General features: G+C 47.3%; 2 protein-coding genes and 1 pseudogene across 2 annotated transcripts; 1 reads left to right on the top strand and 2 right to left on the bottom strand.

The window, feature by feature from the left end:
* Positions 1-9,870: 9,870 nt before the first annotated feature.
* LOC124664956 lies at positions 9,871-13,246 on the bottom strand. The gene is made up of 6 exons (XM_047202366.1): positions 13,081-13,246; positions 12,195-12,348; positions 10,821-10,898; positions 10,613-10,738; positions 10,357-10,540; positions 9,871-10,259 (listed from the first exon to the last, which is right to left on the bottom strand). The coding sequence occupies exons 1-5, from the start codon at positions 13,244-13,246 to the stop codon at positions 10,525-10,527; spliced, it is 540 nt and encodes a 179-aa protein (XP_047058322.1). The 3' UTR covers positions 9,871-10,259; positions 10,357-10,524.
* A 26,309-nt stretch (positions 13,247-39,555) lies between these two features.
* On the top strand, positions 39,556-52,262 carry LOC124668048 (annotated as a pseudogene).
* Positions 52,263-54,860: 2,598 nt separating this feature from the next.
* On the bottom strand, positions 54,861-55,826 carry LOC124664957 (BTB/POZ and MATH domain-containing protein 2-like). Its single transcript, XM_047202367.1, has one exon. The coding sequence runs from the start codon at positions 55,824-55,826 to the stop codon at positions 54,861-54,863; it is 966 nt and encodes a 321-aa protein (XP_047058323.1).
* Between the last annotated feature and the right edge of the window lie 16,263 nt (positions 55,827-72,089).

The following is a 72,089-nucleotide window of genomic DNA, read 5'->3' on the forward strand; positions in this document are numbered from 1 at the left end:
TAAAGCAGTAAAGCACCTCTTTGTGATTCAATAAGTTGGTTCGCTCGTTTTTTCATTCCTTTTGAAAGCACCAGATTATGTTTCCGTTTCTGCATTGTGACACCTAATATTATGAAGAAATTAAGTACATCACCCTTCTCTCACAGTGTTTACACGGGATGATAGGAAGTGGGGAAGATACAATTTCTGATTGGTGAATAAATAATGCCTAAGCATGAAAACGGCAGTGCAGCACAAGAGATCAATCGAATCATCGAAGAAGAAAGAGATCTGCAGGGCGATGGCGATCTGGAGCCTGGGGGGAGTCCAGCGACTGGGCGAGGCGGAGGCAATTGAGTCCGTGATCGAGTTTGCTCGTCTAGATTCTTTCTGTCTGACCGTCTGGTTTCCCCTAGTCGCTCTTTCTTTCCATCGCGTTGGGCCTTTGGCCCTTTTCCAAATAAAATCCCAGCGGGAAGACATAGTGGAGATCAGGGCTGAGGGGGCCCTCAAAGTGGTGGCCCATGGGTGTTGCATATGGTCGTCATCACATATAAGTTACTACTCACTATGAAGGTAGTAACCTAGATTAGTAACATAGCATATGTTACTAGTCTAAATTACTCTCCACTATGACCAGCCTCAATCAGGCTCTCCGATGACTCGGGCTTCGTCATCAATGACTGGAATGGTGCTAACCACACAACCGGCGGCTCATGAGTGTGACTATCTTGCTTCTTTGTTGTGGGCTAGCCGGATATTCCTTTTTGATGTGTTCTGTCTTGTTTGTACTGTTTGTGGACTTCCTGTTGAGTGGGGTGTAGTTTAGGGTAGGTTTTTGCCCCGTGGTATGCTCTTCGACGCTAAAGAGCAAGCAGAGGGTTTCCTATCATGTTGTGTAAAACTGTGGTTCCTTCTCTGCTCTTTCTTTCATGTTAAAGTCGATCGAACGGTGTATTTCTGTTAAGAAAATTAATGGAAAGAGGAGCAGTCCGAGTTGGAAAAAAGGTCAAGTGGCATATAAACTGCAATTGCCGCCGACAGCAAAAATACACCCAGTTGTCCATGTATCGCAACTCAAACGTGCCATTCGTGAGAAGACACAAGTGAGCTACAATCTACACAACTACTTGTTATCACAATGTACAATCTCCCCTGCAGCTGACGCCAAGCTGGTGCGTCGTGGGAACAAAATGGTTCCCCAAGTGCTGATCAAGTGGGCAGGCATGCCTGAACTTCAAGACCTGGGAGCCTCTCCTCACGCTCTTCAACGTGTACCCGTCGTCACCGGCCTGGAGGGTGAAAGATCAAAGATTCTATTCCGATTCTGCTCCGGTGCTTCCCTTAGGCAAAGCTCTGATCATGACAAAAACAAAGACGGTAGAGATCTTCCCATATCCCTTTGTAAGTGGGGTATGATCGTAAAATAGAAAAACCTGACATGTACGTACAACCCTCTGTACGGTATGCCCGTGTTGTCTTGTACGAATAATTTCTTTACGTATGGCATACTAATACGGACACGTGCGTGTGTGACGTCATTATGTAACGGAAGAAGCCTACCCACCACGTTGGTCGTTGTGCTGGAGGAAGAAGCCCACGTGCACGAGCAGGAGAACCTGATCGTGGCCGCACGCTAAACCTAACCGTCCCAACATCTTGATAGGATCGAGCGGAGACCCTAACCTTGACCTCGTCGGTAACAGAGGTTACCCTCCGTCGATGGACTGACGGATCTGGACCGGCCACAATATCACCGGCACGCGTAGCACCCTTACTGTCCGCATAGTGATTCCATCGCCTGGCGGCGCTGTCGCCGGATCTACGCCGCCAGCAGGTTTCAAAACCACGCATGCACGATGTGGGGCAGTAGTTAGGCAGCTGGGATGGTTACCTGGTCGCGTGTCATCTTTTTTTTTAACACAGGCATACAAATACCATATGTATATCTGGATATAAGGTAGGAAAAAAAATCAAATCTAACCCCTCGACTTTTTTTTTTTTTTGAACTGAACCCCTCGAGTTCGGTTAGGGAGGAGCACTGAACGAGGCTCGAAGCAGCCTACCGATACCAGGCAACCTATACGCGAGGCCCACCTTGTGAATGATAGGGTCCACTAACAGGTGTTAAGGTTAGGCAACCCAATTGGGGATGGCATCGATTCAGACTTGTGTAATGCGTGAGGGGCAAATTCTCTCTCCCTCCTTGCAGCCTCGTCCTAGCTTCACCTGCTCCGCGTGACGCGAGCTATATCCAGACCAAAATCGTGTATCTGAATTCGCGAATTCCTGCTAATTGAGAGAGTAATCGTGTATGTGAATTAGCGAATTCCTGCAAAGCTAGCCAAATAAAGAACTTGCATTAGGGTGATGCCTTCGCTTTCCAAATGCAACCTGCTGTTGGACTTCTGGTGTTGTCCTGGCAAAGTCCATTTGGTACACATGGCCAGCTGATCGAGTCTTCTATCTCCATGTCTCGTTGCACGCTCTCAACTGCAATCCATAGGCGCACATACTCTGCAGCGCACTCGTCTCCAATCTCCCTGGAAATGTTCAGCACCCTTATGTTGTCTTGCAGACCTGTCGCCGCTGATCTGTTGCTCTTCTGGCTAGTCCCTACAGCCTTCAACACCGTAGGTGCCAAATCTTCGACGGTGAAGTCCACAATCCACCTATCAGTCCAAAAGAGAACTGAGGCCAGACTTCTTCTTTTTTAACATAAAAGATTTTATTCAACTTATTTGCATTTTACAAAGATAAGCGTGAAAGGATCCACACTTGATACAGAAAGGATGTCCTTGCCAGGACATTGACCTGCTTCTGGGCATAAGCATCGAATAACTAATGAGGCATTGCGAATTTTAAGAACTAGACAACCATGATGATCCGCTTTGATATTCCTGCTCCTGTCAATATGGGCTACTTTATTGCAGTGAAAAGATGGAGATGCCTTGATTGCTGCAAGATGAGGCCTGTTTTCCCAGTGTCCCGGAGCGTTGAATACACTTGGAGATGATGCCGCCAATGCTAACACTGAACTGTCGGTGTAAAAGTAAGGGTCTTGAATCTGCAGAAGATCTGCTAATTTTGTTGCTAGAAGCAAACCAAAAGTCTCTGCCTGTAGAGGTGAGGAAGCTGGTGGAGAGAGCGCTGAAACATGCAGCTGCCGGAGGTGTTGATTGTCACGCAGGTGTATGATGACACCTAGTCCAGCTCGACTGGTGTCTTCCCCTGTTTTTCTTTCCCAAGCTGCATCGCAATAGATAACATTTCCAGTGAAGTAGTCATCATGTTGAACTTGAGTAATTGGAGGTCTTTGGTCTGATTGTTGGGTGTTTTCGTGTCCTTGCTGGCGTGTGGATTTGTTGTCTTCTAAATTGGTTCCCTTGATTATTGCATTTGCTGCTCCATATATCTGAGAAGGTCTGTCTACTTTCCTGCAAAATAAAGCATCGTTTCGTGCTTTCCATAAGCACCACAAGAATGTGTAAAGAGTAGTAACGTTTATTTGTGGATGTTGAGAAGTTAGTAAAGTTTGAATCATATCAGTGACAGATGGATGATGCTTCGCAATAAATTCAATTTTAATAAACCAAGGGTGACAGTACCATGCAGCCTTTGAAAAGGGGCATAAGAACAACATATGAATTTCATCTTCAAGGTTGCCACACCTAGAGCAGTTTCCATTGATGTGCTTTGAGCACCTGCTCGCCCTCTTACCAGTAGGAAGCGCTTTCCTAAGATGCAAATGTTTGAACTCTTGGTGCCATCTGTCTGTCTCGCCATACCTGTTTAAGAAGAGATGTAACCTGTGGTGGCACAATTTTTGGTCTTTTTCTTGGTGGGAGCTCAAGATTATTAAAACATTGTTTATAAGCACTTTTGGGGGAGAACTGACCTGACCGGGTTAGTTTCCAAATCAAAGTATCCTCTCCATTGGCATTAATGATGGGTGTTTGGAGAATAGCATTTGCCGTTTCAGTACTAAATAGAGAGTTAATCAGGTTTGTGTTCCAAGTTTTATGCCCATGAATCCAAAGGTCTTTTACTTGTGCGGGATAAACAAAAGGTTGCTGCTGGAATATAAGATTATCATAAATGCTTTCCCAACCAGTAAACCAAGGAAAGCTCCATATGGAACTATTCCCATCAACAATCTGATATAAAGATGCGGAAACTAAAAGGGGTTTTACCTTAAGAATTGCAGACCAGAAGACCGATTTAGGCTTATTTGGTTTTGCTCTCCAAATTGAAGTATCTGGATGATACTTGGCCTTGAGGATCTGAGCTAGCTGGCCATGTGGTTCCTTCGCCAATCTCCACGCCGTTGAGAGGATGAGTCCATGGTTCACTGCCTGTAAATTTCTAATACCAAGACCACCAATGTTTTTGTCAATACAAACATCAGCCCATGCCCGTAGGCAAAGACTTCTAGTTGTTTGATCATCTTGAACACCTGTCCACCAAAAGTTTCTCATAATCGTTGTCAGTTTAGCTAGAAAATTTTTTTGAGAAAAGAAGGTTCGACATGTAGTAGACAGGGATAGAGAAGAACACGGATTTTATGAGTGTTAATCTGGCTGCATGCGAAAGGCGATTAGCTTTATAGGTGGAGAGGATCTTTCTTTGGAGAGAAGGATGAGAGGATGGCCTAGATGAGTAAAGGAATTGTCTATGTCTGGAGCTGGGAAGAACCTTTGTATATCTTCTTTAACCTGCATAGTAATACTCATATGTGGCAACATAGGGACGAGTGTTGTCAGTGCGACCGCAACCATTCCTACCTAGTGCGTAGTGCCAAGCTATGTAATTTAAGATCCTAGATCACCAACCCTCAGAAACATTCAGGCTTGCACCTTGTTCCGTGCTACTAAGCACTGGACTCCATTATTCACCTATTGCTTCCCTGCCCATAGAAAGGCTCTCAACCACTTCTCATGTTCTTCCAACAACCACACGTGAGCATCAGCAACCAGGAGTTGCAGTTACTATAGAGTTCCCGGTTGTTTTCAACAACGTCTGGATCTCTGTCAGTTAGAAGTGTTTGCTTTGTCTATCAGAGAACAACACTGTACGAATCGCTTATGATCTCGCACGAGTTAGGGCATGTACAATGATAGAGAAGGGATGCCTTCCCTTACGTCGCCACATCAGCTAGAGAAGGCATTAGATATAAGTCATACAATACACTCTTACAGCCATCTCTAGCAATTAATATTAATAATTAAATTTTGGTAGAAAATTTATTGCTAAGAGAAAACATATGTCATATTTTCTAAGAAATGATCCCTCAACTAAGGGAAGACAATATTCTCTCTCTTCATTCTCTCACCTTCAACTAAGCAAAAAATCGAATGTGGCATCTCTAAGGGGAAAGCTGATATCACCCCATTGTACGTGCCCATAGTTAGCTATTCCTTTTTTTTTTTAGAAACACGATACAAACGCAGACGCTCACATACACGCGCATACACTCACCCCTATGAACGCACACACGCACACCCTACCCCTATGAGCACCTTCGGAAGACTGAGCTGGCGGATTGGATCTTGAAATTGATGAAATCACCACAGGCGCCTCGCTGTCGACGGGAACGTCGCCTCCCACTGAATGAATATTCCGCCTTTATGAGACACACAGATGTCAAACCTGGGATTTGAACTCTGGTGGGCTGGGGGTACAACCACCCTCCTAGCCACCCAACCTCAGGTTGGTTCTCATAGTTAGCTATTCCTAGTATTTAAGGTTCAGTTAGTAGCTAGCATCGACGAGCTGGTCGTGGGATGGCACAATCGCCTAGTGCGCGTTGTAGCTAGTTTTTCGGGCAAGTTAGTTAGCCCTATGCAATCTTCAGTTAAATAAGAAGAACAAGAAAAACTGCAGGTTGCACGCCAGCAGCGAAATTCTGTGTCTCTCTCTCGTTCTACCATTCCAGAAATTAGCAGCGAGTGTGAGAGGTTGGCAACTACACAAACTTGATCAGAGTGAGCCTCCCTTTCTTCTAAATTAAACCCCGTTGCCACACATGTACTAAGTCCACAACTTATCCAACATCAGCTGCCACTCGGACTTCGTCAGTGGTCGCAATGCAAGTTGCAAACCTAGATATCTGATAGGGGAAGACACCACTGTACAGCTCAGAATGCTTCTGACACGATTTCTTCCCTGCACTGAACCTCAAATCACTGTGGCTGTCATCTTGTCATAGTTGATCCTAAGTCCTGAGGCTTCGCCTAAAAAAATTCATAATATGCTTCACCGTGTGCAGCTTTGAATACCGCGGCTTAACAAATAACACTGCGTTGTGAGCGTAAACTGACAGGCGCTGGAGTGGTAAGATCCCAGGAAGAGGGCTGAACAAATGGTCATTGCAAGCAAGCTTGATCAGCGCCGTCAGAAAGTATCACTGAACCAAAACTTGCGAAGAATCTCCAAACGAAATGGCCAGGATAGGGAGTCAAAAGCATGAGAGGTGTCTGTTCCACCTGACGAACCAGCATAAAATTGTCGTGACGACTTGCACCCTTAATGAAGGCTGACTGATTCACACTAACCAGATTATCTAGCCTTGGCCTGACTCTATTTGCCAACTCCTTACGGAATAATTTGCCAAAGCTGTGAACGAGACTTACCGGCATGTAGTCCCCAATCTCAGGCATCTGGTTTCCTGGGAATCAAGGTAATGATAGCCTTGTTTAAATTTCCAAACCCTCTTCCATCTCCCACATGCAACTTGAGCATCGCTGCCATGACATCCTGTTCAATCACAGGCAAATCTTTCTGGTAAAACGCTCCGATGAAGCCTATGGGCTAGGTGCACGATCTGGGGGATGCTCCTTGATGACGTTCCATGTTTCATCTCCAGGAAAGACTGCATCGACATCCTGCAGCTCAAGATGGGGCAGCACCAATCTGTCCAGCTCAACAGTGTTTTCACAATGCAAAAATAGATCGCAGAAGCTCATTAGTAGCATTCTTCTTTTCTACTCTGATTTGTGACCAGTTCACCTCCAACCTTAAGCGCACCAATGAATCTTTTTGTCCTTCTTCGCTCCTGTTCCCAGGCCTGCAAGAATACAGCTTAGGTCTATGTGCAACGTTTAACGATAAATAGCCTTGTACTGTTGCTTTGGAGCTGCGGTATGCCATTAGCCTCTTCGCTCCTGATTGCGGCTCGCTTCTGATGCCAATCCTTTGATAGAGTCCTGGTGGTTCATGATCACCCTGTGCTCTTTCATGCCCTTGTGGTTTTTGATTCTTGAAGCTCATAGTCACAGTTACAGGTGGCTGGTGTTCGCGCTTATGCACTCGCCGGCTTCTCCTTGTGTGCTTCTTGGATCGGGTCTTCCTATGCTCCGCTGCCGGCTCCTCCGCGTGTGTTCTCGCAGCCTCGCCTCGCCTCGCGGCATGCTCGGTGAATCAGCATACTAAGGAGATGTCTTCTGTTTTTACATCAGTAGCCGTGAACCAAGGAGCAGACTAGTAACAAAAAGGGACAGCGCGCGGTGTCATGACTCTACACACTCTTTTTTTTTGAGATGGGACTCTACACACACCTAGCTCTAACTTCTTGCGACCTTGCCACAACATTCTTGTTGTAAAAAGGCCACAAGTCTTCCTACTCACCAGAGGCAGCGAGGCGAACACCGTTACCCATGGCTTCTCTCAGCACGCACAAAAGTCCGGTTCCTCGAGTAATTCTTTAGTTGGCCTCAGTGCACCCACGAATCCACGATCAGTTGAGGCAAACAAACGGTAGAGCCCAAAGGAGGAATCCTAATTGCGGTGAAAAACGTAGACTATCCAATGCCATGATTGTGTAGTATGTTTGCACCGCAAAGACAGCGATGCCAAGTATGGAGGGGTAAATGTTTCTATTGGTTGTGTCTGACAAAAATGAATGTCTTGCATATCGACTGCATACAAGATCAGTTAGGTCGGCACAGAAACACTGCAAAGAAAGGAAGCCTTCATTGCACTGAATGTTTCATGGGCGCTGCTCTCCCAGCAACAAGTGATACCTGGGACCGAATCGCTCAGGCGATGGGGAGAATTTAGGTACAGTACCTCAGAGAATAGGTAATCAGTACACTACCGACAGAGTACCAAGCAAAAAGTCCTAATCTAATCCTAGTCCAGGGGTTGCAAGGCTAGAAAAAGAACAGAAAAGAGAATTCCTGAATTGAAAAGAGATAAAATATGATGCTTCTAATCAGTACAATAACGACTGAGTACCAAGCAAAAAAAAGCCAATATACAGCTAATCTAATCCTAGTCAAATGGTTGCAAGGCTATAAAAAGAACAGGAAAGAGAATTCCTGAATTGAAAAGAGATAAAATACGATGCTTCTGGGCAACGTGTGGAAATATAACTAGTATGTTAAAAGACACTAGTGAATCAGATAAACACAAGCAAGTTCTGTTGTGAATCGCTCCCTTGAACACAAATAAACATACAAAATAGCAGCAATGATCTGTGCGTGCATAACTGTACCGTGCAACCAAAGAAAACAGAAAACATGAGGAATGGACCGCATTAGAACGCCAAATTGAAAACCAACTTGAAAAAAGAAAAGTAGACCTACTATTTAAGTTGTTGGCTCCTAGTTTCTTGGCATTAAAATAAACATACAAAATAGAAAGCAACAATCTGTGCATGGATCACCTCTTACAGTTCAGTCAAAGAAAATGGCAATCCAAAAGAGAAATTGCCAACCAACATGAAAAACAAAGCCTGAGCGAACAATTGTGTAAGAGAGCAAACCAGAGACAAGGGTAACAGTAACAAAACTGGGAAATAAACACTGAAAGCCTGAACAATAACTTGGCAATGGAAGTGCCAGTATCATGCAGCAGGAACTGGGGAAGAAGGATTCAAGTACTAGGATGAGTAAATGAACGCTACTAACTAGCATATCGCCAGTATTTAACCATACCAATGCTCAAATATAGCTACAACCTACTAAAAAGGTAAGTTCCTTAAAGTGCAAAACGAGATATCAAAAGCTCGTATTCACAGATCAATGACCCTAAGAACACGCATCCAGTATAACATATCAAATGATTCAATGCCCATTAATTATGATGGAAAGAGATGGAACTTCCCTTTTTTGAGTACTTAGTGTCAAACAATCAATTACCTAGTGATTATGAACAAAAAGAACATATAAAACCAGTACATGTGCAGGGCAATTTAGTTCCTAGAATTCAGTCATCAAAAACTCAGTGGTTAAGTACCCAAAGATACTATGTACATCAATCTGATGTTCAATTAAAACTGCCACATGAATTGTTTGCATGGATTTTTTTTAAAAAAATGCTAGGCGGCTAAAACCACAGGAAAAACGAGTTGTGTAGATTATATCAGATTAAGAGCAGAGGCACAGGCACGGACACATGAATAGCATAAGCACAGCAAATCAATTAACTCGCTCTAGTAAGCACATGAAATCAATTTTAACTCAGCTGCAGCTGCAGTCATGCACTCTGACTGTCCAAGATAAATGGATTTCAATTCACTATCATGAGAGCAATTTAAATAAGAACCCCATTTAAAAACCTAAAGGTGTCTAAAGGCCATTGTTTATTTCTGCTATAACATTTCAATTTTGACTGAGAACAATGGCCCTCAATAGTACGCTGGTTGCCATTATTCGTAGATTGCAATTTCTGCAATTAATGATAGTACGCTGATTGCAATCTACGAATAATGGCAAAATTGCAATCTACGAATAATGGCAAAATTGCAATCTACGAATAATGGCAAAATTGCAATCTACGAATAATGGCAACCAGCGTACTATCATTAATTGCAATCTACGAATAATGGCCATTGTTCTCAGTCAAACTGGTCCAGCGTACTATCATGAAGTCACAAACTGAGAAGAACGCTAGGTCGGATGATGAAACTTTATTTCAGCATTAATCAACAACACCAGTTTGACTGAGCTTTTACCACTCAATGGCAACCAGTACAAAGTAGAAACTCAGTGACAATGCTCATTTCATATCGCGAATATGACCAGAACATAAACGGAAAAGCACATTTGTTGCCTAATGAAACCATACTGATTCGCCATGGAGAAAATCTTAGAAGTTGTATAGGTGCTTAAGTGGTATAGGCACTTGAGCAGTACAGATGAAGTAAACTAATTACTGTCTAGTGTAAACTGACAACATTACCAGCAAAGGCTACAGATGTTCGCCACAGTCACTACGAGCTTACATGTAAGTGAACTTATTACACTGCATCTGTATCACCCAAGCTTTTCCAAGTATTCCTGGGAGGAAACAAGAAGAGAAACAAAGATATTGTCAGGGATCAGGACATGCATACTGCATACACAACAAAATACAATGTAGGACGGAATAGCTCACTCTATCTTCAAGCTTGCTGTGTCCAGGAGGTTTATGGCAGAATCCCCCCAGACCTCTTGAGCTTCTGAATGAATCCCAGGCCCTTGGCGACCTTAGCCTTATCGGGGGTCTTTTCCTCTGATTCAGCTAATGCCTTCATCTTCCCCTGAAGTGCCTTCTCATCGTCAGCTAGGAGCTCGGCCAGCTGAGTAAACACATGTTGTTAGAGAATACAGTTACAAAGTTGACAGAACAGGGATGTGAATACTGTGCATACCTCGTCAACAGGATCGACAACTGGAGGTTCTTCAGCAGGAGCAGGATCTGGAATGGCAGCTGGGGCGAGCACTGGGGGCTCCCACGGACTATCCTCAACCCTACCCTTGAACTCATAAGTGGGCTTCTGCAAATGTGTGGAATCATGGTAAATATGTGGGCAGGTTGAATCAGGTTAAAAACAACTAGAGCATGGATGAGGATTTTACCCTGCCTTCCCTGCGCTCAGGTGGAACCGTTGGCAGAACAACTCGTGGGGCTCCTTCGAGGGGGATCCAACGAGTGCGCTGGAAACATGACAACATGGAGTTTAGCCAAGGTAAAAACAAGGGAATAAGCTGTTATCAATGAACACCAAAGGGAAATCAGGCTAACTAAACAAGAGTGCAGTATGGGTAAACCATAAGAATGGAAGTTATCGTCCAAAACATTGCCGTTACAATGGTATTTCCCAGCGAATTCAGCACTAAAACTAAAAGCAAGAGCAGGGTACAGTACTGCTAAATTACAAAGCAAGTGCCATATAACGCAACTGGATAAACATATTTCTTTCGCATCTAGCAACCGGTACTGAAACGTTCAACCAGAAAATCGGTACTGAAACGGAAATCCATGGTTCTACGACGCGAATGTAGCTCTGGATTCCTCAAATCGAAAACAAAAGAGTCCTAATCGTGTGGTACCAGAGAATCGAACAGAAACAGCATATGAGACGTCCAACGCGTACTAATCTCGTAGGCTACACTACACGTGCGATCGCAGCCACTATATCCCAACGGCACATCCAATCCGTGTGGCTTAGCGTTTGTTCGTACCAAAACCAAGCGAAAACCCACGGCGAATCGAGACTAGGGCCATCCTGCTTGCACAAAATGGCAAAATAAGGGGACCAAATCGTTGAACTAAGCAGTGTGTTGATACAAACTACAGCGAAAGGACCCAACGATTGAGACTAGGTCGCTCCTAACCGCAAATCCGGGCGAAATTAAACAACGCGGTGGTTAAAATCGACGAACGAGTGCGAAAATCATCTCGAGTGAAGCGTCCACGAGCCAAAAAAACAAACGGGGGAGCGATCAAATCATCACCAACGTTGCAGCACGCGCACGAAAAGCGAAATCGAAGGGGTTGGGGTGGGAGAAGGCAAGGAAATCGTACCACCATCGTCCGCGGACGAGAGGGAAGCGAGGGCAGAGGGAGGTCGGTCCGGTTGCTGGGGCGCTCGGCGGAGAGGTTTTGGAGGAAGCGCAGGGGCAGGGAATGGTTTCGGAGAATGCCAGTGCTAGGGAGAGGTTTATATAGAGCCCAACCCAGTTCATCGCGCTGATGAAGGAACTCCAAAAAAACTCGTGCGATGAACTAAGCGGTGCGGAAGAGCATTGCAAGGCAGAACAGCTTTGGGAGGTTCGAAATTTCCCTCTCCCCTCGGAGAATGGCGAATTTTGGAACGAAGGAGTCAAAAAAAATGCAGGAAATGCAACGTCGAATTGTTTAGGCCCACCACTGAATTTCAAACGGGGCCGAGATGGGCCAAGCAAAAATCCAATGGGCCTCATTAGGCCGGTAGGGACGAAAAGTCTCACCTGGATGCGCCGCCGCGCTGGGAAGGCCGGTCTTCAGATCTGCCTTGAAGAGCGCCGCCTGCGGCGCGACGGTCACGCCGGACCTCGCCAGGAAACCTTGGGCGCGGCCAACCTCGCCGCCGGCGAGGTGCGCGCCGCCGCCGGTCCTCCAGACCTGCTGCGAGCAGCGCGGCACCGCACCGCTAGCTGGGCCTCGCTGGGATGCTCGCCGGTCACCCTAGCGTCAGGCCAGCCTCGGCGCCGGAGAGGTGCACGCCGTCGCCGAGGCGCGCGGTGAGCACGGCTCTTCCTCGCCGCCATCCTCTCGCTGCCAGAAGGCCGCCAGGCACGCCACCGGCAGTTTTCGGCCGCGCCGGCGCCGGCCATATCAAGGCTCGCCTTCGGGGTGAATCTTGCGATGTCTCGCTTTGGGGGAGAAAGGAAAAGGCAACGTCTTTGGGGATTTTGGAGGAGACGACGTGAAAGAGCCGGTTTTGTACTAGTCGGTGCTCGTGTTCGGTATCCCACGACCGTGAGTAAATTACATATAGGTACCACTTTTGGGGCAACGGTTGCGAGTAGGTACCAACTCTGGTAATTTTATCAAGTAAGTGCAACTTCTGGGGCAGCTTGTAACAAATAGAGCAATTCTGGAGTTGACAGTGAATTAAGCACGCGGACCCACTTGTCAGCTAACGGCTGTCTTTGGCCATGCACGAATCCGGATCAGCTTTGGCCATGCACGAATCTAAAAAAAACTCTAGCCATGCACGTGCACCTGCATGCATGCTTGGGCGTCACCCACAGCTCGTTGGACACCCCGGCAACCGCGTTGACGAGCGCAATGCTTCGTCCTTCGACGGTGCAGCGTCACCCGCAGCTCATGGTCACGCTGCCGGAGCGTCGCCCTTCCGCCGCTGCGCCTGATCCACGTGCATGAACGGCGACCCTGCCGTCCACGCGAAGAGCGCGCGCACCACCGAGCCCACCCTGCGCACGGCGGCGCGGCTGGCCACGATGACCAGGAGCACCGCCAGCGGAGGGAGCACGGTGTTAGAAATAAACCACGCCATGCCCAGCGTGTGCGTACGCGCGCATGTGTGCTCTGCTCGTTGAAGTCTGAGTGCGAGTTTCAGTTTGAGCTGAAGGAAATATAGCTGTATGGGCAGCAAGGGGGCGTTCGTCGCCAGAAAATTATACTGTCTCCCTGATTCTTCTTCCACCTCCATCCGTGAGAGCGAGAGCTAGCTAGTGCCCGCAACTACACACCGCAACGAACAGGAGCGTGCACACGCTCGCCATGGCCGATCTCTTCTTTTTCTTGGCTTGCTTGGTCTTGCTCGCGTCATGGTCGCCTCGCTGCGAGCTTGTGATCTGCTGGTGTGTGTGCGCGCGCAGGTCGGACGCGACGCCACGCTCGCCCGCCGCCGGCGCCGGTGGAGGCACCCTACCACGTTTACCTGCCGCCACCTACTATGGCATCATGGCCCAGCTCATCGGTCCATCGCTCGCTACCGTGTCGCCATCGCCACCGAAGCTGGCGACAGGCGTTGCCGCCAAAGCCCACGGTGGCATGTTGTCGCTTTGGGGCCCTGCCGCCACGTACAGCCTCCGCCACCTCGCCGTGCTGCCGGCCAAGATGCTCGCCGCGCCGAGCGCGGCCTCCCCACCTCGGCTCGCAGGCCAAGATGCGGCCGCAGCCGGTGCGAGCGGCGCGCGTGGGCGATGTACGGGCGCGTGCGCTGGTGCGGCACGGGCGGCGGCGTGGGCGCTGGAGCAGGGCGGGCTGCGACCCTGGTGCGACGTGGACGGCGGTGCGGGTGCTGCTGCAGCGTTGGGCAGGCACAGGCACGGCGGCGCGCACTGGACGGGCGCTGGTGCGGCGCAGGCGGTAGCGAGCGTGGGCGCTGGACAGTCGCGTGCTGTTGCAGCACAGGCGGTGGCGCGCGGGGGCGCTGGTACGGCGGCGCGCATGGACGCTCAACGTGCACAAGCTCCGCGTCCAGAAAAAATACTACCGGCCTCATGCACAAGCTCCAAACGGAAGTGGCAAGCGCGCATGTATGGCTGGCAGACGGACGTTAACTGACAAGTGGGTCCGCATGCTTAATTCACTATCAACTACAGAATTGCTCTATTTGTTACAAGCTGCCCCAGAAGTTGCACTTATTTGATAAAATTACCAGAGTTGGTACCTACTCGCAACCGTTGCCCCAAAAGTGGTATGTATATGTAATTTACTCCCGTCCAAACCTAGCCAGACTGCCCGGATTTTATTTCCCCCTTCTGTTCGATGTTTGACTAGTACGAGTATTTTTCTGTCTTTTCTTATTTTCTCATACTACTAAAAATAAATTGCTAAAAAATGCTTGGATGCTCCCTATCTAACCGAGCACCCGCTTCTGAGCCGTTGGATCCGACCTAGATGGACACACCACTTTCCACATCGTGCTCTTTGATCTTGGCACATTTCCACCTGGGCTCAGACCAAGTCCCACATGGCTTCGTGCCGTGTAGCGTGGCATTTGAATTGCACGCATCCTTCTCCCCGGACTACCCAGACGAGGCGTTCCACATTTCCCCCCTCTCTCGCTTCCTTAATCCCATTTCTCGGTCTAGGGTTTTTGTGGCGGAGGTCGCGTGCGGAGAAGACGTGATGCTCGTCACCGGAGGGTGAGAGCGCGCAGAAGAAGGCTCGCTCGTTGGCCTCGCAAAAGAAGGCGCGCAGAAGAGCTCTGCTTAAAGGAGCGACTCTACCGATCGGGGCTGACGAGGTTGATTTCCGTTCATTAGGTTATCAACAGCAAATGCACTTTAAACTTCATACTAGTATGGTTGCAAAGGAGCGCGGGATGTCATGCTTTTCATTTATCTACTATAATTTACGGGACTCATGCGGGACACCGCTTGCCACCCCACCTAGTAGAAATTTGAACTAGTTTCATATGTTTAGTACCTTAGTATACTTGTTTAGAAATTTCAATGGACTGTTAATTTGGATAGCTTTCTTTTTAAGTTAAACGTGAGTTGTAAAAATATTCCCAAATTTTCTGGGTTTGCCTTCTTTTTAAGGTGCCCACTCATGTTAAGTCACCCTCATACTCTATAGATAGGTTTTGTGGTTTTCTGAACTTGGCTTTGGAACATGGTTAATTCTTCTTCTTTTTGAACCTAGGTATGTTGGTTTGTGAACATGGTCTAAATTTGTTTCCTGGATCTAAGCTTTTTGGCTTTTCAGATCATGGTTAAGTCTTGTTTCCTGTATAAAACTAAAGTTGGATTCTGAACATGTTCAATTTGTTTTACTGAATCAAAGTTTTTTTTGGCTTAGCTGAACTTAGTTAAGTTTTGTGTTCCTACACGAAAGTAAAGTTGGATTCTCAGCTTGGTTAATTTGTTTACCGAAACTACTTTTTTTTTTGGCTTAACTGAACTTGGTTAAGTTTTGTTTGATGCATAAAAGTAGAGTTGGATTCTCAGCATGATTAATGTGTTTACCGAAACTACTTTTTTTGGCTGAACTGAACTTGGTTAAGTTTTATTTGATGCATAGAAGTGGAGTTTGATTCTGAGCATGATTAATATGTTTACCGAAACAACTTTTTTTTGGCTTAGCTGAACTAGGTTAAGTTGTGTTTCGTGCGTAAAAGTAGAGTTGGATTCTCAACATGATTAATTTGTTTACCGAAACTACTTTCTTTTTACTTATTTGAACTAGGTTAAGTTTGTTTTTAGTAAAGTTGCCTACAACTTTGGAAAATCATTTTGTATTTACACGCACGCATTTGAGTGCTTCCGTCACCGTCCATTTATTTCTCGAAATTCGTGCACAACATGGTAGATGAAAATATTATTTTCTCTTTACTTTTTTTATTCGAATCTCAAAGCACAATGAACGGTGATAGAAATATCCATACCCTTGTGTGCAAATACAAAATCCACTCTCATATAACTTCATATTAAGTTGCATATTGACGATTGCATAGTTGATTTACAGGTTAACATTTTTGTTGTTCTCTATTACCTTGTTAGTTAAGCTATGGTACCAGGGTTTTTTATGTTCAATAATGCATTTGATCCTTGTATGGACGGATATTACTCTAAGGTGTAAAGTCTGATTTTAAACCTAAAATTCGATCTGAATTAAACCTCCAATCTCTGAAATTGGCACCCTAGATTTATCAGTCCGAGTTAACCTAAAGCACTGGACCTCTTGGGACTAGTTTGGCGCACTAAAAATAAGATACCATTCCGATCTATGATAATTGTCGATTTTTAATTTACACTTGAACAAAATTGGAAATAAAATCTCGATACATAAACAAAGAGCTCACATGTCATGTTCATCTCAAGGTCTAGCTCAATCATAGAGCTGTCGTCGACCCGTAGCTTAGAAAGACTGCGAATGAGAAACGTTCGAAGAAAGACTTTACAAGAAATATCGTCTTCTGACCCCTTTTTTACTGATTTTAGTTTGCAAATTTTAGCGACTGAGACAATATAACTCTCATGACGCATTAACGCATATCTAAATTTCATGTTGTCTAATGTAGCATACGAATCTTCAGCGGGCCGACCCAAACGATCCGCGCGAACAGTCGAACAGCTCGCGCACGTTTCAGCGGGGCGATGGAAACGGATCGATCCGTCCGCCGCGACCCATTCGTGCCCTAAATTTGGGAAGCTGATGCGTCAGCCCGGGAGCTGCGCGAACAGCGCGTGTCCGGCAGCGCGTGCTGCGAGCCCGCCTGGAAGCGACCCGATGGCGTAAGGCCGACCGGTGGCAGCGTTTGCCATCAAGGCTGCCGCCGAAGACTATGCCCGCCTTCGGACTCCTGCGTTGGCATTGAAGCCGATGGGGTGGAAGCTGAGCGTGTGCGCTTGACATTGATGGCCAACGGTACTAGAACCACAGTTGGGCCCGCATCTTCCCGCCACTCCAACCGCCGCCACCATTGCCACTTCTGCATGATCTCGCTCAACATGAAGTTGTCAAAGTGAATGGAGAAATCTGCCAACGACCACGAGGTTGGATACTGATCCGGCCAGCGGCCTCTCCATGATTCTCCACCTCGGCACAACCATACCCGGCCCGCCTCATCCCTTCGCCCCAGCAGCCGCACCTTTTTCCCGGTTCACATGCGTCGGCGCCTGATGACGCGTAAGCACACGCCCGTTAGGAACCCCAAGTGGAAGGTGTGATGCGTACAGCAGCAAGTTTCCCTCAGTAAGAAACCAAGGTTTATCGAACAAGTAGGAGCCAAGAAGCACGTTGAAGGTTAATGGCGACGGAGTGTAGTGCGGCGCAACACCAAGGATTCTGGTGCCAACGTGCAACCTGCACAACACAATCAAAATACTTTGCTCCAACGTAACAGTGAGGTTGTCAATCTCACCGGCTTGCTGTAAACAAAGGATTAGACGTATAGTGTGAATGATGATGATTGTTTGCAAAGAACAGTAAAAAACGAATGCAGCAGTTTGTATTTTAGATGTAAAGAATAGGACTGGGGTCCACAGATCACTAGTGGTGTCTCTCCCATAAGATAAACAGATGTTGGGTGAACAAATTACAGTTGGACAACTGACAAATAAAGAAGGCATAATAATGCACATACATATATCATGATGAGTACTATGAGATTTAATCAGAGCATTACGACAAAGTACATAGACCGCTATCCAGCATGCATCTATGCCTAAAAAGTCCACCTTCAGGTTATCATCCGAACCCCTCCAGTATTAAGTTGTAAACAACATACAATTGCATTAAGTATGGTGCGTAATGTAATCAACACAAATATCCTTAGACAAAGCATCGATGTTTTATCCCTAGTAGCAACAGCACATCCACAACCTTAGAACTTTCTGTCACTGTCCCAGATTTAATGGAGGCATGAACCCACTATCGAGCATAAATACTCCCTCTTGGAGTCACAAGTATCAACTTGGCCAGAGCCTCTACTAGCAACGGAGAGCATGCAAGAACATAAATAACATATATGATAGATTGATAATCAACTTGACATAGTATTCAATATTCATCGGATCCCAACAAACACAACATGTAGGATTACAAATAGATGTTCTTGATCATGATAGGCAGCTCACAAGATCTAACACGATAGCACAATGAGGAGAAGACAACCATCTAGCTACTGCTATGGACCCATAGTCCAGGGATGGACTACTCACACATCGATCCGGAGGCGATCATGGCGATGAAGAGACCTCCGGGAGATGATTCCCCTCTCCGGCAGGGTGCCGGAGGCGATCTCCTGAATCCCTCAAGATGGGATTGGCGGCGGCGGCGTCTCTGGAAGGTTTTCCGTATCGTGGCTCTCGGTACTGAGGTTTTCGCGACGAAGGCTTTAAGTAGGCGAAAGGGCAGGTCAGGGGGCCACACGAGGGACCCACACAATAGGCCGGCGCGGCCAAGGCCCAGGCCGCACCGCCCTAGTGTGTGGCCACCTCGTGGCCCCACTTCGTATCCTCTTCGGTCTTCTAGAAGCTTCGTGGAAAAATAGGACCCTGGGCGTTGATTTCGTCCAATTTCGAGAATATTTCCTTACTAGGATTTCTGAAACCAAAAACAGCAGAAAACAACAACTGGCTCTTCGGCATCTCGTCAATAGGTTAGTGCCGGAAAATGCATAATTATGACATATAATGTGTATAAAACATGTGAGTATCATCAATAAAGCAGCATGGAACATAAGAAATTATAGATACGTTTGGGACGTATCAGCGCCTACGGCGCAACCTCCTCCTCTACAACAGACGATACGTGCTGATGCAGGAGGCGCGTCATCTGTGGGCGCAGGGCGACTCCTGCCGCCACCGCGACGTCTCCCTCCCGCTTGGGAGCACGAGGCACGTCGGGTTATTCGCGACCGTCGGGATTTCATTCCGGGCAACGATGCGCGAAAATGAGGACAATGAGATGGAGGACGTGCCTCTTCCAGCCGATGTGAAGCTGGAACCGGTTGTCCCTGTCATCTAAAGCTTGAATTAGTTTAGATTTTAGTTTTAAACTATGCAAATTATGTTTGAATCTATGAAATTCTACTCTCCCTCCGATCCTAAAAAAGTGTCTGATGGCTAGTATAATTCACATTTTACAATTAAACCCTTCTAAAATCTGAAAAAAACAATTCCTCGCTCAGCTCGCTCGCGTCCGGGTCTGCTCCCTCGCCCGCCTCCGCGTCTGCGTGCCCGCCCGCGTGTGCGCGCGCTTGCCCGCCTCCATGTCTGCGCGCTCGCCAGCCTCCGCGCTCTGGCTGGCCGGATCGAGCTAGCTCGCTCTTCCACTCCAGCGCTGATCGATCTGGCCGGATCGAACTGATGTCTCCCATGTTCTTGCCGGTCTTGTTGGGAGTAGCGTGGTGTGGATGTTGGGCAGGACGCCGCCTGTGATGGTGACCGCGTCGAGCAGCTAGCTGAGCTCCTTGTCGTTGCGGACCGCTAGCTGGATGTGGCGCGGCGCGATTCGTTTCTTCTTATTGTCATGCGTCGCGTGGCCGGCGAGCTCCAGGACCTGCAGAGGGGAAATCCAAATCGCAGGGAGATGACCGCGAGAGGGTGCACGGGGAGAACGAAACGAGGGGCGAGGTACGGCGAAGAGGTAGACGGTGGCGCCGACGCGTTGAGCGTACTTGCCGATCCTGAGGTACCTGGCGATGTAGCCGACGGGAACTGGATGCGGCCGCGTGGCCATCGGATTCGGCGTGTACGACCTCGCAGCAACCGGATCAGGCCTCGCCGGCGCCAGATCCGACGTTCGTTGCCGGCAGGACCAAAAGGTCAGCCGTTTTGCGGAGGGGAGCTCGGCGAGCGGATGCAATGTCGACGGAGCAGAGAGAGAGTGAGGAGAGCAGAGCGGCGTGAGCCATGAGGTTCCGGGTGGGGTGTGACCAGACGATCGCTTGGAGTGCGGGTTGACGAAAACCTAAATGTGAGGGCCATTTTACAAAAGGGACCGTCCGACTCTTTTTTCAGACCGGAGGGAGTATTAAATTTTCACGTTTTTTTAAATTCTACTCGGTCTCATGTGTGGGCCAGCTAGCCAGCGGGCCGAATGGGTCGCCCAATGCGAGTGGTGTTCGGGCCAGCTGCAAGACGCACCGTGTCCGGCGATCCAACCCAAACAAACAGAAACGGAATGTTTGGGTGTTTGATTTGGATCGGATGCACCCTAATCGTTGCACGCCATTAACCCTTCGTCCTTGTAGTTCATGCAGCACGCAAAGGAATACCTTAAATTAAATCGGTGACCGCCTGGAGATTGGCGAATTTTTTTTAAATAATACTCCCTCCGTTCTTTTTTAATTGACTCAAATTTAGTACAAATTTGTACTAAATCCGAGTCAATTAAAAAGGAACGGAGGAAGTACGTTTTAATTATTTAACTGCAGGACTATCACACGTTTTCAAAAAATTCCAAAAGTGTGACTCTGTCGGCATGCAGCACACCGATCGGACAGAAGCAGGCCGATCGGACGGCAGCAGGCCGATTGCAGGCCGACCGGGGAACGAAGACCCCGTCGGACAGCTGCAGTCCGATCGGACGGGAGCAACCAAACTGTTGCATGCATGCGTCGCGTCGCTCGACCTGGGCACGCGAAGGCGCCCTCGCCCGGCCGCGCGCAGACGCTCCCCCAGCCACCCTTTTCTTCTTTCTTCTTTCTTCTTTTTTCTTTCTTCTTCCTCCTCTCTCCTCTCTTCTTCCCTTCTCTCTTTCCTGCCCGTTTTCTTCCCTGGCTGCACAAGAACAGCTCGAAAACTTCACCATATTTCGCAGATCCCTAGTGATTTAGGGCATCTCCAGCGGCGCGACGCAAACGGACGCTAAGCAAACTTTTTCGTCCGCCGTGACCGGAAATGCGTCTGGCACCACCTCCAGCGGGGCGACGCAAAGTGACCGGGCCGTCCGCGGAGACGCAAACCTGGCCCAAATATGCGCCAGGTTTGCGTCGCGGCGGACGCTCGGCGGACGCGCAAAGTGTCCGCTCGCTTCCTCACCAGGCCCGCCTGGCAGCGAGTCTGCATCGAGGGCATCGATTCAGGCGGTCAGCGCTTCCGCGTCTGCGCCGCAGCCTTCGCCATAGATTCAGGCGGTCAGCGCTTCCGCGTCTGCGCCGTAGCTTTCGCCATCAATGGCGCGGCTGCCTGTTCTGCGCGCGCACTAGCGGGCGGCGGCTGGGCTTCTGCGCCGCCTTCAATAGCATCGTATCCCGCGCGCGCCCGCCCATAAAAGCCCACCGGCCGCGCCGCTCCTTCGCCCACACCTCCACAACCACCACCACTGCCGCAGCGCCATGGGGAAGAAGAATGACTTCGAGGCCTCCGGCAGCGGCAGCAAGAAGATCCCGCTCCCCGTCTCGGTGGGGAGGCTCATGCACAGCAAATGGATGCCGTGCGACGACGCCCGGTCCGGCGTGCGGCCGCTCGGTGGCTGGCGGCTCAGCCGCCGCCGGGTGCCTATCCCTCCAGGCACTCGCGCGCGAGCCTGATCGGACCGCGGAGATCCGGCGCAGGAGGCGGTATCTGCCGGCGGACCTCCGCGACGATCCGGCGTACGTTATCGACTCCGAGCTTTGGCGTACGTACCTGTCCACGGAGACGGACAGGAGACGAAGGGCAGGCTTCATGGGCGACAGGGATTACCCCTTCGGCCCTGCACCGGCGGCTCGTCGTGAGCAGGCGCCGACGCGTCGTCAGCAGGCGCGGACGCGACGTCAGCAGACGCAGCACAACGACGTCGACGACGACGACGAAGCCTACGCTGTGTACGACGACGACGCCGACTACGTCGAGGCGCTCGCGTACCATAGCGAGGAGGCGAAGGTCGTCGCTGTCGTCTTCCACGAATGGCAGCAGGCCTTGGCGGAGGACCGGAACTTCGAGCACGACGCGCCTGTGCAGCCGCCGCTGCCCCGCTACGCCACCGGCGTCATGCCGCCGGGCCTGTCGGCGGATGAAGCACTTCGACATGCGCTCCTCGAGTCGGCGGCGCCTCCGCCACCGCCGATATAGCCGCAGTACTGGGCGCCTCCACCGCAGCCACAGCCGCAGTACTGGGCGCCTCCACTTAGTTTGACATCACTTATGTTTCGTGGCACACGATACACGCAGCACACTACATCCAATCCTTCATGGGAAGCTAGTGATCAGGATCCTGAGCACATGGAGTATTACAACACGCAGCAGAACTATGTCGGTATGCAGACTCCTCCACCAGAGCCCACACAGGAGACGCAGTACGACCTCGAGTCCGGGTCCCGGATCCCTGCTCGCATCACCGGGCCCCGGACAGGTTCGGTTGGACACCCCGTGCTACGCCGCCCGCACGAAACCCCAGACGCCGTCCATAGTCTCAGATATTCTGACATTTATGTATGAATCATCTATGTATCGTCAGACATTATGTACGAACTATGTATGAGTACCTTTAGCTACATCGCTGCTAACTCTAAGCGTACTTCAAACAAAACCATCCATGCAAATAATCGGATGGTAGCAAGCCGATCGGTTTGTAGGAGGCCAATTGGTCTGTAGTTGTCCCAGTTGTTCAGCTACTGACCAACGAGTCAGGTGATTTGATGTGCCACACCGGCCGACACCCAGTCGGTGTGCTCCTGTCCGATCGGCCTACGGCAGTCCGACCGAGTCACAGTTTTGTAATTTTTTGAAAACGTGTGATAGTCATGCAATTAAATAATTAAATCGTATTATTTTAAAAAAAATCGCCTGGAGATTGTGTGTTCATTATTTTATTTGCATCGGATTCCGAGTCCTGTTCGGTCGCTCGAACCAACCGTGGTGCAACTCGTCGGGGCAACGCAGCAAGCAAGCCCTCAGTTCTAGGCAGTGCAGAGAGCGGTCGAGTCGGTCGGGTCGGATCAGACCCGATGGGCTCACGTAGCTGGACAGGTCAATAGCTGGTCAGCTCGCGAGTAGGTTTGATGTGAGTAGGGCTAGGGCGTGGCAGCGCCGCGCGGACGGGACAGGTCATGGATGCCCAACTAACCAACTTGCAACGCCAGAGCCAGAGAGCACGGGTCCAACGGGTGGATGCATGCTGTTCACGGCCGTTTGACCTCTGTGCCGGGCTGCCGGCTATGGCACGGAAATGCAAAACCCCGCAAAACACATTGAATCTCATTTCTATGATTATATCGGAAATTTCAGGTTATTTTCAGCCAATAGCGAGAAATAAAACTTAGCTTAGCGGTTCGATGCAAAAAGGCGAGGGCGAACGGGACCGACTAAAGTGTCAAGTGGCATTTCATCTAAATCTTACTTGTAGTACATTTTGCTTTTTTCTAGTATAAATTTTGATACTAAAATTTAAACTAGAAAAGGCAAACTACATTATAAATGAAACCCTGGTCGGATTCCACCTTGACACCTTATTTACTAAAAAGATAGTGAAGGTTGACCTAAGAAATGAAGGTTGTATTACTCGTCGTTGCTGTCCCTAACATTGCCGCGGCTTCTTGCAGCCGTCCGCCCTGCTGGTGCCCGTCTTTGACATCTGCATGGCCGGATGGACTGACACTATCAGGGGCCCAGCACCGCAACGCTAGCCCCACACCTCACACTCCAGCTACGCCGGTGGCGCTCCAAGTCGTTACGTGGCCACATGACCCTCGATGGGAAGATGAATTCCGCCCTATCGAGCTCACAATGCTCCTGCTCCCTCTTCTCCTTAATCTTCCGCAGCTGCGTCGCCGCCTCCATGGCAGCATCTCATCGGGCTCTCTCCGCCAGCAACACCACCTCTATGTCGGTCACAAACGACGCAGTAGTGCCTGCTACGTCGGCATCACCCAGGTTGTTGCGCTTAGGTGGTCCGCCATTGGTGCTTGCTAGTATTTGCCTATCCATCGAGACGGTGCCATCCCTCTTATATAGCCACGACCAGGGTAGGAAATTGCAGGGCACGCGTGGGAATCGAGCTCCCTCTTATACGTGCCGACATTACCATCACGACATCCCACGACAGGGAGAGGAAAAAATGCGTCGGCCCGCTAGGTTTGCCTCTCGATCGAGGAGGACCATGGGCGGGCACAGACTTTTAACAATGGGTATTCAAAAATAAAAGAAAATGTACTACAAAACAGTGGCAAGTAGCATTCGATCTCATGACCATCAAGGGAGCATGTAACTGCTCTAACCAGCCAAGCCTCCACATCCTTGTGTCCAGAGAAGCACAGATTTCTACACAAAGTAAATTAGCGCTGATGGATATTTCACATAATTTGAAAATTTTGTCAAAATTTTGGGTATTCACCTGCATACCCATGAATACACATGTGCCAGCCCATGAGGAGGACGCAGTCGCATATCAGGCCCGGGTCAATCAAACGGACTAAAATAGAATGGGTGGCCTGCTAGAGATGCTGTGTTGATCCATGATACTAGTATTTTTTATTGATAACCGGATATTTTCTTTTTATGAATGATGCAATAAAAGGATCTAATTTTGAAAAAAGAAATGCGCTGATGAAACAAAAATAATTTAAATCTATTTTTAAATCCACACATTAGTAACTAGCCAGCGTGCAAGTTGAAACTCAGCAGCTAGCTATGTAGCAGGGTAGGGCTCGCATCTTTTCTCGCATGCGGAGAGGTGAGCCTCAGAGCGGGAACAGAGGGCTTTGGTTGAGTGGGCGGGAAAAACGTTTACACGCTTGTCATGGGACCCAATATGCAAAAAAGAAAAGGTTTCCAATGACACACTGTGCATACTTAATGGTGAACTGATAATGTACATACCTTTTTCGTTTTAAATTATTTGACTCAGCTTTATTAACAAATACATGCAAAGTTACGGCAGTTAATTTAGAACGGAGGAATTTACGAATTAATTCGTACTCCTCTGCAAATGGAAGGAGAGAAAAGAAACATGTTTTCCTGGCACTACGATGGTCGTCTCTCCACTGAAAGAAAGGAAGCCAACGGCTAAACATACGTGGTACAGTCAGCGACGTCACGCGTCAACGTACTTGCGGAGGTCCTTTCTCCCCAGCCAACAAGTGGTCATAGAACGTGGGTCCCGCGTCTGGTTGCCGCGGCGCGACCATGCCCTACGCCATGGTAGTAGCTGGTACTGCTCCTCCTCGTGACGCCGGCCATCCCGCCGGACGCCGAGCAGTCACCTCCCGCTGCCTTGAACAGAGAGCTCTCGCCGGCCGCTGGAACAACGGGACATGGCATGGAATAGAATCCAATGTGACCTACTGTAGTAAAATTGTGAACAGCAAAGTCTCCACGGCTTGATTCTACATTGAACTTCATGAAATTTGCGAATCGTTCCACATAGTGCGATACTCCGAGGGCATCATGTGAATCCTTGCTCGTTGAACGTTTTAAGGGCATCTCCAACGGGGCGACCCATCCCGCGCCCGCGCGTCCGGATGGGTCGATCCGGACAAAAACCCGGCCCAACGCGGGGACGCACCGCAAAAGCGGACGGCCGCGGCGTCCGGAACGACGCAAACCCGGCCCAAATCTCGGGCCGGGTTTGCGTGGCCGCGGATGGCACGCGGCGTCCTCGCGTGTCCGCCCCGTCCGCGTGGCCGGCCCACCTGTCTGCGTGCCCTGGTCCTATTAAATGTGGATCGGGGAAGTGGACCTGTCCCTATCCGAGTCCCCACTTTCCACTCCGGCCGCACGCGCGAGCTCGAAGCTTCCGCGCCGCCATGGCCCCGAAGCGCGAGTTCGAGCCTTCCGCCAACGACCACGAGGCCGGCAGCGACCGGCAAGTCGCGCCGCCGCGTTCGCAATGGGGCCGCCGGCGCCTCCCGGACGCGAGCGGATCTACGTCACCGTAGCGGTGGCGCAGATGTTCCGGGACGCCGGCGTCCCAATGCCGTGGGGGACGTGCACCTCCCCACGGCCGGCACCCGAGCCCGCATCGGGTTCCGTGCCGCCCATCCCGGCGTCGAGCCGCGCCCGCTACGCCGAGATCCGGAGGCGCCGCGCTCACCGGCCGGCGGACCTCCGGCAGGACCCCGCGTACGGCGACGCAAGTCCCAACCGGGACTTGTGGTTCGAGGTGGAGCACGATGCGCGGCGGCGCACATGCTTCACATCCGCGACGGCGCGGCCTCGCGCGCGCCCGTGGCACGGCCGCTAGGCGGGCCGGCCGCGCCCCCGGCGGCCTCTACATCAACGAGCCCGCGCCCCAGCCCCGGCCGCAGCCGCAGCCCCGTGAGGAGGAGAACGACCCGGAGGCCGCAGGCGGCGCTCGCGGCGTCCCGCGAGCAGCAGGACCTCGACGAGCCGGCCAAATGGCCGCTCCTCGCCGAGACGGCTGCGCACCTCCGCGCCGGAGGAGGCGGCCGGGAAGGCCCGGGAGGACGCCCGGGCGGACGCGTGGGCCTTCCTCCACCGGCGCGCCGTCGGAGGAGGCCGCTACGCGTCGGGCGGCGCTCCGGGAGGAGGAGCGCCGGGCCGCGCGCTCGGCGGAGGAGGAGCGCCCGGCCACGCAGGCGGAGGAGCAGCTCCGACGAGGAGTCCGCGCGGAGGGCACGGCTGCGCAGCCGGCGAGCCCGCCGAACGCGCACTCCGCCCGGGAAAGGGCGCAGCTGGGACCCCCGGCCGGAGTCACCGGTGCCCTCCGGCGTGTCGAGCCGGAACAGGCGCGTCGCCGCCGGGCGGCGTGCGTCGTCATCGACGCCGACGATGACGAGTACTACCGGGGGTAGTACCGCCGGCGGCCACCGCGAGCTCGCAAACCCTGGCTAGGGTTTGCTTTTTTTAGTTTAAAGCCATATATGGCTTTCTTTTGTGTAAAATTTGCCCAAAATAGGGCTAAGTTTAATGACCAACTAGTTTAAATTTATGTTTTGTTCTTTTCCTTTTTTATTTTCATTTCTGTTTTATTTTATTACCAATGCGCTGCGTCCGCGCGTTGGGCGCAGCGTGCGACCCAAACGGACACGCGGACGCGGGCCGCTGTCCGGGTGTCCGTTCGGCCACGCAAACGGCCCAAAACGGACGGCCCAGCGCGTCCGTTTGGGTCGCGCGGTTGGAGATGCCCTAACTGGATGAGAAATGCAGTAACGGCTGTTCAAAAGAATGATGCTAGCTCCTTCAAACAGTCATCCGTTCCTCCATATTAATAAAGCATCCGTACCGATATAACAATTGAAAACAAAAAAATACTGATAACATAATAAGCTTGCTCAAATGAAAAAAAAGAAGAAGGCAGTAACAAAGCGACAAAACAATGATGACCCGCAACCGTTGCGCCCTTCATCTTAGATCCACCATGCTCCAAGCACCCAAAACTTCTCGTACCCTATTTAACCAGGTCTGGACGGGAGTTCGGTTCCGAAACCCTACTCCCCCGCGCCGCATCCGCTCCTCTGCCGCGAAAAACCCTCGCACTCCAACGAGGAATTCCGGCCGCTCCCTTGCGATCTTCGCTTCGCCGCGACCTCCGCGCCATTCCCCATGGCTTGCGCAGCAAGATGCGGTAGGCGAGGCGACCGTATCGGCGGCAGAGGCTCGCTGCCTCGTCCGCCATTTTTGCGCTCGCCGCCTCGTCTTTAGAGGTCGCTGCTGGAGATGGGAATGAGTTAATTTGTAGTGCTACATAAAGTTTCATGAATGTGAGGGTCTTCGTTTGATTTAAAGAAATGCCATAAAAATCATATGATTAGCAATGCGTAAGAAATTTTCTTTTAGGCATCGTTTGATTGATAGGATTTTTTTTTAGATCAAAGGCCAAAAGGCCCGACCTTAAATTAATAACGCCCTCAACGGCGACAAGGTACAAGGAGCTGAACCCAGCTTACAACACACACCCACACACCCACACGAGCTGCCAAACGGCTACAACCGAAACCACGAACGGCGATCACGACCCTTACGAAGCCTACGAAGACTCGGAGAAGATACCGGACAACAACAAGTGTCGGGCCGGGGCTCACCCAAGGGAGAGCCATCGAACACGCACGCCGTCAACAGAACTCCCCGCCGCGGGCAGCGCCACCAGTGACCGACCACCACTGTGCATCGACCACCGCCGTTCGGACCCCAACAAGCAGCACCCGGGAAAACTCGACGAAGATGCAGGGGACGGCGCAAGCCTTGCCGATGGTCGCCAAGCAAAGAGCCAACATCATCCGCAGAAACACAGTGAGCTCCAAGGTGGCGTCTTCAAGAAGAGCACGACACGAGAGCGCCGCCACCGCCCGATCCGCAGATCTTAGGTTTTCACCCGAAGCACAAAGGTCGACGAATACCGTGCCTCTGCCCCACAACCAACGGAGAGCCGCGAACTGTGAGCTCCAAGGCGGTGTCTTCAAGAAGAGCACGACACAAGAGCGTCGCCACCGCCCGATCCTCGGATCTTAGGTTTTCACCCGAAGCACGAGGAGGGTCAGGATTACCACGATGGCGCCTTCAAGAAGGCCACGACGTCCGCGGACGCCGACACCACGACCCAAGGGAGGGCGAGGGTTTCCCCTCGGTAAACCTCGACACCTCCTGCACAGGGAACGGGCCACCGCCGACGGCCCCCGCGCCACTCGCCACGGAACACCGCTCGCCGAGTACCACGCCGCCCTCACGACCGTGGCACCGACCAGCACCTGAGCTCCTGGCTCGCCCGCCAACCAGCGAAGCTCCCACCTTTCCAGGGGGGCCGCCCCGGCGTCCAAGCTCTTCCTGCTGCGAGACCGAAGAAGACAAGCACCACATCGCGATGGGGAGGAGCTGCAAACCGACAACCCCCGTGGCTGCCGGGCACTCCAAACCTGGAGATGGATTGGGCCAAAGCCCGGGGCCCCTGCCCAGGCCCGCAATCGCGGCGGCCAGAGAGCCCATCTAACCAGATCCGGAACGCCGCCGCACCGCCGCCACACCAGGAGGGCACCACCAGCCAGATCGGCAAACCACCAGCCCCCATGGCTGCGGGTGCCCACAGATCCGGGGCGGAGGCGGATGGGGTCGAATGGGGCGTTGGCCCCTGCCTCGGCCCGACTCGAGGTGGCCAGATCGAGATCTGGGCCACACTACCCAGCACCTCGCCGGGAGCCTCCGTGACGGGATGGGCGAACGCTGCCGCCGGTCGCGCCCTGCCTCCCCTGGCCTCATCCGCGGCGCCCACGACCTCCACAGGCCTGCCGCACCTCCGAGCTCGCGCCGCCCGCCTCAGGCCGCTCCGGCGAACCGTCGCCGCCGCGGGCACGCCGGTACCACGTAGTCGCCACGCCGCTGCCGCGCAACCTCGCCGCCGCGCCCTACCAGCACGGCGCCCTCACCGGCCGCGAAGACCCGCGCCGCCGCCACCGCGCGAGGGAGCAGAGGAGCCCCGCCGCCGCCGACGCCGCGCGGGCTTTGCCCGGCGACGCCCTCAGGCGGCGGCGAGGAGGAGGGGGAAGGGTGGGGAGGGGCTAGGGAGGGGCGCCGCCAAGGAGCTCCCAGGTCGCCCGCGGGGGCGACGCCAGGAGCTAGCTCGATCATTGATAGGATTAGAATTCTAAGAAATACATAGGTACCTATAAGATTGCATTGTACTATGTTTTGAAGGAAAATTTTCATCCACTCAAACCTGATGTTATAACTTTTCAATATTTTACGAGTCAAATGCTATTTTAGAAAATATCATGTAGGTTTAAAAATTAAAATCCTGTATGATTTAACTAGACATGATATTCGAATGTATTTTTGTGTTTTATGATTTCTGCGAAAGAAAGTCGTTTGATATACTCCATAGGAAATGTACTGCATGTCACTGCATAGGAAATGTGCTCCATTTCATTTTCACGCAAACACACGAGATAGGAGAGTGGCGTTATACTTTTTGGTATTTACATTACGAGTATTTTCGTCCCGTAAAGTATCTTTATGCATTTGCGGTACGGGGAGATCCTGGAAGAATCTCATCAAAAGGGAACAGTGCCCGCGTGTGCGTAGAGGCGCTTCGCAGTGCATCTTCTGACTCCTCGCGTGGAGACCGGAACCAGGAAAGTGACGGGGCGAACCAAGGGCGGGAATAGAGGGCGGGATGGTTTTCCACGTCTGATCTCCACGCCCTGTACTGTACGCCCAGCAGCATGAAAGGGGTGCTCGAGGAGGAGTCGAGGCGAGGTGACCGCTCGACGGAGTGAGATCAGGTGACATGCACCATTTGCATGTCACCGTGTGACATGCGGCCTAAATTCAAATTTAAATATTGCGAAAAAATTTGAAAAAAATCATGCATGTTCACAACACATATTAAGATGATCCCTAAAAATTTCAGATCAAAATTCAAAACATACATCGAGAAACAAAAAAGAGAAATCAGATGTGAATAGTGTACAGAAAAAATCAGATTTGAATTCGTGAACTATTCATGACAGATTTCTCTTTTTTTTTTCTTGATGTATGTTTCAAATTTTGATCTGAAAATTTAAGGGATTGTCTTAATATGTGTTGTGAACATGCATGATTTTTTTCAAATTTTTTCGCAATATTTAATTTTAGATTTAGGCCGCATGTCTCACGGTGACATGCAAAAGGTGCATGTCACCTGATCTCACTCCCCGCTCGACGAGCTAGCATTCAAGGCCTACATGCTACTTTTATTTCACTCCTTCCGTGTGCAGCTGTGCTAGAACTACATTTTCCGTTTCTCATGTTAGGGCATCTCCACCGGCGCCACGCATTTCGGACGTCTAAACGGACGCGTCGTGTCCGTTTGCGTCGGGCCAAATAGTCGAAAGTATCCGGGTGTCCGTTTGCGTCGGGGGTGGCTCCAGCGGCACGACGAATAATTTTTTTTTCCCATTCATACGCCATAATTTACATGATAATAAAAAGGACATAAAAAAGCCAGAAAGGGGTGCTAAAATAGGCGCTGTCTACTGGTCGTCGTCGCTGACGAGGTCAATCAGGCCGCGGCGTCGGCCATGGAAGCTCGTACGCCGGCGGTGGAGGAGGTACCGCCGCACGGGCAGGAGGCTGTGGCCAGGGATCCCACACAGGAGCAGCAGGCGGAGCGCGGACGTTGGAACGCGTCGGCGTGGCCGGAGGAGTCGCCGACCTCCCCTACGCAGCGCTGACTCGCGGAGCTGGATTGCGAGCCCGTCCCACAAAGCGAGCTCGTTGAGCTCGTCCTGCTCGCTGTTGGCGAGTGCCATGGCAATGGCCTCCTCCTCTGAAATGTCCGGCGGCTGGTTCTCCGGATCCCACGCCGGTCCGCCGTCGTCGTGGTCGTACTGCGGCATGGTCACGTCGCCGTCCTCGTCCTCGTCGCCGTCCTCGTCCGCATCCGTGATGCGTGTAGTTGACACGTCCGTTGGGAACCCCAAGAGGAAGGTGTGATGCGCACAGCGGCAAGTTTCCCTCAGTAAGAAACCAAGGTTTAATCGAACCAGTAGGAGTCAAGAAGCACGTTGAAGGTTGATGGCGGCGGGATGTAGTGCGGCGCAACACCCGCAGATTCCGCGCCAACGTGGAACCTCGCACAACACAACCAAAGTACTTTGCCCCAACGAAACAATGAGGTTGTCAATCTCACCGGCTTGCCGTAACAAAGGATTAGATGTATAGTGTGGATGATGATTGTTTCCAAGAACAAGAAAGAACAATAGCAGCAGATTGTATTTCAAGTATAAAAGAATGGACCGGGTCCACAGCTCACTAGAGGTGTCTCTCCCATAAGATAGCATGTTGGGTGAACAAATTACAGTCGGGCAATTGACAAATAGAGAGGGCATAACAATGCACATACATGATATGATGAATATTGTGAGATTTAATTGGGCATTACGACAAAGTACATAGACCGCTATCCAACATGCATCTATGCCTAAAAAGTCCACCTTCGAGTTATCATCCGAATCCCTTCTAGTATTAAGTTGCAAAACAACGAGACAATTGCATTAAGTATGGTGCGTAATGTAATCAATAACTACATCCTCGGACATAGCATCAATGTTTTATCCCTAGTGGCAACAAGACATCCACAACCTTAAAACTTTCTCATCATCGTCCCGGATTTAATGGGGGCATGAACCCACTATCGAGCATAAATACTCCCTCTTGGAGTTAAGAGCAAAAACTTGGCCAGAGCCTCTACTAATAACGGAGAGCATGCAAGATCATAAACAACACATATGTAATAGATTGATAATCAAAATAACATAGTATTCTCTATCCATCGGATCCCGACAAACACAACATATAGAATTACGGATAGATGATCTTGATCATGTTAGGCAGCTCACAAGATCCGACAATGAAGCACATGAGGAGAAGACAACCATCTAGCTACTGCTATGGACCCATAGTCCGAGGGTGAACTACTCACTCATCACTCCGGAGGCGACCATGGCGGTGAAGAGTCCTCCGGGAGATGAATCCCCTCTCCGGCAGGGTGCCGGAGGTGATCTCCGGAATCCCCCGAGATGGGATTGGCGGCGGCAGCGTCTCGCAAGGTTTTCCGTATCGTGGCTCTCGCATCGGGGGTTTCGCGACGAAGGCTTTAAGTAGGCGGAAGGGCAACGCGGGGGCCACACGAGGGCCCCACACGCCGAGGCCGCGCGGCCTAGGGCTGGGCCGCGCCGCCCTGTTGTGGCGGCGCCTCGTGGCCCCACTTCCTTTCCCCTCGGTCTTCTGGAAGCTTCGTGCAAAAATAGGACCCTGGGCGTTGATTTCGTCCAATTCCGAGAATATTTCCTTTGTAGGATTTCTGAAACCAAAAACAGCAGAAAACAGCAACTGGCTATTCGACATCTCGTTAGTAGGTTAGTGCCGGAAAATGCATAAATACGACATATAATGTGTATAAAACATGTAGATATCATCAGCAATGTGGCATGGAACATAAGAAATTATCGATACGTCGGAGACGTATCAGTCCGCGTCCTCGTGGTCGTTCTCTTCTTCTTCGGCGGCGATCTCGCGCTCGAAGTAGTCTGCGTCGGCGAGGTAGGCAGCGCGGCGCCGCGCGTGGAACTCCCACGCCCCGAAGGAAATCCAGTTGTAGGAGTTTAGCGCGTACGCCGGATCCTCCCGCAGATCCGGTGGCAACACCGCGCGGCGACGCCGCACCTCGTCGCGCCGCTCTCGGCCCGAGCGCGGCACGGGGGGGACCGGGACGCGCCGCGAGTTCAGGTACCAGCCCCCTCCCGGCAAGTTCGCGTCCGGCCATGGTACCGACCGGTTTTCCTCCCATAGCTGCCGAGCGAGGTCAACGCGGACGTACCGGCTGACCCGTGCTTTCTTGCCGGAACGCGAGCCACTAGCCTCCTGGTCGTTCTTCGTCTTCCGGAACGGCCAGCATTTCTTCCCCATGGCGTTCGCGTGGTGGCTACTGTGGGATTTTGCCAATGGTTTTGGTCGGGGAAATGGGCACCGGCAGCGTCCCTTTAAGAGGCCATTTCGCCTTCAATGGCCTGCCAGTGCAACGCCTACTAGCTGCGCACGCTCGCGGAAGCCGAGGCACGCCATTAACGGCCCCTGCAAAGGCTGCAGCGCGCCGCCCAGAAGTAATACCGCGGAAGACGAAGCAGTTGTGCCGCTGCCAGGCGGGCCCGGTGGGGAAGCCAGCGGACACTTTGCGCGTCCGCCGAGACGCAAACCTGGCGCATATTTGGGCCAGGTTTGCGTCTCCGCGGACGGCCCGGTCACTTTGCGTCGCCCTGCTGGAACAGGCCCCAGACGTATTTCCGGTCACGGCGGACACAAACGGTCGCTCAGCGTCCGTTTGCGTCGCGCCGCTGGAGATGCCCGTATGCAATCGAAACAAATTCTGCTGTGTTTTAAACTCGTGTATATTTCTGCCTATCTATCATGACAACAGGCAAACCAAACAAAATATCCAAGTAAGCAACTAAATCTGACGATCAAGATCTATTACACATTTTTTTCTTTCCGAAATGGAGGTGTACTCTGGCCTCTGAATCAAAATAATGCACACAACTTTTCCAAAATCTTACAAGATGATAGACTGATCAACCAAAAACCACTTTGTTGACGATAGGAACCTCTACACCTACAAACTTAATGAAGAGAGGTGGACATGATCAGGCAAGGGCATAAGAGCATCTCCAGCCGCGTCCCTAAGGGATTTGGGGCGCGCCGGACAAAAAATGCGTTCCAGCCGCGTCCCCCAAAGCCCATTTTTGTCCGGCGCGGCCCGATACGGTGTCCGGCGCTCCGAGCCCGTCCCCGTCCCACAGGGGACGCACCGGGGACGCCGGACACAACGAAAAGCGAGGCGGCTCCCACATGTCGGCGACTATTTGCATAAACCGTTGGTTCACGCCTTTTTTCTCGTCGCTCCTTCGTTCCCGCGTCTCCCACCCCACCGCCGCCGCTGGATTTCCCGGCCGGTTGGGCGTCTGATCTCTGCTGAGAGTCGGAACCGTTGTCGCGGCTGGGGCTCCCGCCGGTCGTGCCGCCGCCGCCGCGTCGCCTGCGCGTCCCAGAACGCGCCACCAAATCCGCCCCACCTCCGCGCACAGAAGGTGCTCGACGACTTGCCAGGTAGGCGCGATTGGGCGCTGTTTGTTGCGTCGTCTGCCTCGGCGCAAATTTAACCATTGATTTTGCTTCAGCCATGGACAACGACGATGAGATGGTTGCCCTACTGCTGTAGGACGAGCAAGCCTTCGACGACGACCTGCGGGAGCATTTGCTGATCATCGCGTCCCTCCAGGAATTGCTCGACGCGCGAGGCGGAGAAGAGGGAAGAGGCCGCGCCGCGGAGGATCAAGGCCGGAAGAAGGAAGTCGAAGCCCGGCGAGAGGATGGAGGGGCATGCCATGCTGCACAACGACTACTTCGCCGACGACGCAACACATGCCGACAATTTTCGGCGCCGGTACGAGATGAGCAAGGGGCTGTTCATGAATATCCTCCACGGCGTTCGAGAGTTCGACCCTACTTCAAGCTCAAGCTCGACGTTGTAGGCGTTCTCGGGTTCTCGTCGATTCAGAAGTGCACCGCCGCCATGAGGATGCTTGCATACGGAGCACCTGCCGATACACAGGACGACTACCTTCGCATGAGTGAGTCTACTGCCATTGAGTGCATGTACAAGTTTTGCCGAGCTGTGGTGGGAAAGTTTGGCAAATACTATTTGAGAGGGCCAAGCGAGGAAGAGAGCTGCAAGGATCATGGCACAAAATGCTGCTAGAGGATTTCCTGGAATGTTTGGAAGCATCGATTGCATGCACTGGGCATGGAAGAACTGCCTGTTTGCTTGGCAAGGTATATACAAAGGCCGTCATGGATATTGCAGTGTGGTGCTTGAAACTGTGGCAGATTATGACCTGTGGATTTGGCATTCTTTCTTTGGCATGGCGGGATCACAACGTGTTGCAGCAGTCTCCGGTGTTCAGCAGACTAGTGGAAGGGCATGCTCCACCATGCAACTATGAGATCAATGGCCACGAATATACCAAAGGCTATTATCTAGCCGATGGTATATATCCAAAATGGGCCACTTTTGTCAAAACAATCTTGAATCCATCAGGTCTGAAGAATTCTCACTTTGCTACGCGACAGGAGGCTTGCAGGAAGGATGTCGAGTGGGCATTTGGTGTGCTTCAAGCACAATTTGCCATTGTCCGGTACCCTGCTCTAAGCAGGTCTCACGACCAAATATGGGAGGTGATGCAGGCTTGTGTGATCATGCACAACATGATCATCGAGAATGACCGCAAGAATCATGCTAGGTCACATGTTGGTCCCTATGAGTGTGAAGGTCCTCTTGCGGAGGTTGATCATGAGTTGCCTGCAGATTTTGCTTATTTTCTCGCCATGCACGCAGAGATCCGTGATAGCAATGTGCATGAGCAACTTCAAGCTGATCTCGTTGAGCATTTGTGGAGGATCAAAGGAAATACCGTGGCACCTTGATGTAGCATCTACCCCTATTTATTATATTTGTTTACTTGTTTTATTATTTGTTGTAATTTAATTTGAAAACAATCCTCGCAAATTTTTTTATTCATATGCTATATTTGATAAATGGTTCTGTGTAAAAAAAAAGTAATTTAAATGTTTGGGGGCGGCGTTTGGGGGACGCGGCTGGGGAGCGATGTCCCCCAAAGGCGGCACGAACAAAACACGTCCCCCAAACGCTCAATCCGGCGCGGTTTGGGGGACGCTTTGGGGGACGCGGCTGGAGATGCTCTAACGACTCGTGACATGGGCAAATAAAGCATTAATTACCATACTTGTGGATTTCAATAATATTAACCAATGCAATAGATTGTCATAATACGCTTCCGGAGTATGACAATCTATAAAAGTTTCAACATTACAGTAAATCCATAACATGTATCATCTCACACCACAATATTCACTATATGAATTATATCTATAGAACTGTAATCATGTTGGGCAGCTCATATAGATTATCACAACGATAATACATACAAATATTGGACCATGATACAATACAAACAAAAGTCCAAGGGTGGGATACTCACATCTCATGGTTTAGAGCGATTTGGAGACGTTGGAGAAGGAGGAGATGCCACCAGAGAAGATCAGTTACCACTCCAATCTTCTCGCCTCGGCAGACTACAATGTCTTTGTGGTTTTTTTTAATCTCCGCCTCCATTCGCCATGAAATAAATATTAGGGGTTATTTGTATGTGGTTTTAGTTCAAAAGACACAAGTACACAAAATATTGGAGCGAAAAGACCAACATACGGCCAAGATCGCCACCACGACGCGATCAGGTCCCTAGCCGCGCCATGTGCTCACATTTTTGCCCCGCTAGCCTCATGCTGGTCTACTTTGGCTTCTTGGATCCGTATAAAAAAAATTCTGAAGCGTGTTCTTTGACCTCTGCAATGTCAAGAACACCAATAGGTTTTCTTTTTTGCCTCCGAGAGTTATAAAACAAATAAATGGAGACTTTGTGAAAAATTTCCCAGATCAATGTAAACCATGTCAAGAACATAATATCACATGCAATTATCAATGACTATCATATAATAAACACCAAACTTCATGGATACATTACATGTATCAGCATTCCAATTGTAACCTATGCTTGTCGTCGAGCGTAAATTGATAAAAGAAACATTGTCTTTCGGGTTGATTAAGACTAATTAGTGTCATATTCTTAATGACATTGTCACCCAAAGTGTATAACAAGTATTAATAGTAAACAACAATTTCAAGCAAATCATGAAGTAATAGGGATTAACCGGGCGATTAATCGTTGAATCGGACGATTTTTTGAACAGTGGTCTTCTCTTAGCTAAGAGATCATCTCTTAGCAACAATCTCTCACCACATATTTAGGGATGTCTCATCACTAGAGATAAGACTAAAAAATAACCCAGTGTATATCATATTTTGTTGTTATATCTAAACTACGTGGCGGAGTTAAGATAAGACGGTCTTATCAACGATTGTTCATGCCCTAATACCAACTAATCTAGCTACCTAGAACAAGAATATCATGATATAATGACCATCTCTTTCAATTTAAGATCAAATGATACCACTTCACCGTGAAAACATAGGTTTGGATTAATGGTCCAATCCAATGACACCCTCAATCACACTAATTAAAATTTTCTTCAACATTTGTTGAGGACTTTACCTTTTTATTTGTCATTAATTTGGAACTGGGCATACCAAATTTCTTGCAAATTAAAACAAGCACATTTTCATACTCATCAAGGGGGTGTAAGCATGCTTAGTATGAAAGATCAAAATTATTAACACTCTTTACAAGAATAATCATCAACACACCAGTGAACCCAGAATCAAAGTCTACAGTAGTATGCAAAATTCACTTTGAATGGTAATGTTTACCAATGGGTAAGGTATAGTGGACATAGGTGAAAATATAACTTTGTTCAAATGGTATTGGATACGCAAGGGGAATTCATGCATAGTGTGTGAAAGTCTAGCAAAGGGAGAAATATTACCACTAAATAAATAATGCAACCTTTCTCATTATGATAGTCAAATTCTTAAAGTGAAAAATAAATTATGCGACTCATAATATTGAGCTAAATGATACCTATCACTAAATGAGAAGGTTTGCAAGCACCCTTTACTCATCAACAAAAGCAATACCCAACGAACAACATAATTAACTTTTAACCTTTTTTTATTCTGGTAGTTATAAGTTACAAGTGTGAAAAACATACTGGTGGTGGCCTTTATTCAAAGGTAGAGATGGCAATCGAAAAAAAAGACAAAACAAAACAAAATGATGATCCAAGCTTATGGGCTTCCTCATAGTGCTCAAGAAACAATGTTTAAAGATTTACAAACCGATATTTGTGTTGGTGTAGAGGGATGCCTTGGGAATACCCAAGCATATGGTTTGAGCTATTATTTTACGAACCATGATTTTTTTGGGTTTGGCTTCAGTCACGGTGAAAAAACTTCACCACGAAACTTTATCCTACTAGTTTATGCGAGGTTAGTGGCCTAAAGATAGATAACAGGTTATGCATAAGACCTCCGTTTTTTATTTCATAATATCTTGAGATTTATTTAAATGTCCAGTAACTTAAGTGATCAAAAGATTCAAAATAAAACCTTCTATATACTCAAACAAACATTTTTTTGCGATGCACAGGTTCATACTTAACTTCAATATGATCTAGTGGAGCATTTGTCGATGCCCGAAGGAAAAACGTTTTGATTCTTGAACAAAATTGAATGGCAATTAATTTAAATTATTGCATCAGTAATTATATTTATATGCTTGGATTATTGTGTGAAATTATTTATGTGTTTTAGTATGTAATATGCTTTGGATTATTGTTTAAAACTATGCACAATCTTGCTCTTTGTAAAAAATCCCTCATTTTTGCGGACAACCCTCCCATATGGTGGCAAAGTGCGCGAGCAACCTTGTAGCACGGTAACGACGTTGTTACCTGCTATGATTTGTCGATTTGAGAGGTGCTGCTGGATATGCTCTAAACATCTTGTACTATACATGCCCTAATATGCACTTGCGGGCTACGCGCCTAGACCTCACCGACAAACTCAATTCTGTATTCATAAAAAAAAGCTTGACTATCTTTACCCATTTTGTCAGAGCTTCTCTAAGTATCCATGAGGAATTTGTAAAGCAGCCACGAACTGATTTGAAAACAAAAAGAACCTGGCGTCTGAATTCTGAACTGAAATGTTCTCAAACATAAAAAAATCTGAATTGTCCGATTTTGTACAGACGAACCAGATCTTTTGAGAAACCCCCTAGAGTTCTTGTTTCTCCAAACCAAGCCCTCCTCGGCGAGTATTGCCACGGCATGCCTCCACGGCGGCGCTCCGCCGGGCGCCGGCTTCCATGTTTCCTCCAAAGGCCGAACTCCACTAACCTTACGACTTCTCCTGGCTAACGTCCCACACCCCACTCGCCGCCGCCGTTTGGTTTCCGCCATGGAACTGGATTTCCACACTGACCTGCACCCCTCACCACCAAGAACTTACTAATCTCTGCAAGTAAGCAGTTAACCTAGAGAGCGGGCAAGTTCGATACTAGTTTGGGTGTAATCTAGAGTTGTGGATGGACTGGATTGGTTCGAGATCGCTTGCAGTTGGAGCTGTTGATTGTGTGTTCCCGCAACTTTGCGAATGTTCCTCTAGTTCTCTTGGTTAGTGATACAGTGAACATGTTATAAGGTCAATTTGATTGGGGGCAAGAGGATTGGCGTCTGACTGTGCTTCACTTAGATCAAGCTTGAGCTCTACTCACCATTATTAGGGTGCATTGGAGGATTGCTCTGTGATGCTTACAGCTTTTAGGGTTGTTCCATATTTTTCTATGGCATTATCAGAACTAATTGAGATTGTGGCAGGTCTTGTTTGCTAGTAGCACCTTATTGTGATGTAGCTCTTGTGTGTTTTAGTGGCTTGTTTCCACCGTGTTGTAGAGTGTAGACTTAGTACTACAAATGGCAGTGATTATAAACGTGTCTTTTCTTCTGACAAGACTAATGTATGGCAAGAGGTCATGGGTGATTTGATTGTTAGTAATAAGGGTACTCATTCGTTAGCATTATGTTTTGACTTAACAGAATGAAGTGCCTGTTCCACATGGTTGAGAGGGATTTCTTGGCACAATCTGCAGACCCGACTGGAACTGGCAGCTGACAGTGATTCTGTGTACAAATGAGCACTGCTTTACTGAAGTCTCAGTATATGTGTTCCCCAACTTAGTTTTTGTGTGTGTGTGTTTCTAAACTCTGAACCATAGAATTTGGTCTAATATGCCCAACATTTACCTGAACTGGGGCGGCTACTACTGCCAAAGATATGTCTGACAACTGAATCTCGTTTCTCCAGGTTTCATGGTGATCAAGCTCTATTTCTTAATGATGAGATCCGTCCAGAACTGAAACAATAAAAAACTGGCACTGTTGCTATGGCAAGTTCTGTTGAGAATTACAATGCCTTACAGGTACAATACTGCATCGTCACTGATCATTCATTTTTTAGGGACTCGGTGCTCTTTTCAGCCTTTTGATATCTGTTTGTGATTTTTTTTCTGCATCATCCTTGTAAGACAATGTGGACTACCTTGATGATAAGTACTCTGTCAGCATTGTATTATAAACCCTTTTTTCTCAACTGTGTGGGAGGTTGACAATTGCTTTATCTTTAACGAGTTCATCTGTTTGTATCAATCATATGTCTTTGGGACAGTTGATGATGGTCTTGACCTGAAAAAGATAAATGAAGTATATATTGATGATAAGGAAGACCGTTTAAAGATATAAGGTAGATTGTTATTTCACACCTTTGGTAAACTCCATAGTTAGGACCTATCTGCCAAAGCACAGGGGTTTGTGGTTTGATGCCCTTTGGAGCCCAAAGTTTGCCGGCCTTTTCATGTCTGCTTGAAAGTTTTCGTATGCCATTTGGTTTGATGCCAAAATGTAGTTAAAGTTATGTTCTATTTTTTTTGCGAAAGAAAGTTATGTTCTATTTATGCCCCAGTTCATTTTTGGAGTCAAATGTGGCCAAAACCCTGAGCTACCTGTTTGGTCTGCAAAATTTGGCTTGGTTTCATGCGGTATATTCAGGCACAGACCAGATAGGCTTCTTTTCCAATATTTCTTTGCTTTCTTTATTTTGGCCTACTGATTGTTTTCGAAATTCTCAATGTGCATGATTAAACACACATATATCTTTGATCATCCTTGTCAGCTTGCTGAACTTATTTCTGAGAATTCTCAGTTAGGAAAGCCACATGGTGAGGTAGTTCGAGTTATGACAGGTCCCCCACCCACCACATGGTGAGGTAGTTTGAGTTTGAGTTATCGATTTATAGTACATACAAAATGAACATTCTCAGTATAATAGCGAGTCCTGTAAAAGTTGTTATGTTCTCACCGCCATGTGATGCCCTCTCGATGTGAATATGTCATGTTCTTCTTCCTTCCGCAAATACTCAGGTTGCAGAAGAGCGGCTAGAGGATAGGTGGGTTGCTTTAGATGAAATAGTGGATCGTGATCAGCTTGAGGAGATGAATCACTCTATATAGAAGAACATGCTCACCCATGATCCTTGACAGTGTAAGTCCTGGTGCCATATCCAAGTCTCCAGCTTACTCTAACTGTTAGTTGTGTGGTGTTTACGACTGATTAAACACCTTCTGTTAATTCAGGTTGAAGACATTCCTGATGCTGAGGCCAAACCACCAGACAATGTCTTATTTGTTTGTAAACTCAACTCAGCGACATAGGTTAGTATCAGTTTGTAATTGTTTGCCTACTTGTATGTTACTTTAGACCTTTATATCATGTTAACGTCCTGCTTTGCTGGCAGTTTGGCACTAAGTACATATGTACTGCCTCTTGTGTGTACATTTTCTTTTGATATTGAGGTTAAGTTGCAAATTATTTTGAACGTCCTAACTGAAATTATTATTCTTTATAGGCCATTTTTGACAATATTTCTGGATAAGTAAATTGGCTACTTCAATCATTTTACAGTATGAAGATCTATATGCAATCTTCTCAGTTCTCACGTTTTGGAACTTTGACATCGTGAGTCCCTTTTTAACTTCATTTAATGTGTGCATTTCCTCATTTATGCTCTCAACTTCACATCATTGGTTGCAGAGCTGAAATAATTCGTGACTTCAAGACCGGAGATAGATTATGTTATGCTTTTATTGGTATGCTTATTCCCTCTAAAGCTTCTGTACTGCAATGATATGCCCTGAGTAGGCAATTGAATAGTACGTAATAGCAATTGCATCATGTAGTTTGCTAACAAACTGGTAAATGGACAAAATGTGTTGTGGTCATGGACTAGCAGCAGCAGTGAGTCCAAACAGAGGCACATTGCAAGTTTTTCTTCCAAGGCTATATTATGATGGAATTATAGGAGTCAACTTTTTAGGACTTCGAATCATGGTAGGAACAGCCTAAGGGCTATGCATGAACTATATAAGGCTGCTATTTAGCAATAAACCAAGTATGAAGTAATCCATTTTCTTCCAATATGCTCTTCTCCAACCTTTGTTACCTATCCTACAGCCATCCCATCTGGCTATTTTCAGCAAGGTTGTTATCTCGTTGTCCATCAAGGTTCAGAACGAAATTAATTAACATGCAACTATGATGTTGCTTGATACCCAACAACCAAATGCTAATAGAACTAACGCATCTCAAAGTATTTGCTTCTGTTTTAAATAATAAAATCGGATTCTTAGATGCAGAGAAGGTTCTAGATTGTCTCAAGGTTCTAGTTTTGGTGTAGTAGAAAGGCTACAAGCCTGGTGCATTAATATATTTGACAACACCCTCTTTTTCCACCTGTATTAATCATTGGAGCTGCATGCTGTAAGAGAAACTGCTAACAGATTTGCTTGATGATATTCTGTCAGAATTTGAGGCAAAGGAGGCATGGAAACGCACATATTTCAAGGTTAGCATCTTACCTGGATTCCTGTTATTACACTTCAGAATGTGGAACACATTTTCTATCATAATTGTCCACTACGCGTTTTCTTAACGTTTGTGCGCTAGTGTAGTACAACATTTACTCTTCACTGATCATTAGTGCTTTGACAATTCAGTGTTGTCTAACAATGTTTACTTATATATGCCCTACAATGATATTGATCATCGTATTTCTTTCTTAAGCATTATTTAGTGAACACTGCTTAGTTGATGCTATGCTTACAGATGGACAATTGCCTGATTGATGATAGTAGGATCCATGTTGAGTTTAGTCAAAGTGTTTCAAAACTGTGGGGTCAGTTCAGCCGAAGCAAACAAAATGCAAATGAAGGTACATGCCTTTCTTTTTATGGGGATGCACTTCTATTTAAACTTCATGCACATAAGAATCATTGTCTATAATGTTTGAAATACAGATGGGGCCATGATCCTCCCAGAACGAGCCAGAAGACTTACTGGTCATGAGCCACGATGTTACAGGCACGTCTAGTGAAAGAAAACAGAAAAAATCAAAGTTCAGTAAGCATAAGCTTCTACTCCCTTAACTAAAACACCTCTGGTTGATTTATCAAAGCCATAACTGTTCAAAGCATGTACTAAGTTCGAAGCATGAAACGAAAAAATAATCTTGTTCACACCAATTATGATTGCTCCATCAATAGCGGCAAGACAAGCTACTGCGTCAGATTGCAAAGGATCCCTTAAAAGCACAGATTTACCCGCCCCAGGAGCAACAAAACTGCCCGCCTAGTTGCGACAATGTAACCCCAACCTCCAGATCCTGTGTTATGGTCGAAGGCCCCATCAAAATTTACCTTCACCTGATTGTCAGGTGGTTTTGGAGGTATGGCTGGCAGCTTCATTCATAAAATCCACTATATTCCCTGGTGACAGATGTCCAGGTAGATAACCATTGCTTCTACCTAATTGGCCTTGTTCCTGGCACTCCACCATTCCCACATGAGGATCAAAGCTTTTAGTTGCACATCATCATCACAATTCCACAGCTCTTCCAACATACTGTGGGCTGAACTGCAAGGTAGGAGCCTTTCTCGCGTAGCCCCAGCCCTAGTGAACTCCAGCATGCCTTGAACATTTTACATTTCAGAAAGTCTGGCCTCCATCCTCGCTGTGCCAAACTGGACATGCAATATCCAGATCCACTCCAAGCCTCATGATTTTCATTCTACTTGCCAAGATATTATGTGCGCCAAACAAACATTTTAATTTGTTGGGTTCCTGCAGATCCCAGATTTTCTTCCAGTTGAGTTTGGCAACACTGTCCCCTGTGTTTTTGCTTGAGCATTCCACCTGGCGCCCTTGCTTTCTGTCCCTCAGCAGGACCCCCAGATTGTAGGCTGATTTCTCCAAAAATGCTTCTTTTGGGTCAAAGTGCCAAGCAAGATTATCCTCCATCCTATCACAGACCTGATTGATAAAATGGCATTTGCATCCTCTGGGAGAAACTGGTTCTGGACCAACTTCTCGTCCCAACCACCAATGTTAGAAATCATCCACCTTTGTAATGTTGGACCGGCCGCGAACCGCGTTCTTGGTCTGTGAATGTCACCTGCAGGGATCTAAGGGTCATCCAAGGCCATGATGTTCGCCCCATCACCTACTCTCCAAACAAGCCCTTCTTTCAGCAGGGCAAAACCCTTTAGGATGCTGCACCGAGTGTGTCTTTCCTCTTGATTATTCCACCAGTAATGACACACATGGAGATAATGTCATCACAAAATGTTATTGTTATGTCAAAGCATGACATGGCAAAAACAGGGATAGCTTGCGCTACGGCCTTGACCAAGATCTCCTTCCCTATCCTTGACAGGATGTTCTCCTTCCACCCTTGGATCTTTCTCCACATCTTTTCCTTTAAATAACAAAACTCCTTGGTCTTTGATAGGATGTAGGATAATCTTGCTTGGCACTTTGACCCAAGTATGAATTGGTAGACCAAGAACCTTCCATTGAAAGCCTCATCACTTTATTGGAGAAGCCTTTTAAAACTCTATGCTGCTTGTTCTTGTTGTCACATAGTACTACAAGCCTACAACCCAATTTCACACATCATTCTTTAGAATGGTTCATCTTCATGTCTGTTCTTAAAGGGAAACAGACTCTTACGCGCTAGTGTATCTAGTCTTAAAAGTGCATCCCTAAAAGGTCAAATTCAGAGTGACACTGCGGAAGAAAGCGATTATTGTTTTGCTCAGAGGAACATGGACCAAATTGTTACTTCTCGAAAATTCCATGTACTTGAACGTGGGACAACAAAATGTTTGCATTTTTTTTAAACTGAAGGCCTCAGCCCTGCTTTAAATTAATAAAGCAACACACAACCATACATAGTTGGGATACATAACGAGCCATCGCTCCCACATAGCACAGAGTCATCACACAAGGCCCCCAGACCTAACATAGACTAAAGTTCTAGATGCAACAGCAACATGAAAAAGGTTCAAACACAGCATCCAGCAACATCTCCCAGGAACATGACGGAAATGTAGCATGGCGACGTCAAGAGCCCATCGACACCGCCAGGTCCGTATGCATCCGCCGAAGAGAGTCCATCGCCGCATCCACGAGGCCTCTATCCTTCCACTTCACCAGCATCCTCCATTGCTGCATGTAAACGATCATTTTGTATAAGGCATCAGCCGGTTTGCCAATAAGAACCCCTTCCATAGTTAGCTTATTGCGAATATTCCATAAAGACCAAGCTAACGCCGCGAAGGAGAACCAAACTACTCGTCTATACGCCCCAGACAAGCCATGAGAGATAGCAAGGAAGTCGCCTGCCCCCGCAGGGTTCCAAGAGCAGTGCAGGAGCTCCCTGACTCCCGCCCACAAGAAACGGGCCAAAGAGCATTTAAAGAAGATATGATCGCAGTCTTCAGGCTCCCCACAAAGGGCGCAAAGCCCATTAGACGGACCTTTCCGTTTGGCCACTTGCAGAGAGCAAGGCAGTTTGCCCCATAGGAGTTGCCACAGGAATACCCTTATCCTAGGTGGCACCCTTGTCCGCCAAACCTCCCTAAAGTGTGTGACCGCCGCTCCCTGCGACAGCCGGCAATAAAGAGACTTAGCGGTGAAATCACCCGAAGCCTCCAAACGCCAAGACACCAAGTCATCCTCAGCGCTAGCCTGAGTGAAGTCAAGCTCCCTGGTAAGATTGTCCCATTCAACCGTCTCAGCAAGGGAGAAAGGGCGTCTAAACTGCAGGCGCCACCCCGGACCATCCCTAGCCCCCAACACCGTAATAAAAGGTGATGTGCAGCAACTAAAAAGCACCGGGTACCTGTCCCTAAGCGGGGAGTTGCCCAGCCACCAATCAAGCCAGAAAAACGTCCGCTTCCCATTACGGACGCTGTGCTTCGCGCCAAGTTTAAAGTACCACTTGACCTTCTGGATAGAGTTCCAAAATTGCGAACCCTTGGTAGGCACCAGCGGTGAAAAAAGGTCATTCTCCCCAAGGTACTTAGCACGAATCAGCTCAGCCCAGAGCCCATCCGCATTGTGGTAGAGCTTCCAAACCCACTTAAGCATGAGAGCAATGTTCATATGCCTAGTGTTGAGGATGCCCAAACCCCCAGCCTCCTTAGGCCGGCACACCGTTGCCCAATCAACCATGTGATACTTGCGCTTATCTCCCACTCCTTCCCAAAAGAAGCGGGAGCGCACCTTGTCGAAGACCGCATGCGTTGAATCAAAGAGCATGAACAAGCTCATCGCAAACAGCGGAAGGCTCGACAGACAAGAGTTCGTCAGCTCCAGCCGCCCCGCTGAAGCCAAAAAAATTCCCTGCCAGGGATCGACCCGCTTGGCTACTTTGGCCGTAAGGAACTCCCAGTCCGAGGCACGTAGCGACTTGTTGCTAAGGGGCAGTCCCAGGTACTTAATGGGGAATGACCCTAAGCGACAATTAAGGAGCCGAGCCACCCGCTCCTGCTCCAGTTGCGTGGTCCCCACCACTACAACCTCACTTTTAGCAAGATTGATCTTCAGTCCTGACATCAACTCGAAACTAATCAGTACGAGCTTGAGGTTGGCGATACCCTCATCTGTCGGCTCAATCATCACCATCGTGTCATCAGCATACTGGAGGTGAGTGACTCCCCCGGGAATCAAGTGCCGCACCAGACCCAAAATGTGCCCAGCCTCCTTGGCTCTCGTCAGCATGGCCGCCAAAGCGTCGACCATGAAGTCAAAGAGAATAGGGGACAGCGGGTCACCCTGCCTGACCCCTCTCGCGTTGCGGAAGAAGGGGCCAATCTCCCCATTAACGTTCACCGCCGTTTGGCCGCCCGAGACCAGTTGCATTAGGCGGTGAACCATCGTGGAAGAGAACCCTTTCCGGCGAAGAACTTCGCGTAGAAAATCCCAGTCTACACGGTCGTAGGCCTTCTCAAAATCTAGCTTCAGGAAAAGGCCCCCTAGCCTTTTAACCCGCAGCTCGTGAGCGATCTCGTGCAAGGCCAACACTCCCTCGTGAAGGACCCTGCCCTTAATAAAACCAGTCTGAGAGCGATCAATCGTCCTATGAGCTAACGGCGCGAGGCGAGACGCAAAAGCCTTAGAAACAAACTTAAAAATCACATTGATAAGCGCGATAGGGCGAAACTGCTTAATAGAGTCAGCCCCTTTTACTTTAGGAATCAACGACAGGATCCCAAAGTTCAGCCGTGAGATATCCACCCTCCCTAGGGCAAAATCATTCAAAATCTGAAAAACAAGGGGTCTCAAGGTTCCCCAGAACCTCAGGAAGAAAGCCACTGGCATACCGTCCGGGCCAGGGGCCGAATCCACTTTCATATCATGTAGGACGGCATCTAGCTCCTCTAAGGTAAAGGATCTTTCCAACTCAAAGTTTTCTGCCTCGGAGATACGCTTAGAGGTTGGCCAGAGGTCTTGAGCCAGGGTAAAGGCCCTAGCCTCGCCGGCTGAGCCCATCAGCTGGCGGTAGTAGTCATACACATGTCCCATGATAGCGGTCTGATCTGTAAGCTCGCCCTGATCCGACAGCAGACGGGGAATCCCACATTTCCGGCGACGCCCATTGGCAATCGCATGGAAGTACGCCGTACAAGCATCACCTTTGAGAAGCCATTGGATTCGGCTCCGCTGACGCCAATACTCCTCCTCTAAGGAGTCTAGCATAACAACCTGGTCCTCCAGGTGATAGCGGAAAGCCCACCCCTCCTCGTCTAACCCTGACGAGTCAGCAAGCGCATCAAGCGCCTCGACCTGGGCCAGAAGCCCAGCCTTACGGTCCCGCTTCTCCTTCCCAAGGTTGGCCCCCCAACCCTTGAGGAACTGACGCGACAACCTGGCCACGCACAGCCAATGCTCAATCGAGCCCCTATGCGGACCAAAGTCATGCAAAAAGGAGCCCAGCTTACCCTTAACTAGGTCCAAAAACCCCGGGATCCCAAACCACCAAGTTTGGAACATGAACCTGGCAGGCCCACATCTCTCCTCCTCTCCACTCTTAAGTAGGAGAGGGGTATGGTCTGACCCAATACGGGTGATCGCCGTCAGGGAGCAGAGCGGGAACCAAGCCTCCCAGGCCGGGGACACGAAAACTCTATCCAACACACATCTCACCGGCGACAACTGCTTGTTCGTCCAGGTGTAACGCGCCCCTACCCTAGCCACCTCCCTAAGTGACAGGTTAGCAATGGCATCGTTAAATCTATGGACCCTAGGCCAATTAATGTTGGCGTTATTCTTATCCCCAGCCCGGCGGATCAAGTTAAAGTCCCCACCCAGAACCACCGGGTCCTGATACGAGCTAACTTCCCTAGTAAGCTCTCCCAAAAACTCATCAGTACGTTGGTGATCTGCTGGTCCGTAGACCAGAACAAACCACCACTTCTTGTTGGACCTCCGCTGGAGGATATGAGCGCTGAGATAGAAGGTACCCTTCCTCCATACCCCAACCTCGAAAGTCTCATCCCGGAAACCCAGCAACAGGCCCCCCGAGTGCCCTGTCGCTGGCAGCCAGTTCCAATTGAATTGGCCACCGACCTCAAGCCTGCAAAGCTCGGAGGCCGAAAAATCCTGTCTAATGGTCTCTTGGAGTCCTACAAAATCCACCTTCTCAGAACGCAAATAATCCAGCATTTGGGACCGTCTCCCAGAGGCCCCAAAGCCCCGAATGTTGTAAATGAGGCCTTTCATAGCTACCCGGCTCGTTTACCCCGTCCCTTACGGTTCGACAGCATTGGCCGCTTAGCGCACGCACGCTTGGGCTTGCTTCGGGTCGAATGGCCTTCCCCCTCCGGGATCTCCGACAACGGCGGACCCTCCGCCGGAACCTCAACTTGCAGTTCAGCCTCCCTGGCCGCTGCTAGCTGTTCTTCCTTTTCCTTCTTAAAGGCCGCAGCCGCAATGGCTGCCTGGGCGAGCTCCCTTGCTCGAACCAGGTCAAGAATCTCACACGGTGAGCCCCTGCTCGGGTTGAAAACTATACAACTATCCACTAAAACATTGGAAAGCCTCGCATCAGGAAGGGAGTCAAGAGAAGTGGATTGAGGCGTACCTGAGTCCAGGTTCTTGTCCGCAGTCAGTCTCTTGGCCTTCTCCAGCGCCGACAGGTTGACCGCCGCCTTGCTGTGCCTGGAACTCTTCCTCACGGACAGCGCCTTGACCTTCTTGGGCGCCCTCGAGTAGGTCGCCGCCGTCTTGGACTTCTCCCCCTCCGCAGCCACCACCGACACCACCTCGCCGACCTTCGGGAGCCTCACCTCAGGCAGCGGCGAGGGGCGCGGCACCCCATCGCCTCCCATGGGCCGCACCGGCGAGGCAACAGCCGTCTCCCCAGCAGCCAGGTGCTCTCCCTGAGCGACCTCCATGGGCGTGGCCATCCCAAGGCCCGTCCCCGTGGCCATAAATGTTTGCATTTCCAAGTCCTAGGTACCTTACAGGACTACCAAACAATTACAGCTGCAATTTACAAGGGTTTGCAATGCACAAGGGATTCAGCTTAACTTAAATCTCGATTATCGACCGAGCAGAGGCACACGGCAGTTGAAAGGAGACAGCCTGTCGGTGACGAGGTTCACTCAACAGCAGGGAGAAGAAGGGTCTTTCGGCAGGAACAGGCCAGCGGCAGGTGTAGACGAGGCGGCGGCACGGTGGGTGTAGACAGTGCGGCGGACTGGCAAAATAACCAAAAAAATAGGGCTCGACTCTAGTCTTCCCAGCGCCGAACTGGCAAATTTCGGCTCCTCGTGGTATGGCTTCGAAGTACACAAGTTTTGGCGCCTCAAACTATGGCGTCGAAAAACAACATGTTGGCTCCCTTGTAGTGTCTCGGGAAACGGTGTGCCAGAACGGCCAAAGGTTTGGCACCATGCCCAGCATAGTCGAACTGAACAAGTTTGGCGCCAGATTTCTTGGCGCCGACCAGAGGGCCAGATTCCGTAATTGTCTCAGATTGGGGCCAGAGGTAAAAATACAAGAAATGGGAACTTTACTGCTGGCCTCATTCTAATTTCTATGAAAAATCACATAAGTACCTTTTTCTTCCAATTTATGTTGGTGGGAGTGGAAACTTAGTCCAGGATGTAAACAGTTCCTTTGCAACCAAATATTACACCGTCTATACTATGATAAATTTATTAGAAAGAACTTCTGGGGAGTGGTGTTTTGGAACATGGGAGCATATGCTCCCTATATTTTGAAATGCATCTTACACATATTTTAAATTTCAAAAAAAATCGAAACAAAAAATTCGCACGTACATCTTCACGTGCTACGCGCTCACAAAGTCGTTTCATAAAAAATGAACTTATCAAGTGACGTGTGTAAAAAAGACAAAATTCAGTGCTGAAAACAATGCTTTTCACAGGATAAGTTTTCTCTTTTTTACATAGGCCACAAAAAATATTATTTTTTCGTGAAACTTGACGCATACACATATATTATGGAGATGTACATGTAGAATTTTTTGTCAAAATTTTTCCACACTTCAAAATATGTTTTGTTGGTAGAGGGAGCATACGCACCCGGGAGCCGAATTGAATTTCCGGAACTTCTGGGGTATGCAAAAGATATCCAGAGAAGTGCCTGGAAAATGTTTAGCGATGACCAACAGTTCCAGTTGGATTGGCAGGTATAACAAAGCTTTGCTAGCCACTGGGAATTGCGAACAATAGGTTGCCACTCATTTATGCACACCCGAAGTTATGTAAGTTGTCATGCTTGTTGCTCAGCGGTTTGTTTTATAGCTGCACCTGTGGCAAGAGTCTTTCTCTGTGACCTGGGTCTATGTTAGATTCAGAAGTGTCTCCAACTTAAATAACATGCAATGTATGACACGATTATTTCTTATTGCAGATGGGTGCTTCAAGTGTGGTGCTCCAAATCACATAGCCTGAGATTGAAAGCTCCAAATTATGTTCTGAAAGATGAAAACACTCAGTGAGGCGGGAATAACTGTCGAAGGTCACTCTCTATCTCTTCTTACGCGGAATATTTTACAGCATCGTTACATGCTCTGACAATCCTACTCCTATGTTGCAGTTATGAGTCTTTGGAGAAAAATTCAAGAGTAGATGACCGGAGATCAGAGCTACCACCTCATGCTGATTGTGATACGAACAACAGTGAGAGAACTGAGAGTGACGAGAAAGGAACCAGGCAAGGTAAAGAAGGTGATATGAGCCAAGGCTGAGGGGGGGAGGAGGCAAGATGACTACCCCAGTCACAACAGATTTGATGATCAAAGCTCTGGTAGGCACAACAATCGTGACTATAGCAAGTATCACAGCAGGAGCAGAACCAGGGACGATGGCGAAGATCAGGAGTTGGTCGATATGACAGGGATACGCCCTACGGAGAGTGGCGCCACAAAAGAAGATGATGACCATGGAAAGGGCGATTGTTGACGAACTTGACCGCATGGTAGAAGCCCTGATGCCATGATACTGAAGATGGTTGACACCACAAAGCGAGCAGACAAAAGGAAAGGCGGCACCGAGATGATAGATGTACTGCTATATCGCTTGCCAGCCTTGCCTGTTCTCCACTTACACTGAGTGGCCAGCCTCTTGCAGTGACCAAGGGAACCCGACTAGGCTGGAAACCTGAACTAAACCCTCTGTAAAATAGTTCTTAGATGAGCTGTTCTGTTGTTTTTGTTACTTCAGTTTATTTCTCTTTTTGTACTCTGTACTACTACTTCTACATAGCAATGAAAAGCAACTCCAAACTGCCTTTTCCTCAAAAGGAACGTGTCGCTCAAACTCTTTATGTGTATACTGTATATGAGTTTTCATTGCATAATCATTGGTGAATGTTTTGTCGCGTGAAATCGGACCATCCGGTAGTTGTGTTCGACTGTTTGGTGGTCTCCCCTATACTCTACCGATGTTCCCTTCTGTCACTATCAGTTAATCCATCATCTGCGGCAAATAATTCTGTTCATTTCTGTCAACGTGAGTGTCTAGGCTCATTTCCCACTGGTTTATACCATGGGTTGTTAGCAACCTGTTCGACGAATTGCCCAGGCCGCGCCGCCACCTCAGCGGTGTCTACGCTCATCCGCATCGCAACATCGAATCCACAAACAGCCATCTCCATCGTCACCGAGATTGTTGCTTGCATCGCCAGAGACACAGGCCACAACACGGTTGACGTCAAAGCTCGACTTTGGTCCCTGACCACATCGCTGAGGGAGACGACCCCGTGGAGGTATGCCCGAGTCGGGCGAGTAGGGTTTGCCATTCTTGCCACGTGACGTGAGCCATTACACGTCCTGGAGCTCGGAGCACCGGCGCCCACCAACTGTTTGACAGATTGCATCGACACTGGCATAGCCGCCCTAGTGCATATGTTCGTGTTGGACACGGGCCCAAGCTCTACCTTAATCCTTATGGACAAGAAAGCTCAGCTCTAGATTCGGTGCCAGTGCAGAGGGCATTGCCGCGTACATGTCGTCTTGCACAGCCGAAGTCAAGTGGCAATGCTGGCCTCCACCTTTGCAAGTGTGGATACAACACAAGGGGCAAGTGCCCAGGCCGAGGCATGGGTGCAATCCAGGGTCAGTTACAAAGGCAACAACTATGGTTGTTTTTTGCAGTTGGGACGACATATTATTGGCGTTCCTACTGACAAGATATTAAAGAGAGTAAGAGACAATGCATCATTCACATTGTTTCTACAGTTGAATTTAGTTGGAGCATTCAGCAACACTGTTTGAATTTTGTTGGAGCATTCAGCAACACAGTTTGTACAAGATAGTACCATTTCATACTAGCGCAAGTGCAATGACAGCCAATTCACGTTTTGGGTATTGGGAGCTACCTGGTCGTTCACAGCCATAAGATACAAACAAATCATACTGATGGGTGCTCCTTCTCGGATAGCGCGTCATGCGAACCTTCGATGGCAATGACGGCGCGCACGCGAGCCCCAGACCGTCAGGCGGTCCATGTTGATGTGCAGGGTGATCACCGGCCGGGCGGCTGAGGGAGATGGCTGCTCCGAGGCCGGCATGCAAGTGTACGGCTCCATCCGTGGCGGCAAGGCTGTGGACTTGGTGATCGAGGTCCAGGCTATCTGCTGCATTTGTGTTGCGCACCATTGCTGCCCTTCCTATCAAGAAAAGGTGGGAGCTATCCACGAGCCCGACCATGGCCACGTCCCTAGCTAGTAGCTACAATTGTCACCACTGGACCGTGGCTCATCTTCTCTTTCCGTTCTGCCAGCTTCGACAAAGGGCGACAACGCGTGCCATGTCCACAGACCACGAGTTTCTGGCTCGTCGGAATTCCCACCGAAATTCCATACAGAGCGCCGGATATGGCGTCCCTTTTTAGGTTGAGCCCGGAGGCTGCTGGCCGGCCAGCAGCCGGACCGTGTCCGTGCCTGGTGGCCGATCGAGCCCCTCGAGCACCAGCCACGTCATGCGCGACGCCGGCGTGCCGCCGCACGGGAATGGGTTGCCAGACTAGTTCTATTATGCGTGCCGGGCGGGTCAGCGGATGGCCGAAAGTCGGGCAACATCGCGTCGGCGCCGTCCTGGCTAGGTGCTGATGTCGGCGCTCGGCGGTGACTCCCTGCAGCGACACGATGGTGCAGGCGCCACGCGCCAGCCACCTGATGACATGGCGTCCGTGATTTTGCCGCCGTGGCCACCGGTGCGTCACTCGTCGGGAGGGACGTGGTACGACACCAAGCACTGAGCGGCGTTGGACGAGATCGACGCTGCTGCCGCCGTCAACGCTACCGACCGAGGGACATCCGAAGTGCACGGTGGCGAGCCGCTGTCCTAGGTGCGCTCGCACCACCCACGGCGTCTGCAAGTTGCCGCTAGATGCATTCGGCGAGTAGGCACGCCGCCTAGATCTCCACGAACAATCTTGCTCGAGAAAGGAAAAGCACTCGGTTCTGCCTAGACCATCTCATGGTTCGTACCCTTACAAGGAAAGCACACATGTTGTGTTTCACAAATGTAATTTGTGTCTAGCCTGTAATCCTAAAACCTTTAATCTTAAAACCTAGGCATCGCACCAGAAAATTCGTAATAATTTGGTAACACGATGCCAACCCTACTCATCTCGTAGATCAACTTCAACGGTCGTGTTCCATACCATAAAAAACAAGTATGAGCACAATTAAAATAAGACATGTGTGCGCACTAGAGTTTTCTGAAAAAACATGTATGAGGAGCATTAGAAGGCCACAAAGAATTATTTGGGATAAACTACTCTTTCTAGGTTGAATAGCTAAGATTAGCTATTGGTATGCACAAAGTAATAACTCTAGGTTTTGCGGAGCTTACATGCTTTTTCCCACATTTCCATTACGCTATCCGGACAAGTTCTCTTGAGCTGAATGTACCCTCTGCTTGCCAGCACATCATCTATTTTATTGCAGGAAACAATAAATCGAATGCAAGCATCTTTTAGCCTAGAACAACTATGCCGATCGGCTAAAGCCAATACAGTTGCAACGGACTCGGCATCGAGCTCTTTGCAGAGGATGCTTTCGCACATAAGCTTCAGCCTTTCCACGGCATAACGATCCGCAGCCACAAGCAGGTGTCTGGTCACCTCTTTCTTATCGTCTCCCTCCAAGTCGTCGTCCATATTGGGAGGCAACGAGTCGGTATAGATGAAGCGGAGCAAAACCTTGAAGATGGCAGGTTGCATGTCGTCAATGACGAAGCGGTTTGAGTCCTTCTCCCTCATCGGCCCGTAGAGCAAAGCCTTGAAAACTGGCGACCGCATTGCTAGCACGAGCTTGTGGGCACGGAATACCTCTCCTTGGACCTCGAACGTCACATCCGCGCCCTCCTTTGCATCTAGCAGCTTCCGGAGTTGCTCCGTGATGTCGGATGGTGGCACCTCGATATGGTCCTCGATAACATACGGCTCCTTGATGATGGTGAGGGCACATTTGAGAGTGAAACGGTCGTCAACAACATAGCCCCCTGATTTCATGTCGTCCCTGTTTATGGTGTGCGAGACAAGGTAGTCATCTGGACTGGAAAGATTCTCCGTGAAGGCCAACAACGAACAAAACCTCTTGGTTGTCAAGCTGAAGAAGCTGATTGTGCAAGATATCCGTAGCTGGTCTATCTTCATGCCCATGTCCATCAGCAGCTCCAGAACGACCGCTATGTCGTCCTTGCTATCTTCGGTAGATCCGTCCGGGTAATACCGGAGGCGCCAGTTATGGCCGCCAACAGCGAAGGTTGACGAGTGGATGTAGCGGCCGACCCCCATGCCCGTGTGAAGGCTGTGATTTGAGATCTTGAACAAGTGCTCGCCCTTCTCCGATCCCACTGTGCACGTCGATGCGCTCATCAAGATCGACATTGCAATTCCTTGGTAAGAGTTGTGAAAAGAAGTGCAGATCGATCGCTGAGGTTATTTTGCTGTCGAGACCATGCAGAAGAAGCGCCTTGCGTGCCGGTGCCCTCCTAGACTCCTGATCCTCCCCGTTGCAGCCTCGACACGAACGGCGAAGGGATGTGAGACAGACAGCCAAGGAAAGTAATGAAATCGTCGGAGGATAGCAACGACACGACATGTACGGCAAGAAGGTACCGCCACGGGCGGCGAAACCAGGTTGCAGCATATATATGTGTCCACGAGCCTTATTTTTCCGATCGAGCGACGCGAACTAGCGCCGGCGGACGCGGCGGCTGGTCCCGGACTAGCCATATGCGTTCTGTGAACGCTCGGATAAAACAAGATATGGACCGCGCACGCGTTCTGGGCGCGATTGCCGTACGCGCGCATGTACGGAATGACCACTCCAACGAGTACGTATACTTGCCGTACGTCGCACCAGTTGACTACTGCTGCACGTACGCATCGACCCTTCTCAACTTCATTTTGCTTCCTCATAATTAAAATTAATGTCACCCATTTCTTCTATTCTTTCTTTCTTTCTCTCACACAAAAACCAGCAATCATCGCTTTTGCCACCACAAAGCAAACAAGCAGCCCGACCAACAAGGAGCTACTACGTAAGTATATTATTACAACTTCTCATTGTTACAATTCGACTTGATAATATCTATTATTACAACAACTCAATTAAGGTTAGGTTGATGTACACCTTGCTCTAGTTTTCGCTGTTATTATTTTACGAGTGTTCTAGTTTTCTAGTACTGTGTTTAGCTTTTGGTTTTCGATTCTAATTTTGTTCAGAGATCGTTAGTATTCTTTATTTATGTATGCATATCTCTCTGGTCCATATTGTTATTCATATCTGAGAGTTATTTCAAATAAGTTGATTGGTGTTGGATACGAGTAAAATGTTTCATGCTTATAGTGATGCAAAAGAAAATTTGTCTAGACTGTGGCATAGACTTTGGCATATCATGTTGGAGGTTATTCTTGTTATATGCTTAGTATTTATTGTTGTAGCATGACTTGTATCAAATAGCTGATAGTGCATAATGTGCTATTGAAAGAATCATGTGTTGTTTCCATCATAAAAGCATAATATTGTGGTATTCTTCTTTGATGCTTTATTGGGTTGATTTGACACATGCTTATACCATGTTATGACTATAACCAGTCAACTAAAGCCTCTATGATCATTTACTTTTTGACTTTTAATATCACTTTATGCTTTTATTAATAATGTTTTGTCGCTATGCATGATTATGACTATTATTGCTCTCTTAGTTGGTCGCTCCCAGTCTTTTGCTAGCTTTCGCTTGTACTGAGTATTAACTCTACTCGTGCATCGTACCACCAATAACCAAAGTTTACCAATTGTGTCCACCATATCTACCTACTAGCATTATTGCTATTCCAAGTATATTCATCATGTTTTTAATTATCTTCCAAATTAAATTTTGGCATGAGAAAATTAGTAAGTAAAGCTCTCACGAACTTGATTGCACATTTAGTTTCTTGCACTTAATAAACTTGATCATTGTGACTATCTTATGAATTGTATATGTTTGCAAATTGCAAGTTGGGAGTTAGCACAATCATGCTTTCATGGGAAACACTTTCAACATTGCACTTATTCATATTTGGTTGATGGCATGTTCTTATGTTTATGGATGCCTAGAGGTGCGAAATAAAATGGAAACTTGTAAGTCCATGAATTTTTATATGAGTTAGAGAAACGCCTGGGCCGCTAATCTAAGCCATGCATCATTCATGGTGGAAATTTCCAGCGAACCATATTGAGCATTCTATGAAGAATTTTCAATAAAAAGCTATACCCATAGTAAATAGAAAGATTGCTGAGATGCTCATTATCTGTTTATCTTGTAATTTTGGCATGGGATTGCTCCTACAAGAGTACTTCCATATCATCGGGCATGAGGTACCCCATTGGCGGTTCTCAATGATACATGTATACTTACAATAACAAGAACTTATTTCGGACCTAAGTTGAGTAGCATGAGGTTTAGATACTCGTATTCAAGGGGCATGAGATTTTCAACTTGTGATTTGTCAAGCATATAGCTCATATTTTCCATCACATTAACTTTAACCATTCATGATGCTTATGATAGGGCAATGAGAGCTCAAAGCTAATGAGTACCATACTTTATGGAAGGTTTATAAAACTTGTTAATCTTGCTTCTTTATTAGAAGGATTTCTCTTTTACTTTTATGTTGAGTCTTCATCTTTTTGTATATGCACCAATTAAGAGAGAATAGTTGTCATTATTAGTGCAATGTGCATAGTCCCAAAATTATTATTGATTGATTCATGATTATGCTATTGCTTGTTTTTAAATTACTTGTATCTAGTCACCCTTTGAACTTTGAAGGTGTCCTAGCATTTATGCTTTTCTACTTCATAAAGGACATGTTGATTACCACTTTGCTATGTTTTATCTATGCTCATAAACAAACAGTTGCTTTTAATGCACTATTATTCATAATCCTTTGTTTGAGTTACTTTGCATGTTATAACATAGTTGCTAAGTTCTATTGTTAGAATTGTATCTATCATGCCTATGTTTAGAGTACTTTGATCCCAGCTCACAATGCTTTACAATAACTTGATCAAGATTGTGTTGGCTTCATGTCACCTTAAAACTTATTTTTTTATCACTTACCTACTCGAGGACGAGCAGGAGTTAAGCTTGGGGATGCTTGATACGTCGCAAACGTATCTATAATTTTTGATGCTTCATGCTTGTCTTACATAAATTCCTATATGTTTTGTTCACACTTCGTTGCACTTTTATACATTTTCCGGCACTAACCTATTAACAAGATGCCACAGTGCCAGTTCCCTGTTTTCAGCTGTTTTGTATTTCAGAAAGTTGTACTGGAAATATTCTTGGAATTGGACGAAACAAAAGCCGAAGGTCTTATTTTTCCGTAACGAAGCCCATAACATTGGTCGTTTGGCCTAAATGCCATGAAACCTCGAACATGATAGCTCATTTTGTGAAGGATTTTTTTTTTGTAATATTTGCAATTTTCTATGTTTAATATTTTTTCTTGCAACTATGACACATAATATGACACCACACTAAGGTTTCACTTTTTTTGATTGTTTTAAATTTGTTATGCCCGTTTCAAACTATATTCAAAACGGCGGGCATGAAGATTCTTAGCCCGGGGCTGAGCCTCGCTAAACTTGGGTTGGATCTCTAATGAAATACCATGTTGTGAACCTAAAAATGATTTTACAAAAAATCTTGAGCATTATATCATGTACCTGTAGTTCAAATCTGGCTGGCCCCTTATCGACTCGACAGGAATTTGTCTTTTTTATGAGGGGTGGGTGGAAAGGTTCTAGGTACACCGTTTGGGAAATTTTCCATCTTAGGTGGTCTAGTATTTTTGAAAATGGGTTGGTACCAATGTGAAACTTTAATTTGGTGGTTTCTTCAAAAAAACACCCCATTTTCGGTACCTCAAAAATGGAAAATGGCTTTTTCATGCGATGAAAAGGAAAACTTCCTCCTACAACATCGTAAGACATTCGAAGATGCACATGTGTGCACAATATGTGTACATTATCACAAACTATGCCACAATTCTATCCATAATATTTGTAGTTTGGCCTAAATGTCATAAAACCTCGAACGTGATAGCTCATTTTGTGAAGGATTTTTTGTGATGTTTGCAATTTTCCAAGTTTAATATTTTTTCTTGCAACTTTGACACATAATATGACACAACGCGAAGGTTTCACATTGTTTGGATCATTTTTGAATTTGTTATGCCCATTTCAAACTATATTCAAAACTGAGGGTATGAAGATTCTTAGCCTGGGGATGAGCCTCGCTAAACTTGCATTGGATCTCTTATGAAATAGAATGTTGTGAACCTGAAAATGGTTTTTACAAAAAAAATTGAGCATTATATCATGTGCCTGTAGTTTAAATATGGTCGGCCTCCTACCGATACGGCAAGAATTTTTCTTTTTCATGAGGGGTGGACGGAAATGTTCCAGAAACACCGGTTGGGAAATTCTCCATCTAAGGTGGTCTAGTATTTTTGAAAAATGAGTTGGTACCAATGTGGAACTTTAATTTGGTGTTGCTTCACAAAACACCCCGTTATAGTTATAGTTATAATTTTATTAGTTGTTCTAGTTATAGTAATTTATTAGTTATAGTTATAATTTTATTAGTTATAGGTATAGTTTTTATTATTAGTTATAGTTATAATTTATTAGTTGTTGTAGTTATAACTTACTTGTTATATTTATAATTTATAATATATAGTTATTTATGAGTTATAGGTATAATTTTATTAGTTGTTAGAAACAAGGATAATTTATAGTTATCTATTAATTATAGGTATCTCTACTAATAAATTTGCAATGCGACCGTGGTGCGTCATGCCGTTTTTCAGGAAGCCCCTAAAAAATTCGTTGATCAGCCCGCAGTCCAACAAAACCACCCTTTTGCGATTTAACCCATGCTTCCTTCCTCTGTTTACCGTCCCGCGAGGAGATGGACGGAGACGGACCTCATCCTCTCCGCCGACGACAGACCGCCACCGCCACCTAGGGTTATCAGGTTATGCCCCGCCGCTGCATCCTTTGACGACGGCTGCCTACGCATCCAGCCCGCGCGCCCTCACAGACATCCGTCAGCTCTCCTCCCCCGGTCGCCCGCATGCCACGAGCTCTCCGCCGCGGCCCGCATCCAGCAATTACGGTCGCCCTGAGCTCTCACTCCTGCACAACTGCCCCGAGCTCTGTTAGCTCGGGATCCCGCCATCGAAGCCGCGCGCCGTAGACCTGCTGAAATTTCAGGTTCACACAGTTTCTTCCCCAATCCGCTCCAATAATCCCGAACTTGGACGCGAGGGGCAGCTTCGGATTGCTAGCCCGCGGATGCATCCCGTGCCCATCCATGACGCGATACCTTCCGCCCTACCCTTTCGCCGCTCTCTCCGCACCACCGAGGACACCATCTCTGCATCTCATCTCACGCGTCCCCGTCCACAGTGCCCTTGGCGAGCTCCAGGCTCCCACACACATTGGCTGCTGATACGTCTCCGACGTATCGATAATTTCTTATGTTTCATGCCACATTATTGATGATATCTACATGTTTTATGCATACTTTATGTTGTATTTATGCATTTTCTGGAACTAACCTATTGACGAGATGCCGAAAGGCCAGTTGCTGTTTTCTGCTGTTTTTGGTTTCGTAAATCCTAGTAAAGAAATATTTTCGGAATCGGACGAAATCAACACCGAAGATCTTATAATTCCCGGAAGCTTCCAGAGCACCGGAGAAAGGCGAGAGGGGAGCCAGGGGGCCCCACCCCATAGGGCGGCGCGGCCCAAGGGGGGCGCGCCCCCCTAGTGTGTGGGCACCCCGTGGCCCCTCCGACTCCGCCTCTTCGCCTATTTAGTCGTCCCTGACCTAAAACCTCGACCACGTTGGACGAAACCAGAGAAAACCATCCAGAGCCGCCGCCATCACGAAACTCCAATTCGGGGGACAGAAGTCTCTGTTCCGGCACCCTGTCGGGACGGGGAATTGCCCCCGGAGTCATCTCCACCGCCGTCTCCACCGCCATCTTCACCGCCATCGCTGTCTCCCATGAGGAGGGAGTAGTTCTCCATCGAGGCTCGGGGCTGTACCGGTAGCTATGTGGTTAATCTCTCTCCTATGTGCTTCAATACAATAATCTCATGAGCTGCCTTACATGATTGAGATTCATATGATGATGCTTGTAATCTAGATGTCATTATGCTAGTCAAGTGGATTTTACTTATGTGATCTCCGGAGACTCCTTGTCCCACGTGTGTAAAGGTGACAAGTGTGTGCACCGTGTGGGTCTCTTAGGCTATATTTCACAGAATACTTATTCACCGTTATGAATGGCATATTGAAGTGCTTATTTATATCTCTTTATGATTGCAATGTGTTTTGTATCACAATATATCCGTGTGCTACTCTAGTGATGTTATTAAAGTAGTTTATTCCTCCCGCACGGTGTAATGGTGACAAGTGTGTGCATCGTGTAGTACTTGGCGTAGGCTATGATTGTGATCTCTTGTAGATTATGAAGTTAACTATTGCTATGATGGTATATGTGATCTATGCCTCCTTTCGTAGCGTGAAGGTGACAGTGTGCATGCTATGTTAGTACTTGGTTTGGTTATGTTGATCTGGCATGCACTCTAAGGTTACTTAAACATGAATATCGAATATTGTGGAGCTTGTTAACTCCGGCATTGAGGGTTCGTGTAATCCTACACAGCTAGTGGTGTTCATCATCCAACAAGAGGGTGTAGAGTCTAGCATCTATCTATTTATTCTCGTTATGTGATCAATGTTGAGAGTGTCCACTAGTGAAAGTATGATCCCTAGGCCTTGTTCCTAAATATCGCTATCGCCGTTTGTTTACTCGTTTTACTCGCATCTATATTTCCTGCAATATTACCACCATCAACCACACGCCGATCCCGGACAAGCAAAGCACTTTTCTCGGTGCCATTTCTACTGCTCATACTTATTCATACCACCTGTATTTCACTATCTCTTCGCCGAACTAGTGCACCTATTAGGTGTGTTGGGGACACAAGAGACTTCTTGCTTTGTGGTTGCAGGGTTGCTTGAGAGGGATATCTTTGACCTCTTCCTCCCTGAGTTCGATAAACCTTGGGTGATCCACTTAAGGGAAACTTGATGCTGTTCTACAAACCTCTGCTCTTGGAGGCCCAACACTGTCTACAAGAATAGAAGTACCCGTAGACATCAAGCACTTTCCTGGCGCCGTTGCCGGGGAGGAAAGGTAAAAGGCACTTATACTCCGGTCCCAGGTAAAGTACTTTTCTGGCGCCGTTGTGTGTGTGCTCGAAGCTATTTCCTTTAGATCCTGCAATTGCATCTTTTTGTTTCTTGTTTTACACTAGTAAGGCATAATGGAATACAACTATGAGCTTTTTAATTTATTTCCTAAGTTAAGACATGAATTGTGTGATGCGAAAATTAAAGAACCATGCTAGTAGCAATGTTATTGGTATGAACGCAATTACTGCTAATGCTATGGATAAGTCTAAGCTTGGGGAAGCTAGTTTCTGTGAACTTTTTAGCTTCCCATCCTTAGGGGAGAAAATTTGTTCTGATAATGCTTTGTCTCCCATATGCGATAACTCTAATGATGCTTGTGATATTTTAAATCCACCTACTGCAAGTACTGCTTTCAAGATATCCATGAAAATTATTGAACGTGTTATTGATAACCTCTATGAAGGGGATGGAACTGTCCATCCTGGAGATCATTTACTGTTTTTGCATGAATTATGCGGGTTATTCAAGTGTGCAGGTATCTCTATGGATGAAGTGAGGAAGAAGCTATTCTCTTTTTCGCTGTCTGGTAAAGCGGCGCATTGGTATAAATTGTTGAAGAATAGTCATTCTCTTGGTTGGGAGGAAATTGTACCTCTCTTTTATTCTAAATTTTATCCTCCTCATGAAGTGCATATTGATAGGAATTACATTTATAACTTTTATCCTCATGATGGAGAGAGTATTTCTCAAGCGTGGGGGAGATTTAAGTCACTAATGCTCAAATGTCCCATTCATGAGCTTCCCCGTAATGTTATTGTTAACAATTTTTATGCGAGGCTTTCAGGACAACACAAGGACTATCTGGATGCCTGTTCGGAGGGATCTTTCACAAGCAAGGAGGTTGAAGCTAGGTGGGATCTTCTTGATCGGATTGAGGAGAATGTCTGAAGGATGGGAGAACAACAAAGGTGAAGAGTCGGTATAAATTATGATTATGAATGCATTGAAGCTTTTATGGATACTCGATAAATTTCGAGATATGAGTGCTACTTATGGTCTTGACTCTCAAGTTGCTGCAAATCTTTATAAAGCCTTTGCTTCTCATTTTGAATTGCCTAAAAAGAATTTTGATAAGTATCATGAACCTTTTAAAGAGGCTTGCATGAAGGATGAAATTGTTGTTAATGATTGCAATAAGCATGCTCAAACTCCTAAGAATGCTAGTTCCTATAAGCATGTTAATTTTTGTGGAATGCATAGACCTTGTGGAATTAATCAAATCAAAGATGAATATTGTATCCATCATATTAATGAAAAAACTAGAAAGTGGGCTAGGGCTCTAGATGATCTTGGTAAAAAAGTGTGTGCCCTCTGTCCTTTTATTTGTGAAGTTTGCCATGAAGTGGGTCATTTTAATTTTCAATGCTCCACCAATGATAATTTGAACCCAATGAGTGCTGCAAATTTGTATTGTGATGATGAAATTACTCCTAATCAGCATGATGAACTCACTTTATTTTTGTGGTGTGAAGAGTTATCAAGGAAAATTTCTTTGTTAGATATTAATGATCTTGATATTGATGATGTCCTGCATGGGTGTTTTTCTTATTGCATTGATAATAGCCATACAAATACTTACATACAAAATATTTTAGAAGATGACACCTTGCCAAAATATGATAGGACCGCTGTGTGTTTTGAACTAATTAATGAAAAGGAGGAATCCTCCCAAGTTTCTTCTATTGTTTCTGAAAGTAAATCAGGTTATGCGGACAAGCCACCCTTCAAGCCTCTTCCTCCTAAAGAAGGGAACGAGGAGAAGGACGAGAAGAAGAAGAAGAAGGGAACGAAGAAGAAGAAGAAGAAGAAGGAGAATAAAGAGAAAGAGGTAACAAAGATATCCCCGCGTGAATGAGATAACGCTAGGTAACCGTAAGTATGTTGCTCCTAATGATTATTATGATAATGAATCTGAATACAATGATCTTCCTATGCCCTTTACATACATTAGTGATCATGATTTGAATGAGCACACTACTTTTGATATTGCAAATCTCTCGGGAAACTAATTCTGAAAATGATGATGATAATAATTGCCATAGTATCAGTGCTATCCATGCTTCCTCCCGTAATGATATAGAAAGCTCTAAGCTTGGGGAAGAGGTGTTTGAAAATCCTTTTGCTACTGATCATTATGTGTTTGATACATCTCCTTCTAATAACAATGATGGTATGGTCACAGATAAACCGATCGTGAAAGATAACTATTCTATTTCTTATGATGACACTGTGCCTCCGACATTTGATGATTATTATAAAGAATGCTATGATATAGGTTATAATTATCCTTATGAAACTAGTCATAGTTATGATTGGATTGCCAAAAACAATTCCCTTAATATGCAACTTGTTTACCATGTTCAAATTCTTGATAATAATCTTACTCCAATTACTATTAATGAGAAGAACTCTTCTTATGCCAAAATTAATGATACTTCTATGCACATGAACCGTGATAAGAATGTTTTAAGTGATGGTTATATTGTGGATTTCATCAATGATGCTACTGAAAGTTATTATGAGAGAGGGAAACATGGTTATAGGCATCTTAATAATATAAAGTTTCCCCTCTTTATGTTGAGAATCTTGAAGTTACTCGTGTTTTATCCTCTTATGCTTGTCACTTTGTTCTTCATGAATTCATTTGTGTACAATATTCCTTTCCATAGGAAGTGGGGTAGACTTAAATGTGTTTTGAATTTGCCTCTTGATGCTCTCTTTTGCCTCAACTCTTATTTCTTGGGAGTGCATCATTGAAATTATTGAGCCCATCTTAATGGCTATAAAGAAAGAACTTCTTGGGAGATAACCCATGTGTTTATTTTGCTACAGTACTTTTATTTTGTATTTGAGTCTTGGAAGTTGTTACTACTGTAGCAACCTCTCCTTATCTTAGTTTTGTGCCTAGTTGTGCCAAGTAAAGTCTTTGATAGTAAGGTTCATACTAGATTTGGATTACTGCGCAGAAACAGATTTCTTTGCTGTCACGAATCTGGGCATAATTCTCTGTAGGTAACTCAGAAAATTATGCGAATTTACGTGAGTGATCCTCAGATATGTACGCAACTTTCATTCAATTTGAGTATTTTCATCTGAGCAAGTCTGGTGCCTCAATAAAATTCGTCTTTACGGACTGTTCTGTTTTGACAGATTCTGCCTTTTATTTCGCATTGCTTCTTTTGCTATGTTGGATGGATTTCTTTGTTCCATTAACTTCCAGTAGCTTTGAGAAATGTCCAGAAGTGTTAAGAATGATTGTGTCACCTCTGAACATGTGAGTTTTTGATTATGCACTAACCCTCTAATGAGTTTGTTTCGAGTTTGGTGTGAAGGAAGTTTTCAAGGGTCAAGAGAGGAGGATGATATACTACGATCAAGAAGAGTGAAAAGTCTAAGCTTGGGGATGCCCCGGTGGTTCATCCCTGCATATTTCAAGAAGACTCAAGCATCTAAGCTTGGGGATGCCCAAGGCATCCCCTTCTTCATCGACAAATTATCAGGTTCCTTCTCTTGAAACTATATTTTTATTCGGTCACATCATATGTACTTTACTTGGAGCGTCTGTTTGTTTTTGTTTTTTGTTTTTGTTTTAATAAATGCTTGTGTGGGAGAGAGACACGCTCCGCTGGTTCATATGAACACATGTGTTCTTAGCTTTTATTTTTCATGGCGAAGGTTGAAACTGCTTCGTTAATTGTTATATGGTTGGAAACGGAAAATGCTACATGTAGTAATTGGTAGAATGTCTTGAATAATTTGATACTTGGCAATTGTTGTGCTCATGTTTAAGCTCTTGCATCATATACTTTGCACCTATTAATGAAGAAATACATAGAGCTTGCTAAAATTTGGTTTGCATAATTGGTCTCTCTAAGGTCTAGATAATTTCTAGTAAAGAGTTTGAACAACAAGGAAGACGGTGTAGAGTCTTATAATGTTTACAATATGTCTTTTATGTGAGTTTTGCTGCACCGGTTCATCCTTGTGTTTCTTTCAAATAAACCTTGCTAGCCTAAGCCTTGTATCGAGAGGGAATACTTCTCACGCATCCAAAATCCTTGAGCCAATCACTATGCCATTTGTGTCCACCATACCTACCTACTACATGGTATTTCCCCGCCATTCCAAAGTAAATTACTTGAGTGCTACCTTTAAAATTTCCATTCTTTGCCTTTGCAATATATAGCTCATGGGACAAAATAGCTTAAAAACTATTGTGGTGAAGAATATGTACTTATGTGTCTTATTTCTTAGTAAGTTGCTTGTTGAGCGGTAACCATGTTTTCTGGGGACGCCATCAACTCTTTTACCTTTGTTGAATATCATGTGAGTTGCTATGCATGTTCGTCTTGTCTGAAGTAAGGGCGGTTTTCACAATCAAATGGTTTGAGTATGCATACTGTTAGAGAAGAACATTGGGCCGCTAACTAAAGCCATGATTCATGGTGGAAGTTTCAGTTTGGACAGCTAATCCTCAATTTCTTATGAGAATAATAACTGTTGTTAAATGCTTATGCATTAAAGAGGAGTCCATTATCTGTTGTCTATGTTGTCCCGGTATGGATGTCTAAGTTGAGAATAATCAAAAGCGAGAAATCCAATGCGAGCTTTCTCCTTGGACCTTTGTACATGCGGCATAGAGGTACCCCTTTGTGACACTTGGTTGAAACATATGCTATGCAATGATAATCAGTGTTAACCCAAGCTAATTAGGACAAGGTGCGAGCACTATTAGTACACTATGCATGAGGCTTGCAACTTATAAGATGTCTTATACATAACTCATATGCTTTATTACTACCGTTGACAAAATTGTTTCTTGTTTTAAAAATGAAAAGCTCTAGCACAAATATAGTAATCAATGCTTCCCTCTGCGAAGGGCCTATCTTTTTACTTTATTGTTGAGTCAGTTTACCCATTTCTCTCTATCTTGGAAGCAAACACTTGTGTTAACTGTGCATTGATTCTTACATACTTGCTTATTGCACTTGTTATATTGCTTTGCATTGACAACTATCATTGAGATATACATGTTACAAGTTGAAAGCAACCACTGAAACTTAATCTTCCATTGTGTTGCTTCAATGCCTTTACTATGAATTTATTGCTTTATGAGTTAACTCTTATGCAAGACTTATTGATGCTTGTCTTGAAAGTACTATTCATGAAAAGTCTTTGCTTTATGATTCATTTGTTTACTCATGCCATTACCATTGTTTTGATCGCTGCATTCATTACATATGCTTACAATAGTATGATCAAGGTTATGATGGCATGTCACTCCGCAAATTATCTTTGTTATCGTTTACCTGCTCGGGACGAGCAGGAACTAAGCTTGGGGATGCTGATACGTCTCCGACGTATCGATAATTTCTTATGTTCCATGCCACATTATTGATGATATCTACATGTTTTATGCATACTTTATGTTGTATTTATGCATTTTCTGGAACTAACCTATTGACGAGATGCCGAAAGGCCAGTTGCTGTTTTCTGCTGTTTTTGGTTTCAGAAATCCTAGTAAAGAAATATTTTCGGAATCGGACGAAATCAACACCGAAGATCTTATAATTCCCGGAAGCTTCCAGAGCACCGGAGAAAGGCGAGAGGGGAGCCGGGGGGCCCACCCCACAGGGCGGCGCGGCCCAAGGGGGGCGCGCCCCCTAGTGTGTGGGCACCCCGTGGCCCCTCCGACTCCGCCTCTTCGCCTATTTAGTCGTCCCTGACCTAAAACCTCGACCACGTTGGACGAAACCAGAGAAAACCATCCAGAGCCGCCGCCATCACAAAACTGTTGGAGATATGCCCAAGAGGCAATTATAAAAGTGGTTATTATATATCTTTATGTTTATGATAAATGTTTATATACCATGCTATAATTGTATTAACCGAAACATTCATACATGTGTGATATGTAAACAACAAAGAGTCCCTAGTATGCCTCTTAACTGGCTTGTTGATTAATGGATGATTAGTTTCATAATCATGAACATTGGATGTTATTAATAACAAGGTTATATCATTGTATGAATGATGTAATGGATACACCCAAATTAACGTAGCATAAGATCTCGTCATTAAGTTATTTGCTATAAGCTTTCGATACATAGTTACCTAGTCCTTATGACCATGAGATCATATAAATCACTTATACCGGAAAGGTACTTTGATTACATCAAACACCACTGCGTAAATGGGTGGCTATAAAGGTGGGATTAAGTATCCGGAAAGTATGAGTTGAGGCATATGGATCAACAATGGGATTTGTCCATCCCGATGACGGATAGATATACTCTGGGCCTCTCGGTGGAATGTCGTCTAATGTCTTGCAAGCATATGAATAAGTTCACAAGAGACCACATACCACGGTACGAGTAAAGAGTACTTGTCAGAAGACGAGGTTGAACAAGGTATACAGTGATACCGAAGATCAAACCTCAGACAAGTAAAATATCGCGTGACAAAGGGAATTGGTATTATATGTGAATGGTTCATTCGATCACTAAAGTCATCGTTGAATATGTGGGAGCCATTATGGATCTCCAGCTCCCGCTATTGGTTATTGGTCGGAGTGAGTACTCAACCATGTCCTCATAGTTCACGAACCGTAGGGTGACACACTTAAAGTTGGATGTTGAAATGGTAGTACTTGAATATGGAATGGAGTTCGAATATTTGTTCGGAGTCCTGGATGAGATCCCGGACATCACGAGGAGTTCCGGAATAGTCCGGAGAATAAGATTCATATATAGGATGTCATTTTATGTGAATTAAAATGTCGCGGAAGGTTCTATGGAAGGTTCTAGAAGGTTCTAGAAAAGTCCGGAAGAAACCACCAAGGAAGGTGGAGTCCACATGGGACTCCACCTCCATGGCCGGCCAACCCTAGTGGGGGAGGAGTCCCAAGTGGACTCCTCCTTAGGGGGCCGGCCACCCCCCATATGGGAGGTGGAACTCCCACCTTTGGTGGGAGTCCTAGCTTGGCTAGGTTTCCCCTCCTTATGGAAGGTTTTTGGTTCGGGTCTTATTCGAAGACTTGGAGACCAACTCTTGGGGATCCACCTATATAATGAGGGGCCAAGGGAGGGGGCCGGCCACCCCAAGACCACAAGCTGGCCGCCCCCTTGAAGTGGCCGGCCACCCCCTCCCAAACCCTAGCCGCCCCCTCTCCTCCATATCTTCCGCGTAGCTTTAGCGAAGCTCCGCCGGAGTTCTCCACCGCCACCGACACCATGCCGTCGTGTTGTCGGATTCAAGAGGAGCTACTACTTCCGCTGCCCGCTGGAACGGGAGGTGGACGTCGTCTTCATCAACAACCGAACGTGTGACCGAGTACGGAGGTGCTGCCCGTTCGTGGCGCCGGAACCGATCGTGATCAAGATCTTCTACGCGCTTTTGCAAGCGGCAAGTGAACGTCTACCGCAGCAACAAGAGCCTCATCTTGTAGGTTTTGGAATCTCTTCAAGGGTGAGACTCGATACCCCCTCGTTGCTACCGTCTTCTAGATTGCATCTTGGCTTGGATTGCGTGTTCGCGGTAGGAAATTTTTTGTTTTCTATGCAACGTTATCCTAAAGTGGTATCAGAGCCGTGTCTATGCATAGATGGTTGCACGAGTAGAACACAATGGTTTTGTGGGCTTTGATGCTCTTGTTATCTTTAGTTGAGTACTTTGCATCTTTATGGCATAGTGGGATGAAGCGGCTCGGACTAACTTTACATGACCGCGTTCATGAGACTTGTTCCTCGTTCGACATGCAACTTGTATTGCATAAGAGGCTTTGCGGGTGTCTGTCTCTCCTACTATAGTAAAGATTCAATTTACTCTTCTATTGACAACATTAGTATCAACGTTGTGGTTCATGTTCGTAGGTAGATTAGATCTATATCGAAAACCCTAAACCACGTAAAATATGCAAACCAAATTAGAGAGCGTCTAACTTGTTTTTGCAGGGTTTGGTGATGTGATATGGCCATAATGTGATGATGAATATGTATGAGATGATCATTATTGTATTGTGGCAATCCGGCGAGAGCCTTATGGTTGTCTTTAAATTTCATGTTGAGTAGTATTTCAAGGTAGTTGTAATAGTTCCTACATGGAGGGCAATCATGAAGACGGCGCCATTGACCTTGACGCTAGGCCGACGATGATGGAGATCATGCCCGAAGATGATGGAGATCATGTCCGTGCTTTGGAGATGAAGATCAAAGGCGCAAAGACAAAAGGGCCATATCATATCACATATGAACTGCATGTGATGTTAATCCTTTTATGCATCTTATTTTGCTTAGATCGCGACGGTAGCATTATAAGATGATCCCTCACTAAAATTTCAAGATAATAAAGTGTTCATCCTTAGTAGCACCGTTGCCAAGACTTGTCGTTTCAAAGCATCTCGTGATGATCGGGTGTGATAGAATCAACAAGTGCATACAACGGGTGCAAGCCAGTTTTGCACATGCGGATACTAAGGTAGCCTTGACGAGCCTAGCATGTACAGACATGGTCTCGGAACACGTGATACCGAAAGGTAGAGCATGAATCATATAATTGATATGATGAACACTTTGAGTGTTCGCCATTGAAATTACACCTTGTCTCGTGATGATCGGACTATGGTGTGATGGATTTGGTTCGTGTGATCACTAAGACAATGCGAGGGATATTGTTTTGAGTGGGAGTTCACCTAGATTTTTAATTATGTTGAATTAAAATTTGAACTCAATTTGTCATAAACTTAGTCTAAACTATTGCAAATATATGTTGTAGAGATGGCGTCCCCAATCAATTTTAACCAGTTCCTAGAGAAAGAAAAGCTTAAGAGCAACGGTAGCAACTTCACCGACCGGTTCCGTCATGTGAGGATCTTCCTCTCCGGCGGAAATCTGCAATATGTGCTTGATGCACCGCTAGGTGACCCTCCCCAGCAAACCGAAACCGATGAAGTAAAAGCTGTTTACGAGACTCGGAAAACTCGGTACTCTCAAGTTCGGTGTGCCATCCCGTGCGGTACCGGAATCCGATCTTCAAAAACGTTTTGAGCACCACGATCCTCATGAGTTGATGAATGAGCTGAAAGCTATTTTTGAGACTCATGCGGCCGTGGAATGCTATGAAGCATCGAAACATTTCTTCAGCTGTATGATGGAAGAAGGCAGCTCCATTAGTGAGCACATGCTCGCCATGACCGGGCATGCGAAGAAACTCAGTGACTTGGGAATAGTGA

Source organism: Lolium rigidum, chromosome 6 (genome assembly GCF_022539505.1).
Source record: "Lolium rigidum isolate FL_2022 chromosome 6, APGP_CSIRO_Lrig_0.1, whole genome shotgun sequence".
NCBI lineage: Eukaryota > Viridiplantae > Streptophyta > Magnoliopsida > Poales > Poaceae > Lolium > Lolium rigidum.

Coding starts and splice junctions, on each gene's coding strand:
- LOC124664956 (XM_047202366.1), bottom strand. CDS start 13,246: ATGGCGTGGTTTATTTCTAACACCGTGCTCCCTCCGCTGGCGGTGCTC. Junction 12,349..13,080: donor TCAGGCGCAGCGGCGGAAGG/GCGACGCTCCGG, acceptor TGCTCGCAGCAG/GTCTGGAGGACCGGCGGCGG. Junction 10,739..10,820: donor CTGAGCGCAGGGAAGGCAGG/GTAAAATCCTCA, acceptor ACACATTTGCAG/AAGCCCACTTATGAGTTCAA.
- LOC124664957 (XM_047202367.1), bottom strand. CDS start 55,826: ATGGGGGTCGGCCGCTACATCCACTCGTCAACCTTCGCTGTTGGCGGC.